Below are 71,329 nucleotides of genomic sequence, written 5' to 3'. Positions count from 1 at the left end.
AAAAGGATATGCAAATCTTCTCTACACGTCTGATCATCTAAGTCCCCCGAGAATTTCAGCAAGCAGCCAATCTTTTCTTCTAGAGATTTCATTTCAGCATTTTCTGCTAACTTTTGTTTTTCTTCTTGCTCTTGTTTAGCTCGTAATTTAGCTTCGATTTTATTTTGCTTTCTTTCTTCATTTTTTTTTGCAAAGTAATCTTCCTTGAAAAGTATTAGTAGATCTGTGTCTTTGTACTTCTGGCCAGGGGTCTCGACCAGCTTCTTAGCAGATTCAATGGTATCAAATACAGCAAATATTGATCCCTTAAATGCTTTGTGCAATGTTCTTCTCATCTGAATATTTAGTACCTGACCTTTATCTTCCAACCATTATTTTATGTCATCAAGGGTTGCATCAATTGGGAAGCCTTTAATATATACAGATCTGTTTTTTACATCATTTTTATACTCATCAGTTACTTCAGGGAGGGGTTTGCTTGGAGATCTTCTAATTTTAGTTTTATCTTCACTTTTTTCCATAAGTTCCGCCTTTGATTTGCTCAATGCTTCTACTATTATATTAAAGTCTGTTGTTAGACGGTTTAACCTATTAAATTTTATTAGTATCTCCAAAGATACCCAGACTTCATCCAGTTTGATCTATTCCTTTAAAAATTTGTCACGTGGCAAATTGAAGTCACCAAAATAATACTCGATTTGATGACAGATTTTGGCCTCCAGAGCAGCCATTTTTTCATTATCACCGTTTTCTGCCATCCTGGCTATCTTTAAGTTCCCAGTCCCACAGAGACGCGCCACAGGGTCACTGACAGCGACAGCAACGTCTCCAATCCCTAGCCTAAAATGTTATTTTAATTATGGTAAAAAAACACATAAAATTTACCATCTTAATCATTTTAAATCATATAGTTCAGTAGTGATAAGTATATCCACATGTTGTGCAATCTCTAGAACATTTTAATCTTGCAAAACTGAAACTATATCCATTAAACAAAAATGCCCCATTTCCTCCTCCCCCTTGTGCCTGATAAGCACCATTCTACTTTCTGTTTCTATGAACTTGACCACTTTAAATACCTCCCATAAGTAGAATTATGCACTTTTTGTCCTTTTGTGTCTGGCTTATTTTACTTTGCAAAATGTACTCAAGGGTCATCCATGTTGTAGCATGTGACAGGAGTTCCTTCTTTTTTAAAGTTGAGTAATATTCCATGGTATGAATATACCACATTTTGTTTATCCATTTTTCCTCAGTGGACATTGGATTGCTTCCACCTCTTTGTGGAATTAACACTGCAATGAACAAAGGTGCACAAATATCTCTTTGAGACCCTGCATTCAATTCTTTTGGATGTGTATAAATCCAGAAGTAGGACTGCTGGATCATATGGCTAGTTCTATTTTATTTTTTGAGGAAGCTCCATACTGTTTTGCACAGCAGATGCATCATTTCAAAATCCCACTGATGGTGCACACTGCTTCCAGTTTCTCCACATCCTTGTCAACACCTGTTATCTTCTTTTTTTGTTTTTTTAAGTAGCCATCTTAATGTGTGAAGTGAACAGGATCTCTTTTTGCAGAACTATTATCATTTCTTCTCACCACTCCAGAAATGCTGCAAATGGGTCCGATTGCTGGATTGACCCAGCATTTGGTCAAAGGAGTGTGTTTTGTCTGTGATCCTTGGAGAATCAAGCCAAGTTGGACAGGGATGCCAGGGCTTTCAAACTACTGAGAGCTGTCCACTGTGGCCTGCAAATGGGGAGGCGCACACACGAGCTGCTAAGGTTGGCCAAGTCTGCTACTATATTTGCTTTGGCTCCAAAGATCCCACAAAGGAAACAAGGGACCTGCTGCCGGGGGGTGGGGGGGTCGGGGGGGTGGGGGGGGCGGGGGGGCAGATTCCCCCCTGCCCCCCCGCGCCATGCAGCCCTTCTCATCCTTCTCAGTGACCTCTCCCCACTGTTATCTTGCTCCTGACATGTCTCCTGAGATTACCTTTGGTGAAGAAATTCTTGTTGAGAAGTTCAAAGCCAGGGCTTTGGGGCTCTGTTGAAGGACTCTGGGGGTGGGGCCTCGAGGCACTATGGAGACCAAGTAAAGAGGTGGCTTGCATGGGGTGCTGCACAGCTGATAGAGGTCCCTGCAGTTGGGAAGCTGCATCAAAAGCTCACGTGCTGCCCAGGAGAGACGAGCAAGAGAAAATTCCAGATATGGGGCCCTGCAGAGAGAGAATCTCAATCTATGAGGGGTGCAGCTGAGCAGGGCCAGTGGTGCTTCCCCAAAGAGACAGTGAGTGCAGTGGTTAGACCACGGCTTGTGAAGTCAGAAGAGACTGGGGTTCAAATCTGACCCGGCTCCACCACTTACTGTGTGGTCTTGGGCAAGTTATGAAGCCTCTCTGAGCCTCAGCTGCATCTTTTTTTTTTTTTTTTTTTGCGGTACGCGGGCCTCTCACCGTTGTGGCCTCTCCCGTTGCGGAGCACAGGCTCCGGACGCACAGGCCCAGCGGCCATGGCTCACGGGCGCAGCTGCTCCGCGGCATGTGGGATCTTCCCGGACCGGGGCACGAACCCGTGTCCCCTGCATCGGCAGGCGGACTCTCAACCACTGCGCCGCCAGGGAAGCCCTGCCTTTAAAATGCGAACAAAAATGCAACCTCTGTGAGTTATTATGAGATCAGTATCAGTATTGTTTATCACAGTAGCTACTGTTTTTTTTTTTGTTTGGTTGTTTTCTGTTGTTTTGGCTGCACCATGAGGCATGCGGGATCTTAGTTTTCCGATCAGGGATCGAACCCGTGCCCCCTGCATTGGGAGCACAGAGTCTTAACCACTGGACCTCCAGGGAAGTCCTAGCTACTGTTTATTAAGCACTCCTCCCCCCACCACCCGGTGTGCCAGGGGCTTTGTCAAGCACCTGCTAAGCATGCAGTGTGATAACAGAGGTCAAGTGTGAAGGCTCTTGGTGACTGACAGACATTGGTGAAAAGCCCAAACCTGCTACTTGTTAACTGTAGGACCCCAGACAGGGCTGTTAACCTCCCAGCGCCTCAGCCTGCTCGTCTTTAAAATGGGGATGATAAATGGGAATGATAATACCTGTCTCCCCAGGTATCACGCAGTGCTTTCCTTCAAGGGTTCATAACATGCCTTTGTCACTTCCATCTTCCCCGTGCAAATGGGTGGGGTGGGATGGGGTGTCCCGAGGCTTTGAAACCGTCCTGGTGTTTACCGCAGCCCAGAGAAGAGACTCAGTGGAACTCGTGATTGGAAAGATCTGCAGGAGATTGCATGTTCTGGAATGAAGATGCCATCAGACTGGGGCACTGGAAGAATGCTGGCCTGACGTCTGGGGGCCAGGAGAGAGGGCAGTTGTCCTGTTCAAAGGGTGGGTCTTCCAAGAGACCCAGTGCTGACTGCTCAGTCCCTCATTCTCCCCGGGAGAGTGTCCGGGGCACACTTGTTCTGCCTCCGTCCTTGCTGAGAGCTGGCCCCGGCTGCCGGCTACAGAGCTCCCTCCATCCACCCCCTTGCCATCCAGCATGTGCATGCTGCCTGTGCGTGGTCGGATTCCTGAGTTTTCAGCCTCACTGCCCTCCAATCCCAGGCGCAAACCGGTCTCTGTCACCAGAGACTTTTCTGTGAGGCTGACACAGCAAAGGGAGCCGAGATGGTCTCTCGTCAACACAGACAGAGCAGGAGAGAATAAGAGCTGGGGTGGGTGGGGGCCCTGGCTGAGCCTGAAGGGACTCAGGACCGGCCCCTGGGAGCGGCGCTGACCTGAGCAGCTGGGCCTAAGAGCGCCTGCCTGGGCCAGCTCTTCTCCCCCTCATCCAGGGGAAGGCTCCGAGAACCAGCCGACTAGTTCCTCCTCCTCCAGGCCTGTCACCATTTCCACACACAGCAGGGTCTGGGGGTGGAGGCTTTTTCCAGACATGTATTTAAGTAAGGAGAGAAAACAAGGCGAGTCGCCCAGGATTTGCCAAGTCAGTAGGCAGGAACACAACCCGAGAGGCCAAAAATAAGACAGCGGCGAGGGTCACCCTGCTCTCCTGAGCTGGAGACAGTTTACAACCCGTGCTGAACACTCCATAATCACACTTTTGTTTGAGGATGCCCCTTGATCCCAGGGCATCGGTCTCCTGGTTGGAAGGTAGCTGAGCCCTGATTGTGGGCAGTGAGTAATGGTGACTCAGGGAAATTCGAAAGGACACAGGGAACACCATCGAAGTCATCTGGGGACATGCCCTGGTTCCCCCTGCCGGTCAGGGAGCCAGGAGTTCTGGTCTCCATTGTAAAGGAGGAATTTCTGAAGTTTTCTCTGGAACTTTGGCAGAATTCTATGGGCTCTTTCACAGGAAGCATTACGCTATGGGTGTTTTTTTTTTGGGGGGGGAAATTACTAAGATTTCTTTCACCTTTATAGCTACTTATGAATTAGCTTCTTTTCTCTTTTAGCTCCGGATTATACTCGTCTCTTTATTCTGATGGGGCATCTGTTACCTTGTATGACAAACAGCACTCCAGAAAGCAAATAATGACAGTAATAATGGCTAACATTTATTCAGCCCTTATGGCATGCCAGGTACTGGTCTCTCCATATATTTTTGTGTTTTGTCAAATCTGAGGCTCCATCAATCTTCAGATATTCCACATATGATGTATCACTAAAGAATGCTGCCAATTAATCCATGACATGCCATTGATTTTAAGACTCACTCAGATTTCAGAAATGTTAAAACAGGAATGTTAGAATCAATGAAATCCAGTAACCGATTCTCAGTTGTCATCCTTGCCTTACAGATGGGTAAACTGAAGAACAGAGAGGCTGAGTAAAGCTGCCTGAAGTCACACAGCGAATATGTGGTGGAAATGGAACTCGAACCTAGAGTCAGGTTTCAAAGCCTGGGCTTGTAACCACTGTGCTGTATTGTGTCTGAGAAGTGGTTTCTGTCTATCCATGGGGAGGACAGAGGGAAGGAGGCAAAACACAAGAGGAAAAGTTGGACCCCACCCTCTGCTCCCTCTTCCTCATCGTCCCCAGGGCCAGTGTGGATGTCCTTTCTAAAAACTGCTCCCAGATCTTGCTGCTCCTCTCACTCCCAGCAGCTGGCACCCTGGTTCTGTTCTTCCTTGACCCTCTCTTGCCCCTGCTTGGATTATTGCAGTAGCCTCTTAGTTGTCACCCTCCTCCAATTCCCTCCCCCTCCATCTCCATGCATACTGACCCAGAGTCATCTTCTTAAAATGTGAATCTGGTCTTGTTACTGTTCTGAAACCTCTGAGGGATCCAAATCCTAGCAAGCGACTCCTCATTCATTCAGCTGTTTCAGCACCTACTCTGCGTCAGGCCCAGAGCATGGAAAGGTGAGCAAACCCCCATGTGGTCCACAGCCACCATCCCACGGAGAAGCGAGACCCCTCAGGGGGCAGATATGACCCAGTGTGAAAATGCTTCAAAGGTGGGGTGCGGTAGAGTGCTGAGCTGGTGGGAGAAGCACCTGCTCTGGGGACTCAGGGACCCCTTTGTGGAGGTTGAATGGAGTTCACCAGGCAAAGAACAGCGAGGATTCCCAGGCAGAGGGAACAGCATGTGCAAAGGCCCAGAGTTGAGAGAGAGGCTGGAGCAGAGTGTGGGTGTGTCCCCGCTGAGTCTAGAAGGACAGGCTTGGGGTGGCTGGGCTCTTTCCTTTTCAGCCTCTGCTCTCTTCTCTTCCTCTCCCCACAACATCCCTCTCTAGTAGGTACTTGTTTCTCAAACTGACATCTTCTTCTGCACCCATCCTCCACAGGTAGCAACCCCTCTGCTCATCAAACTCATCCTTCCAGACCCTCCTCTGTGAAGCCATCCCTGACCCTTGACTTCGCTCTCTGGCTTCTGAGCCAGGCAGAAGCCTGGGAAACTTGTCTTGGGTTCAGTGTGGGGGATTTTGGAGAATTTTGACAGAATTCAGCTGAGTAAAAGCCAAAGTTCTTACAAAGGCTTATAAGACCCTGCACAGTCTGGACAACCCGCCCCCAGCCTTGGACCCTGTTTTCCACTGCTCTCCTCTTCGCCTGCTCTGCTTCAGCTACACTGGTCTCCTTGACGGTCCTTAAATATGGCCCCCACTCTGCATTCTTACCCCAGGTCCTTTGCACCTGCTGTTTCTAGTGCACCTTTTCCCTCCCTTATTTTACACCTTCATCTTCATCAGATTTTCCTCAAATATCACCTCTCAGAGAGGTACACCCTAATACTCTACTTAAAACTGCAACCCCTATCTCACGCTCTTCCCTGCTTTTTCCCCACAGCACTCACCATCTTCAAGAGCTCGTATGATTCACATACTTATTTGTTTACTGTCTGTCTTTCCCCGTGAAAAGTGAGTTCCAGGAGGGCAGGGATTTGGGTCTGCCTGGTTCACTCTGTATCCTTAGCACCTAGCAACACTGCCTGGCATACAGTAGGTGTGCAATAAATATTTGTCGGTTGAATGAATGAATTCTGAGGTCTGACTGTGTGCCAGGCAGTCTCTGCCCTAGATGCCACGGAAGCTGGAAAGCAGGAGGAACAGGGTCTCTGCCTCTCCAAGGGTGCCAGCCAAGCTGGTTCTGGCGGGCAGTGGGACAGGTCCCTGACAGCCAGGTGAGTCCTGGGTGAATCACTGCTAATGAGATGGTGAGGGCCACGCCAAGCTGCTTCCCACACGGGCGGCCGACAGGTAACTGCCTGTCACCAGGAAACTCCTCAGTAAGGATTGAACAGGACCCTGGGCTGGGGCGGGAGGAACTGCCCGCCTCCCCTCGAGACCCCACCCATTCCTGAGGACTGAGTCGGCTCACCTGGGCTCCCCCACCCCCAGGCCTTGGCGAGACACTGGTTTCTCAACCTTGGCTTTGAGATGATTTCCTTCCTAAAAGGAGTTTCGCTCGCTGCATCCCACAACCCTCCTGGGCAGGGCCTGCTTGTCAGCTAGCCCTGTCTGGGTCACCGAGTCTGCAGAGGGAAGGCAGCTGGGCCTGGAAAACCCCAGGACCCCTCTGGGAAGCCCTAAGGAGAGTCAGTCGACCAGTTGACCAGAGTTTATTAAGTGGGAGTATAGGATCAATGGGGTTTCTAAAGCCTGACTGAACAGTGTGAAGGGGTCTTCCTGACCACATTCCACCTGCCCATTGGAGCCTTGGGCCCACCAGGGTGCCTGCCCAAGCCCAGGCAAGATGACCACCCAAGTCGGGGCATTGACTTCTGTGAGCCTCCATTTCCTCATCTGCAGAGTGGGGCAAAGCCTCCTGTCCGGTGGGCGGCTGCAGGGCCAGCATGAGATCATGGGTACACAGAGCAAGGAATGCAGGTGGGCAGCCAGGCCTCCGCCCCACAGCCCAGAAGATGTGGCCAATGTGGCAGATGTCTGGGGAGGAAGCTGGCCAGGCCCTGTCCCAGAGTCAACGAGACCGGTCCATCAGTACCTCTCTCCCTTCCTCTCAGTTGGGGCACTTGGAGTCACAGCAGGCCCTCCTACCCAGAACCCAAAAAGCCCCCAGCTGGGTTGCCTCACTGCAGCCCTCTGTCTGGGTCTGAAATCCCCATCCTTATTTATTTGTATCACAGTAACACGTCTATCGCTTTCAGTGAATGTATTTGTTGGCCAGTTATCAGATGTCCAAGGGGCACTGCCCAGCTGCCAGGCACAGTGCCCGGTGATGGATGCAGAGATGGTGAGGCCTGGCCCCGTCTCAAGGGTGCACAGTCTTGTAAATACACCGCATGTGAAAACACCAGCAGGGCTCCTTGGGTACTCAGAGCAGGAGTGGTTGGTGGGGTGAGGCGGGGGTTGGGCAGAGCCTCATAGAGGAGCTGCAGCTTGGACAGGGCTGTCCTTGTGCTTTGCCGACCTACCTTTGCCGTTTAATCCTCACCACAGCCTTGTGATGTTGCCGGCACAGGTATCATCATACCCATTTTATGGATGACAAAACCGAGGTTCCAAGAGGTGAGGGGACTTGCCCAAGGCATCCGTGATAGTGAGTGGCAGGGGCTCATCTGGAATCCCAGTCTCCCAATCTCCATGCAGCAGTCTCCCATGCCCTGCCTCAAGTTCCTTCTTCCCCTCACGTGTTTGTTTTTACGGCAAACACTACACGGGTGCTTGGCATGTGCTGGGCGCTGTCCATAAGCTGGCGACTTACAGGTGGCAAGGTAGGGTCTAGAGGAGAAACCACACATATACCCAGATGCTGAAATCTTTCATTCAGTTTTCCATTCAACAGGTTCACTGAACACCTACTGTGCATCAGGTGCTGGGGATACATCAGTGAACAAAATAGGCAAAGAGGACTGCCCTCGTGGAGGTTTTCTTCCAGTAGGAAAACAGACAATCAAGTAAGTGGGCAGTGCCCTGAAGGAGCATCACACAGGGTAAAGGAAAGAACACAGTGGTTAAGGAGGGCCTTTCCAGAATAAGTCATGTTAGCTTGTGTTTTTTTCTGAGAAGACATTTGTGTGGAGGACGCCTGTGGATAGCCGAGGAAGTGTGCCAGGCAGAGGAAACAGCAGTGCAAAGGCCTTGAGGCAGGAGTGTGCTTGGGTGTTTTGAGGAGCATCAGGGAGCTGAGTAGGTAAGTGGGGGAGTGGTAGGAAGTGAGGTCAGGGAGGTAATGGGAGTGGGGGAGGTACAGATCCTAAAGGCTTGTAGGTCATACTGAGGTCTTTGCTTTTAACCCTGAGTGAGGTGGGAGCCATTGGAGGGTTTTGAGCTGAAGAGTGACCTGGTTAGACTTAGGTTTCAAAAGGATCTTTCTGGATGCTGTGGAGACAGACTCTAATGGGGCAAGGGATGGAAGAGGACAGGGAGATAATGGGGGGCTGCTGAGACCATCCAGGTAGAGATGGGCTAGATTGGTGATGGTGGAGTGGGAAGAAGTGGTCACCTCGGGATGTTCTGAAACTAGTCCCAACAGCATTTGCAGACTGGACAGGAGGTATGCAAGAAAGTGACAAGGTCAAGAGCGACCCTGGCTCCAGGAGCAGGAGGGCAGCTCTGCCCAGGCCAGGTCCAACCAAAGATGGCACATCCTTCGCCTGGAGCATGGCATGGGGCATGGCACTGCCCGGGAGGATGTTGAGGCTGGACAGTGCTGGGCCCTTCGTCCCTCCCACCTTGCGGCTGCATGGCCTCCTCATTTCATTTCAAACGCTGTGAACTGGGCCCAGCAGCTGCCACTCCCCTCCTACCCTGGATGGGACCATCAACCTGCACAATGTTTCTGGAAAGCATTTTGTCCATATGTATCAAGAGTCTTAAAACTTGTCATGGGGCTTCCCTGGTGGCGCAGTGGTTGAGAGTCCGCCTGCCGATGCAGGGTACCCGGGTTCGTGCCCCAGTCCGGGAGGATCCCACGTGCCGCGGAGCGGCTGGGCCCGTGAGCCATGGCCACTGAGCCTGTGCGTCCGGAGCCTGTGCTCCGCAACGGGAGAGGCCACAACAGTGAGAGGCCCGTGTACCGCATAAACAAACAAACAAACAAACAAACAAAAAAAAACCCAACTTGTTATGCCCTTGGACCCAGTGAGTCCCTTTCTAGGAGGTTCCCCTGGAGAAGTCACCTGAAACGCTGACAGCAGTTAACGCATCAAGAGCTCCACTTAGGCTCTCATGCTGCCCTTAAATTCATGTTTCCTAAGGGTTTTAATGTCAAAGGATAACATTTATGCTACAATGTCAAGTGGATACAATATTGTGCCTGAGACACACACATACAAGGAAGGAAATAGACAGCGATTACCACTGAGTGGAACTTCGATCGCTATTTTCATTTTCTTCTTTGCACTTTTCTGCTTTGTACTGATGTTCTAAAATGGACATGCTTTGCCTTCATGATAATTTGATTAAAAAGCACTATTCAAAATAGAAAGAGAAAGGAAATGTGAGTTCCCAGAAGCTGAGGAAGCACAGCAGAGGCCAAGCCAGGAGCAGAAAACCAACTGACCCATCCCTTTCAGGGAAAGGCAGCAGCCACGTGGAGAAAGGCAGGCCTGGTGCCCCGCCAGCCGGACAGCCGGCCCCTGGGCTCACTTCCTCCAGCATAACTGCCCAGAGGCTGAGCTGAGAATAGTGGCGGGAGAGAGCAGAGCCAGGTCCAGAGGCCACTCTTCCTCCCCTTCCTACTGCTCAGGCCACAGGGTTATGTCCCTTTTCCTTGGGCCCCTATAGCCCTTGGAGTTTGCCCCTCCATCTCCTCTGCTTCCATTGTATCTCACCAGAAACCTGCTGCTTATGTGCCGTGTTTATAACCTTGTGTCTCGACTGACTATAAGTATCCTGTATCCAGGGGTTCTCAAAATGTGGTCCTCAGACTAGCAGCGTCAGCACCACCCAGGAACTCGTTAGACGTGCAAATTCACAGGTCCCACCCAAGACCCACTGAATCTGAAACTCTGGTGGTAGAGCCCAGCAATCTGTGTTTTAACAAGCCCTTTAGGGCTACAGTTTGAGACTGTAGGCTACACTGCCTTATGATACAGCCCCACTGTGGTCCTTGTTTTACATCGATTATTTGATTTTACATATTGCCATGATTTCCACTTAACAAAAAAAACAAGCTCAGAGAGGTTAAGGGACTTGGCCAAGGTCACACAGCCAGTCAGAGGCAGAGCTGGGACTCTGAGCCCATACTTTTATTTTAACCTTTGTGCTCTGCGGCTGCCCGGACTTCAGGCTCCCTTGTGGGGCTTGGCTCTGGGCATACACAGTGCCACGGACATGGGTTGAACGGGAGTTTGCACACTGCGGCATCAGAGCCCTGGCTGCTCAGTCGGAAGACCAAAGTGATTCCGCATGAGACCCAGTCAGCCTGGCCTCCTGTGCGCTGAGGGAGGCAGGCTCTGTGTGTCTGCTGAGGCCCCTCCGGTGAGGACAGCCAGTGGCAGTCAGGATGGACAAACACCTCAGTAGAGGGGCGCAGTGCCACCTGCTGGCCCGCAGCACATCATCAGCGATGCTGGCTGTTAAACACAGGGACCCACACACACTCAGGGACACCGTGACAAGCAAGCACGTGTCTCCTCCCACTGCACTTGGATGGACATATCCACACATGGATGTCTGGACCTGTGGGCACGTGGGGCTCTCAGCCACACGGCCTGGCAGATAGCATTAAATCCACTCATTTATTCATTTCTTCCCTCACCAAATGTTTGTTGAGATATGCCCAGCCCACAGCTCTGGCTGGTTGATGATCAAGAGACTGGGCAATCACTAGGCGATGTGGATAAAAGTCTTGGGAGGAATGTGCCCGGTGAGGTCACAGAGGCAGCCCCTAACCCATCTAGACTGGAGTTAGGGGCAGGGACAACTTCCCCAGGAAATCCATGCCCTGCTAGGTCTGAGCACGTGAGCAGGAGATGGCTGGGTGGGGGAAGAAAACAGAGGCTAAACAGAGCAAAGCCCAGGGGAGGAGCTGGAGAGGAGAGTTGGGAGCCTCAGCAAAGGGCCTTACACACGGGCCACAGAGTCTGGACTCTGTCCCCACAGGCAGTGGGGAGCCATGGAAAGTTTTCAGCGGGGGAATGGCATGGCCAGATTCTGGTGCCAAACCTACTGACACATTTGGACTAACACTTAGGCCCTGAGGGTCTCTTAGCCCCTTTTGTGGCTGGGCCTTGCATGTGATTTGTCCCTGTGTACTGTCTCCTCCTGCTGCAGCAGCTGCCCTTGGATGAGTCTGGGAAGGGGAGAGGCACCCCCCAGCCCCCAGAGGGAAGCTTGTGTCCAGTCTAGAAATGAACGAAGCAAACAGCAGCCACCGTTAAGGCAGGCATCCCTGTGTGCCCAGTATATGCCCTTTTTTCAACTCACCAGGCCATCCGAGACAGCTCAGAGGGTGTGACCTATTCCAAAACGTAGCTCCCTGTGCCCACTAGGTCCCCCAGTTCCCCCTACTAGAGGGTCGGTGCCTGTCTGCGGGATGGATGAGTCATGATGGGTGGTGAATACAGTAGGGGAGGTTGGAGCACTGACACGAGCACAGTCTGGGTTAGAGCCCTGCAGGACGGCGGGGAGGGGACCCTGGGTGGCTGAGAGACAGGGGAGCAGCATGAGGACCCCCCCAAAGAGGAGGTGGCAGGTGGAGCTGAAGAGAAAACCTTGGCAGCTTCCCAATTCAACTTGGCCGTGACTTTGTCAATGGCCAGCTCTCCACCAGCCTGGCCCCTGGCCTGGCCCGCGGCCTGCGGTTTTCCTCAGTAGAGCAGCGGTGGCAGCTTCCGAGAAGCCCCACCAAGACTTTCCTGTCAGAGCAACTCCAAGTTCCTCTTAAGGAAGGGGAAGTGGTGGAGTTTCTCCTAAGGGCTTTCAGTTTCTTTCTAAGAAGCTGGAGTGTCCCAACCCCAGGGCCCTGTGCAGAGCCAGGTGTTAAAAGGAGAGAGGTTCCACGTCGGGGGCTTTCCCACCTCAGTTCCACACGCAGCTCATTTGTTGGGGCCCCGGGGTGGACATTGCAGAATAGGAAACAAGACCTGTGTTTTGCAGGTCCTTTCCCATGCCCCGTCCTCTCTTCCTCCTCCAGGGACACAACCCCTGCACTCCCTCCCAGCCCCCACCAACAGGGCACGTGCACAGAATGCTGCCTGCCCTCCCTCAGGGACATCCCAGGTGGGAACTTGTTTCCTCAACCCTCAAAGCCAACTTCTTCTGAGCCCTGCTTCCTCCGGGCTCTGCTGGGCAACTGAACATCTAACCTAAACCAAGAGCCAACAGGTGACATCAGCTTCTCGCTGACTCTGGGCCAGGAAATGTGCCCATTTTGGAGACCCAAAGCTTCTTGAGGACACAGTGTGGGAACCCCAAGAACCCACCTTTTTAAGAAGACCTGGCTTGGCGGTAAAGCAAAAGTCCTGATGTAATGATAACAATAGCCGTCATTGAGGTTAAGCACTTACCGTGTGCCAGCATTTTACATTAATTTCCTCCTATAACCCAATCCCCCCGGCGATCGCATGACGAGGACACAATCATTATCCCTGAAGTCAAGCAACCTGTCCAACTCACACAGCCCACAAGCCCATTCTTCCCAGTAGACCTCTTCTCAGAAAGGCGGGGAAGAACGACTATCAGGCCTTCAAAGTAGCTGGCTGAGAAGGTGTGATCTCCAGTATCACCAAGAGTCTCAAAGTAAGCTCTGAGAGGTGAAGAGCAAGCGATCTAGTTAAAGCCTGCTTGCAGCACTGCCACGGCTGGGGTTCTCCCCAGTGCCTTACACACTCCTGTTGACTCTTCTATTTTCTTCCCACGGGCACTGTTTTAGGGTTTCTGCATTATGTCCACATGCGTTATGGGACAATGGGGGGATTCCCCCCCAAACCATGATGCTGTTCCGTTCAAAAACATTTGCCTAGAGGTCCACAGCTGTGTGACTCATACTGCTGAGGTAGCAAGAAAACTCACAGCTGCAGGGTGGAGGGTGGGCAGTTTAGTAAATAAAAATACAGGACACCCAGTTAAATCTGAATTTCAGATCAACAGCAACATTTGGGATGCCCTGATACTAAAAAAAACAAAAAACAAAAAACAGTGTTGTTTATCTGAAATTCAAATTTAACTGGGCATCCTGTTTTGTACTTGGCAACCCAAGACACTCAGCACCTGGGGCAAAGCTCCAGCCTTCCCCAAGTTTTGGCGGGGAGCTGTCAAGAGTAAGAGGCAAGCAAAACTGGGAGAAAACCACTCACCTGGGATGAAAACAAACCTAAGAGTTTGGTCAGAGAAAGATGGAAACACTGCTTCAAGGGTTCCTCCTGAGCAATCTCAAAATCTCACTCTCAACCCAGGTCAGAGTTCCGAGTGCAAATTCTGAAAAAATGCGTGGTGTTCCTGAAGAAGACCTTCCTGCTCCTGGGTCTCAGTTTTCTCATCTCTGTCATGGGTAGGAGGTTTGGACTCTATGATGGCTAAGGACCTCCTAGCCCTTGGCTTTTCTGGCCTCATTGAAAATCTGCTAGAAGTAAGAGAAGGTAGGAGGTAGCCAAGGAGGAGAGAAGGAAGAGACAGCTCTGCTTGAAAAAGTGCCATCCCTCCTACCCTACAGCACCCAAAGGGGATTGGGGCATTGCGACTGGACCCTGGTTACTTGGAGGGCTCCTCTGGGGTCAGGCCATCCAGCTTTTCAAACACCCATGGAAACACCTGAGCCACAGCTGGGATCATTGCTAGCTTCAAAATTAGAAAAATATATTGTAAGGATGAAATGGCTAAATGGCTTCAAAATGTTAACTAGACGATTGTAACTCAGCTCCCATAGTTCATGTAACTTATATGTGCTGTGGCATGTGGATCCATTTGAGTACATTTGAGGGATGTGGCCTCTGAGAGTAAGATGCCCAGGGCTTTGAAGCCCCACAAAGAGCGGTCCCATAGATGTGCAGACAGTGAATTCCTCCACCAACCATATTCCGCCGTCTGATGGCGGTGTGGAGATGACTCTCTGGAGATAGAGATGAGGGAAGGGTGGGTCTGGGAGTCAGGGAAGGCCCCTCTAAGTGGATCCCAAGTGGTCCCTGGAGGGGGACTGGTGAGACCCGGCAGGGGCCTCAGGGCCAGTCTCCACGTAGGGCTACAGTCTTGACAGGGAACTAGAGTCCACATCCCAAGGCAAGCCCTGGGTGCTTCTCAGGCTGATGGGTGCTGGGATTACTTCCCAACCTTCGCCTGCTATAAAGGCCAGGGATGTTCACATGTAGGCTGCAGTGGTGGCACCTAAAGCACTGGGGGTGCCCAGGGCCCCCATGGTCACCATCAGCTCCATACCTCACAGTCACCACCAGAAGGTAACAGTCTTTGCTGTGGACAATGCACATTTTCTCAATCTTGCATAAAAGTGTATCTTTAGGAAACTTGGTGAATTAGTTTGCTCAGGGGTGTTGGCAGAGTTAATTTCTTCTGAGGCCCCTCTTCTCCTCTTTGTCTTCATGTGGCCTTCCCCTGTGCCTAGGTCCTAATCTCCTCTTTTCTTTTTTTTTTTTTTTGCTGTACTTGGGCCTCTCACTGTTGTGGCCTCTCCCGTTGCGGAGCACAGGCTCCGGACGCGCAGGCTCAGCGGCCATGGCTCACGGGCCTAGCCGCTCCACGGCATGTGGGATCTTCCCAGACCGGGGCACGAACCCATGTCCCCTGCATCGGCAGGCGGACTCTCAATCACTGTACCACCAGGGAAGCCCCCTAATCTCCTCTTTTTATAAGGACGCCAGTCATATCAGATTAGGGCTCACCTGTTGACCTCATTTTACCTTAATTACCTCTTTAAAGACTCTATCTCCAAATACAGTCATATTCTGAGGTACTGGGGGATTAGAACGTCAACACATAAAATTAGGGGAGGACACAATTCAGCCAATAACACTTGGTGATTTTTAACTTAAAATTGGAGATAAAAACAGCATGCTGGTTTTGGAAATGCAGGTTGAAGACTGGTCTCAAGACCACTCCTCAGAGATGACCACCTTTCTCTAGACATTCTGGAACCTCCCCTGCCTACCAGTTTTGATCAGGGGTAGTTTGGGGATGCAGCCTCTGTACGTGGCCCCCACTGGCCAGTGGGCTGGGAGGGGGTCAATATTGTGACCAAAATGCTGGGACGTAGAATAGGGTGGGCAGCTCTCTCCACCCAGTGATAAAGGTCTGGTAATCTTTGTGCTTGAAAAAATGTGGTCTTTAAAAACAAAGTTTCAAATTATTTACTGGGAGCTGCTATTTATAGGATCATTTATGAGTCTCTAAAAAAAGAGAGACAAACTTTCAGCATTTGTGTTTTTACAAAAGGAGTACATGTTTATCGTTGAAAACACAGATGAAAAAGAAGAAAAAATTAACGATAATCAGTAATTGGACCTCCCAGAGATAATCACCATTAACATTTGGGTTTCTATATCTATCTGTATCTATCTATGTGTCTTAATCTCCAACTTCATCTACATTTATATAGTTGAATTTAATTTAAAGACAAGATTAACCTTACCATTTCATAACTTCTTATCCATTACTATATCATGATCACGTCACTGGGCATTGAATTGTTTTCTATGATGCCACTTTCGATGGTGGCAGATACGCACCATAAGCTACTCAACAAATTTCCTACTGTTGAATAATTGGGTTGTTTTACCAGTTTTATGATATTAAATGGAGCTGTGACAGCATCTTCGTAGTTAAATTTTTGCCATGATCATTTACTAAGGGTAAATTACTAGAGGTGAAATTTCTGAGCTAAAGAGAAAGCACTACTTAAAAATTTTAAACTTTATTTTTGAATAGATAGTATATTCACGAGGTTCAAAATTTTAAAGGCATCTCCCCACCTCTGTTGTGAAGTCAGCTAGTTCCCCTCCCCAGAGGCAATTGCTGTTACCAATGTCTTATTTTCTTCCCAGAGATATTTTATGTACATATATAATATATACATGTACATAGTATGTGTGTATGTATATATACACACATATAAAATATATGCATATGTACATATATCTCTCTATATATACATATATGTATATACATAATTTTTTTCACAAATGATAGTATCCTCTATATACTATTTTCTTTTTAAAAATAAATTTATTTATTTTTGGCTGTGTTGGGTCTTCATTGCTGTGTGCGGGCTTTCTCTAGTTGAAATGAGCGGGGGCTACTCTTCGTTGAGGTGCGTGGGCTTCTCATTGTCGTGGCTTCTCTTGTTGCAGAGCACGGGCTCTAGGCACACAGGCTTCAGTAGTTGTGGCACATGGGCTCAGTAGTTGTGGCTTGCGGACTCTAGAGCTCAGGCTCAGTAGTTGTGGCGCACGGGCTTAGTTGCTCCACGGCATGCGGGATCTTCCTGGGCCAGAGCTCGAACCCGTGTCCCTTGCATTGGCAGGCAGATTCTTAACCACTGCGCCACCAGAGAAGCCCAAATTTTTTTATTTTTTTTTATTTTTTTTTTTCCAAATTTTTTAATTTTTAATTTATTTTTAGACCGCATCACGCAGCTTGTGGGATCTTAGTTCCCTGACCAGGGATCGAACCTGTGCCCCCTGCAGTGGAAGCGCGGAGTCCTATCCACTGCACCGCCAGGGAATTCCCCTCTATATACTATTTTTACACTTTGCATTTATCACTTAAATCATCTTGGAGGGCTGTCCATGTCAGTACATAAAGGACTTCCTCATTTTTCTTTAAGCAGCTGCATGGTATTTCATTATATGTATGTATTGTAATATACTTAAATAGTTCTCTGTTGATGGACATAGAGGTTGTTTACTAATTATATATGACTATATAACAAATTACCCCAAAATATAATGACAAAAACCACAATAATTTATTTTTTCTTACGGTTTCTGTTGGTCAGAAATTTGAGAAGGGGACTTCCCTCTTGGTGCAGTGATTAAGAATCTGCCTGCCAATGCAGGGGACACGGGTTTGAGCCCTGGTCCTGGAAGATCCCACATGCCGTGGAGCAACTAAGCCCGTACACCACTGCTGAGCCTACGCTCTAGAGCCCGCAAGCCACAACTACTGAGCCTGTGCACCTAGAGCCTGTGCTCCGCAACAAGAGAAGCCACCGCAATGAGAAGCCCACGCATCGCAGCAAAGAGTAGCCCCTGCTGGCCACAACTAGAGAAAGCCTGTGCACAGCAACAAAGACCCAACACAACCAAAACAGAAATTTGAGAAGGACCCAGCTGGGCAGTTCTCACTTGGGTCTGTCATGAGACTACAGTCAGATGTTGGCTGAGGCCACAGTCATCTGAAGACTCAACTGGGGCTGGAGGATCATTTCTAAGGTTACTCACTCACACAGCTGGCAAGTTGGTTCTGTCTGTAGGCTGAGTGCCCCAGTCCTTTCCACATGGAGCTCTCCACAGAGCTGCCAGAACATCACTTCTGCCACATCTTATGGGTCGAAGCAAGTCACCAGGTCAACCCAGATTCAAGAGGAGGTGAAATTGGGAATTCCCTGGTGGGCCAGTGGTTAAGACTCGAGCTTCCACTGCAGGGGGCATGGGTTCAATCCCTGGTTGGGGAACTAATATCCTGCAAGCCCAAAAAAAAAGAGGAGGTGAAATAATTCCACCTTGTGGTAGTAGAAGCAGCAAAATCATGTTGCAAAGAGGCATGAACACAGGGGTGGGGGTAATTCTCTCCAGGGCCATTATTGTAACAATACTCCATAGGGATGGTGCACAAAGTTCCTACACTGGGTCAGCATGCCCCACACATGCACCCAGAGACCGATGAACTTTAGCCTCACTCTTGACAACAACCTGGCGCCTCCCAGCTTGTTCCTAACTCCCTTCTCAGCCAGTCCAGCTCAGAAGCTCTGCCCATTGGCTGCGCCTCCGGTATGGGGCCCTGTTTATGCCCTTTGGCCTTGCTGATGCATGTGAGGACTTTGATTCAGATTACCTGCCAGTCTTCCCGCTCTTGGGTGGCCCCTACTCTGCTTCCTGGAACTCACAGCCCCACCCCCTCAACTGCCCTCTGGCAGGGCCTGGTCTGCCCTCCCCCTGGAAAGTTCATACAACACCAGTGGATTCTTCTTGACCAATTTCTCAGGAAAACTTCCTAATACATCTGAAAGTACGATATATGTCTTTCCCCTTTTATTCACCCCAACCTAATAAGCTCCAGTAATTCAGACCTTTGAGAAATTCTACAATTTATGCTCCAAATTTTAGTCCCCCCCGGCTTTTTTCTTGGTCTGTCATACATGTCCTTTAGAACTCATGAGTTACTGAGAATATAAACCAATGACACTGTTATTTGATAAGAGCTATAAAGGGAAAAGATAATACCAATAAGATGGGTGGGCCGAAAAGTTAACATGAATCCCATTTTCCTAATTGAATCGTATTTTTTGATGTAGTAGCTTGCTGCCTAAGGACCCTCAGAAGGCCATAAGGCAGAGCACAGAATTATTTAGTCATAAAATTTTAGATTTTTTTAGAAACCAAATTTTTTGTAAGGAGAAGTCTTTTGGTAAAGATATTAATTTGCTAATTATTAAAATAATTCTAGTGTTTGAAGATGTATTGTTAAGTAAAAAACAACAACCACAGAAAACAAGGTGTACAACAATTGCACAGTCAAGTACCTTTAGGGTGAAAATGGGAGAATCTATACAACATAACAAGACATAAAACATAATATGATATAATATGTGTGTGTGTCTATGTATCTCCTTTCTTTGGAAATATCTATAAGAAACCAGTAATATTGAGACTTCCCTGGCAGTCCAGTGGTTAAAGCTCCACGCTTCCACTGCAGGGGGTACGTGTTCGATCCCTGGTTGGGGAACTAAGATCCCACATGCCGCTAGACTAAAAAAAAAAAAAAAAAAAAGGAAACCAGTAATATTGACTCTTAGGAGAAAAAAATCGGTGTCTGACAGCAGGGTGGGAGGAAGATTTGTCAGTTTATCCTTTGTTCCTTTTGAATTTTCGTACCAAAATAAATCAAAATTGTGGGAACAGGTATCACCTGGGAGGGGCATGAGGGAGTTCTCCAGGGTGCTGGAAATGTTCTGGGCCTTGGTCTGAGTGATGGTTACGTGGGTGAATACATGTGAAAAGTTATCATTCCATATACTTAAAATCTATGCACTTTATTATAAGTTATACTTCCAAGAAAGTGGTGACTTTCAATGAAAAAATTAAATATATTAAAATAATTTTTTATTTTGTTGGTTTTTGTTGTTTTTTGGGGGGAGGGGGGGCGCCGTATGGCATGTGTGATCTTAGTTCCCCAACCAGGAATCAAACCTGTGCCCCCTACAGTAGAAACATGGAGTCTTAACCACTGGACCGCCAGGGAAGTCCCCAAAATAATTTTTCAAGAAGAAAAATAAAGTCAGACTAGGCGGGCTGCCAAAAAATAAAGTCAGACCTTGCCTTGCTCCACAAAAGTAGATGTGTTTCTGAAAAGTTTACTTAAAGTTTACTTAAGCCAGTTTCTATAAAGCGAAGCATAATTTTCAGTTGGCTTCCATGATAATGTCTAAGAAGTGGTTGTGGACTTCATCCAGTGCTGGTCTTGATCTGAGCATTGGAACCCTGCTGGGGTGAATCCTCCTGCCCTCTGAGTCTGGGCTTGATGATAGTGAGAGAGGGGAAAGGTGATGAGTCTCCCTGAAAGGCCTGAGAAAGGGGAGCACAGCAGAGAACAGAGGAAAAAAGTTACTTAGGGAGCGCCTCTGTGTCTGGGCCCTGCACACACTGGCATAACCAAGGCAGACAAAGAACCCTTCTGAAAGGCAAGAGAGAAAATAAAAATTGGAAAACAGAACCATATACATTAATCCACTCCTATGCTCAGCATTTTAACATTTTCAAAGCCCTTTTACACCCATTAGTTCACTTGACCCCAAAACAATCCCATGAATAGACAGGGCACGTGTTGTTCATCCCATTTTATGAATGAGGAAGGAAGCTGAGGCACAGAGAGCAAAGTCACATGGAGGTAACAGAGTCAGAACTCAAACCCGTGTTTTAAAATTCTAAGTCCGATGTGATTATTGCCGCTTCCCAGAAAGGTCACAGAGCATCCGGGGTCAGTTCTGGCTTCCCCACTTACCAGAAGTGTGATTTGCGGTGAGTTGCTGAATCTCTCTCTGCCTCCCTATTCGCATCTGTACAATGGAGCTGGTTTGTAGATTAAATGCACCGATACACTGAAAGCACACAGTAAGTGTTCATTAAAAGTTAGCTCTTGAGGGCTTCCCTGGTGGCGCAGTGGTTGAGAGTCCGCCTGCCAATGCAGGGGACGTGGGTTCGTGCCCCAGTCCGGGAGGATCCCACATGCCGCGGAGCGGCTGGGCCCGTGAGCCATGGCCACTGAGCCTGTGCGTCCGGAGCCTGTGCTCCGCAATGGGAGAGGCCACAACAGTGAGAGGCCCGTGTACCACAAAAAAAAAAAAAAAAAAAAAAAGTTAGCTCTTGGGACTTCCCTGGCAGTCCAGTGGTTAAGACTCTGCGCTTCCAATGCAGGGGCCACAGGTTTGATCCCCGGTCAGGGAACTAATATCCCACATGCTGTGGTGCGCTGCCAGAAAAAAAAAAATTATCTCTTGTTTTTATTCGCAGAGGTAAAGAGAGACACAGTTAAAATGCCAAAGATGAGAAATGAGAGAATCATGGAGAGAAGAGGGTAAGGAGAAGAAATCAGAGGCAGAAATGGCTCCAGCATATCAGTGGCTCAGGGAGTTGGAACAAGAAGGATGTGACCAGGTAGAGGCCAGGGTCAGGCCAGAAGCACCAGTAGGAAGGTGCCCTCACCTCCACCTTGGCCTTTGACTTGCAGAAGCTCACTGTGTATAGGCCGAAGGCCAGCTAGCAACTGGCCCAGAATAGAGCCTGAGGCCAGGCAGAGGAGAGAAGAGATGGAAAAGGCACCTGGGTCACCTTGAGGGTTGCAAGCTCAAGACGTGGACAGGTGAGCAAGGTGGCTTCACTCAGTTACCTCAGGATGCCAGACTTCGTGGACAGTGTCGTGCTGGCAAAAAGTAACAATCAGACCTCTGTTGGAGGATGAGGGATAAGAGGGGGGCTGATTTGCCAATTTCCATGGCAGGAACTCTCCCACCATGGCCAATTTCAGGAAGAAGCAGGGCCCTGGGGTCCAGTCATGGGGCAGAGACAGGCAGCCAGAAGGAAAAGGCAAAGGTATGAGGCCACAGCCATTGTTAGGAGACCCTTGTCCTGGTCCCTGAGAGAGTCCACAGAAGTGCCGTATGACCTTGCACACATCATTCGCACCTCTCTGACTTCCAGTCACCTCAGTGGAAGAGAAATAATGCCTGCCATGTTGGTGGCCTGACAGCGCTAGTGTGAATCCAGGCCAGAAGGTGTTTTTCGAGCACTTACTATGTGCTAAGTTCTGGGATACAGAGATGAATAAACGAGCTCTGAGAGGCAGCCAGGGGCCAGATCACAGAAAGCCTGGTGGATTGTAGGAGGGAGGCATCAGATGGACTTCTTACCGTGATGCCTCAGGAGGGTTGGGACCAGGACCCTGGATGGGAGTTTCAGATGGAAAAGAACCCCTGTGTCTGCTGTTTGGAGTACGACCACCAGGGGGTGAGTGTATGAGTGCAGGAGCCGGAGAGCAGCTCTTGCAATCAGTCACCTGAGAGAGGGCATGGTGGTCTGAACCAGAGAGGTGGCTGTGTGAGAGGTGTGGGGTGCGAGGAGGCTCCATCTGGAATATATCCTGAAGGCAGAAGCAACTAGACTTGCTGCTGGAACAAATTATCCCAGGAATGTTGCTACATAAAGAGCGTAGCTAATAACAACTCCCAGCTGTTGAGCCCCTCCTGTGGGCCAGGAGCTTTCCCTGCATTATCTCCTTTGGTTTTCACACCAAGCATGCAAGGGGGCATTGCTCAATCTATTTACAATAAATAAATGGAGGCTCAGAGACACTGAGTGATGTGCCCAACGTCCCACAGCAAGCCCACCACAGAGTTGGGATTTGAGCCTTTTAGACTGTCATGGGTGCCCTCCCCATGATACCAGCTGCCCCTAGGATTTTGGAAGGATTAGGATACTGTCTGGCACGTAATAGGGACTTAAATGATTATGTTTGCAAAATATTTACTATTACAGGCCCTTATTTCATTACATTCATAAACTCCCGCCAGCTTTATTGAGGTATAATTGACAAATAAAAATTGTATAGATTAAAGATGTACAACATGATATTTTTGATACATTCATAAGCTTAAAAAGTTGTAAGCACTACACACCCACCAGAATGGCTAAAATTTAAAACAAACAGGGACTTCCCTGTTGGTCCAGTGGCTGAGACTCCATGCTCCCAATGCAGGGGGCCCGGGTTTGATCCCTGGACAGGGAACTAGATCCTACACGCCACAACTAAGAGTCCACATGCCTCAACTAAAGATCCCGCATGCCGCAACTAAGACCTGGGGCAGCCAAATAAATAAATAAATGTTTTAACAAACAAACAAAAACCTTGCCTGTGCCAAATGCTGGCAAAGATGTGCACAATGGGAAACTCTGATCGCTGATGATGGGAATGCAAAATGGTACAGTCACCCTGGAAGACAGCTTGGCGGTTTCTGAGAGAGGTAATCATACACTTACCATATGACCCAGTGATCCAATTTTAGGTATTTACCTTAGAGAAATGAAAATGCATGACCACGAAAAAAACCTGAACATGAATGTTTATAGTTCATAGCAGCACTATTCATAATTGCCCCAAACCACAAATAACCCGAAGGTCCTTCAGCTGGTAAAGGGTAAACAAACCACGGTATACCCACTTAAGGGATACTACTCAGCAACGGAAAGGAACAAAGTACTGGTCCATGAACAACGTGGACGAGTCTCAGATACATGAGGCTGAGTAAAAGGAGCCAGACCCAAAAGTCTCCGTACTGTATGATTCCAAATATATGACATTCTGGAAGAGACAAAACGATAGGTCAGAGAACAGAGCAGTGGGTGCCAGGGACCAGAGGGTGAGGGGAGAGGATGACTACAAAGGGGCAGCACAGGGAAACTTCTTGGGGTGATAGAGCTGTTCTATGTCTTGATTGTGGTAGTGGTTGCGTGACTGTACCTTTGGCCAAAACTCATAGAACTATTTTATAAATGGTGGATTCTACTGTATGTAAATTACACGTCAATAAATCCTAACTCATTTAGTGCCATAGTAAGGCCACTTCCCCCATTCCCCACTCAGACTAACCATTGCTAGGGAACCCCTGGGGACCTGAGCCAGGGTTCCCAAGCTCAAGAACTGGTCCTGCCCTTTCTGAAGGGACTGTTCATCAGAACCACTGGTGAGCTTTAAAATGCTGATGTTACAGCCCAGCCAAATGAGGGGTTCTGATTTAATGGCCTTGGGGTGCAGCCTGAGCATTGGGAGTCTTTCAAAAGCTTCCCAGGTGATTTAAATGACCTAGACACAGAGCTCCCTAAGAGCGGGGCCTATGATTTACTCCACTTTGTATTCCCAGATACTCCATAAATATGTGCATTGCAGTGCATAAAGGCAGACAGTACAGAGTGAAACGGTGAACGCCTGTAATAATCACGTGTGGCCACCACTGCTCTGAGTGCTGGACCCCCTCCCCCGCAGTCCCCAGGAAGGTAGGACCATGGTTAACCCCCTTTGCCAGGTGAGGAAACCCCAGCCCAGAGTAATGAAGTCTCACCCAAGACAATATAGCCAGTAAGTGGCAGAGCTGTGTGGAGGCCTGGACCCACTAACCACTGGGGATACTGCCCCCCAGAGCTGGCTACGGGCGGACTTTGGAATAAGACGGGCCAGGGTTTGAATCTGGGTTCATTACCTACAGCCTGGTTGACCATGGACAAGTTATTTAGCCTTGACTGGTTTTACCTTCCTCATCTGTATGTAAAATGTGGACAGTCGAACCAATGCCAAAAGGCTGTTACTGAATGAATGAGATGATGTGTGCCCAGTGCTGACTGCATAGTAAATACTCAATAATACTAGCAATACTCAATAATACTAATACTCAAAAATACTCAATAATACTAGCAATAATGAATGTAGGAAGAAATGAGTGAATGAATGAGTGAATGCCATTCCTGGAGCCCCAGGACCAGGAGGGAAGGCAGGGAGGGGCAAGGTCTTCCGCTGACTCGGGGTCCACGAGGCCCTCCAGAGATGCCCCCACCCTGGCATCTGCCAGCCTTCCCTCCCCCCACCTCCAGCTCCCCTTCCAGGGTCAGGGCACGTGGGCACCAGAGCCACCAGACTGCTAGGGGAGCCTCCAGCCTTTTAGATGTAAGGAGCTTCAGGAGTGAAAATTTGAACCCCTTAGAGTCTTCCCTTCCTGATGTAGACCATGAGCCTGGGACAAATAGGGTCATTGTGTGAGCAAAGCCAGGGTGAGATGCAGCCAGGGAAGGTCAGAGACTCTCCCAGGTCACACGGGCCTCTTTGAACTCCCAGGAGAGAAGCCTTGAGGATGGCACCCTCTTGGTGTCCATGGCTTTCTGGTGGGACCTTGAGTTCTGCCAGGTCCAGGCTCTGCTCTACCTTCTGGTCACTGCACGTTTCCACATCGTCACACTCATTCATGGAATAAGCACTCCATTCCAGCCAGTGCTTCCAGGTTGCATTTCCCAGCGGCCGCTGGGGTACCCAGCCTCTCAACTCTGGCACTGATGCCTAGTGATCCCACGTGGTGGCAGCTCAGGATCCCGGGAAGGAGGGCAGGGTGGGTGAGTTTTCCTTTGGTCCTTTTTTTTTTTTTTTTTTGCGGTACGTGGGCCTCTAACTGTTGTGGCCTCTCGCTGCGGAACACAGGCTCCGGACACGCAGGCTCAGCGGCCATGGCTCACGGGCCCAGCCGCCTCACAGCATGTGGGATCCTCCCGGACTGGGGCACGAACCCGCATCCCCTGCATCGGCAGGCGGACTCCCAACCACTGCGCCACCAGGGAAGCCCCTGGTCCTTCTTTTATTGTTCCCTTAACACAGGAAAGGCACTTTTGTTCTTGTGATTATAGAATAATACCTCATATTGAAAAAAAATTCAAATACCACAAGCATGTAGAGAAGAAAGTAAAACAGCCACTTGTAAAATGCGTCGTGTACCCCTTTAGTTGGTGCAGATGTAAAGTATCTTCATCTACAGCCCAGTGGGTTGGAATGCTACCTCTTCTACCCCATGTTATGTGACCACAAGCAAGTTTTACTCAACCATCATTGCTTTGGTTTCCTCATCTGTAAAATGAGGATTTGGTATAGTGTCTACTTCTAATGTTATTATGAATTAAGTGCAATAATCTCCACCAAGGCCTTAATTCAGTGCTTGACACAGAGTGAGTGTTTTAAAATGTTAGCTCCTTCTGTAGTTATCGCCCACTTAACACCTCACGGGCGTCTTCCTAGGTGAGTTCATTAAGATTGAAGCCTTCTCATTGAACAGCGGCACGGTTCTCCATGCAGTTTGCCACAAGTTCCCTCTCCATGGGCGTGAGTTTATTTGCTGAGCCTCCTTTGGATGGATATTTACGTAGTTTCCAGTTTGGGGGACTATTGTAAATAATGTGCGTGAGTCTTGTCACACTGATTTGTGTCCTTGGGGTAAATTCTCAGAATTGTAACTGCAGGTCAAAGGGTTAGAATGTTGGGGTGTGTGCAGCTAGAATGTCAGGGTGCTAACGCCTAGAATTTGGGCATGCGCACAGTTCAAATGTTGGGGTACACGGGGCTCGGTCCTTGGACCCCTTCCTTCTGTTTCACACACATGCTTTAAACCCCGTCTCTGGATGACAGCTCTCATGTTTACAGCCCCAGCCTAGACCTGGTGCCTGAACTCAGATACCTGACTACTGGCCGAGGCCGTGAGTGGGCACCTCAGCTATAACTCGTCCATGTGAGAGCTCCTGGTGTGTCACTATCCCCCAAATTGCCCCTTCCATGATCTCCTCATCTCAGTTAGTGGCAGCTGCACCCCACCACCTTGTTCTCAGGTCAGAGGCCTTAGAGTCACCTTTGGCTCCCTCTTTATCTCCCACCACATTCATTGTATAGGGGAGTCTCCTCCACTCTACCTTCAAAATATACCCAGAATCCTAGCCCTTCTCACCACCTTCACTGCTCCAACCCTGATATAAGCCTCCTTCTCTCTCACTTGATGGTAGTGGCAGCCTCTCAACTGCTTCTACCTTCATTCCTTTCAGTCCGTTTCAACAAGCGGCAGGAGGGAGTCTGTTAAAACAAATCAGATTCCCCCCAAGACTCCCCATCTCATTCAGCCCTGCCTCTACTGACCCCCCACCCTTAGTTTAGTGATGATTTGATGCCTTCTTCTCTGATCTCCTTCCTACACACTCCACTTCAGCCACACTGACCTCCTCACTGTTCTTTGCATGTACCAGGCAGGCTCCCACCTCAGGACCTTTGCACTTGCTGTTCCCTCCACCTGGAATGCTCTTCTCCCAGATATGTGTTTCCCTCCCTTTCTTCTTTCCTTGATGTTGTTTTTCAAACATGTGTGTTTTTCACACACACATCCTATTCCCCCTCTGCTCCCTTTCTTGCTTTTTTTTCTTCCACTAGAGTGATGAACCATCCTGGTTTGCCTGGAACTGAGGGGTTTCTTGAGACTTAAGACTTTTACTTTTAAAACTAGGAAAGTCTGGATGGTTTGTCACTCTATTTGAGCACTCATCACATCTGATATGTTCTACCTTTTATGTATTTATTTTGTTGAATAAGAATATAAACTCCATGAAGGCAGAAATGTTGTCTGTCTCCTTCACTGCTGTACCCCCAGTATAGGTGCTGCATTTGGCTCAAAGAAGATGCTCAACAAATATTTGTTGAATTAAGGAATGAACTTATGGCCAGGTCAGCCTGGTCCCCAGAGAGATCATAACAATTAGGTTTTCTTGGGCTTTAAAAAATACCCTACAGGGCTTCCCTGGTGGCGCAGTGGTTGAGAGTCCGCCTGCCGATGCAGGGGACGTGGGTTCGTGTCCCGGTCCGGGAAGATCCCACATGCTGCGGAGCGGCTGGGTCCGTGAGCCATGGCCGTTGAGCCTGTGTGTCCGGAGCCTGTGCTCCACAACGAGAGAGGCCACAACAGTGACAGGCCCGCGTACCGCAAAAAAAAAAAAGAAAAAAAAATACCCTACGGAAGGGAGGTGGCCTCAGGTTGGGGGGTGGGGGTAGGCAAACTGCTGGGCCTAGAAGGGGACAAAGATCTATGACTGGTCTGTCTCACCTTCATCAGGGGCAGAGCAGCCCAGCAGCAGCTGGGCCTGATGGAAGTGGCTTCGGGTGTCAGGGCCCCGGCTGGGGTCCCTGGATGCGGCCTGCTGGTCATTGCCACCCCCTGGTGGTCTCTTATGAAAAAGCAGCCTCACCCACCAGCCAGAGATGCTCCTGCCCTCTCCTCCTGCTCCTACCTTTCCCCTCCTGTCTTTCCCCATTTCCTTCCCTCTTTCCTCTCCTTTTCTGCTCAGCCAGGTGCTCTGCTACCTGATGGACAGAGCCTTCACCTTAGTGCACTAGGTTAAAACCTGGCTCTGGCATCCACCAGCTGTGTGACCTTGAGCCAATGACTACACCTCTCTAAGACTCAGTGTCCTCATCTGGAAAATGGGGATTTTAAGTCCTGAAGGTAAAAGAAGATAATCCATGTAAAACACTTAGAACAGTGCCTGCCTCAGTAGATGTCTGATATTTGTTATTATTAGTAACCTCATGCCTAGCACTTGGTAGTTGGCTCGCTTTGTTCTTCATCTGGATAACCTGGGCTGCGCATCAGACTCCTATGCGTACTCCTGAAACATACCCACGCCTCCCCATCCCAGACCAGTCAAATCAGAAATCTTTGGTGATGGATCCAGGCCTTGTATTGTTTGAAGTTTTAGTTTATTTTTATATTTATTTGTTGGTATCTTTTAAAGCTTCCCAGGTGATACATACGTGCAGCCAGCCTGTGAACCACATTGGTGACCAACAGTCCTGGGTTACCTGGGACTTTCTTAGTTTTAGAAAGTTCCATGTTCTAGGAATCCCCTCAGCCCTGGGCAAACTGGGATGCTTCGTCATCCCCTCCCCAAAGGAATGAACCCATGTTTTCTGAATCTCAAATCAGGACACACGCTCTGAACACAGACAACTGGAAATCAATTCTTTGAAAGCTCAGCTTGGGGTGGTGGGTCAGCTGAAGTGTCAGCCCGTGCATGGCAGGAGCAGGGCTCTGATGGGGAGAGGGCCCCGCTGTAGCTTAGTCAGACAGGTCCCTGCCGTTGGGTCCCCCGGGGCTCAAGCCGCTGGCTGCCCGCTCCATGGCCTTCACCCAGCGATCCTTCCGCTCCTCGGTTTCGGCCTTGAAGGTATAGAGCTGGCCTGACTGTTGCAGCTGGAAGACCCGGGGGTCCGCCTGGGGCCCAGCGGTCACTTGGTAGCCCAGCAGGGGGATGGAGGTGTGGGCCCGCATGTCCTGGGAGGGGAGGGCAGAGCTGTGGGCTGCTGTCCTCCCATTCGGCGCCACTGCCTCAGACGGCTGTTTGGAAGGTACCAGGCACACACCTGCCTCTTGCCCCCCAAAAACCCATGAAGTGGGGTGGGGTGGCAGGAGGGCATTGAGGAAGAGGACTGGTCACCCCCTGAGGGCAAAGCAGTCATGACCTGGAGTCTGGGCCCAGCTCTGAATGCCAGTAACCCTGTGACTTGAGGGAACCAGGTCCTCATTGAGCCTCATCTGACTTATGGGGCCAACAGTACTCACCCCCACTGCCACCCCTGACACACACACATACTGTGAGGAGGGGCGGGGCGTGGCATTACCTGGGGGGCAGCGTAGACATAGAGCACGAGGGGGTCATCCCGGGGGATCACGCACCAGCCCCGGGACCCGCTCTTGCCCCACTTGTCCCCGAGGAGCTGTAGGAAGCTGCACATTAGGCTCTGCTCGGACCCCGCTGCAGCTCCTTTCTGAAACCAGAGAGAGGGACTGTCAGGGAACAGAGCACCCACTACCTGACAGATGTCGCTCATTAGAAATCACTCTTTCTAAACCTTTCGGCAACCGTTCAAGGAGGTGTTATTTGTCCCTGAGGCTCAGAGAGGTCCCATCAGGGACTTGCAGTCATAGAGCTGGCCAGTGGCAGAGCTGCAGTCAAACCTCAGCCAGCCTGACCTCTGCGCAGGTGCTCGGAGGGCTTATCCCCTGAGAGCTGCCCCAGGGAACAGAATTGGAGCCTGAAAAGGGGCAGACCATTCTCTCTCTCCAGGAGCAAAAGCTGTGTGGTATGGTCTAGTGATTGGGGAGGGCATGGGCAGGGCTGGGGCCTAAAAGAATGAGGGAGGATTGGAGAGTGGGCAGATGTCAGTGGAAAGGAACCAACTTGAACCTGGGAGCTGAGTTCAGTTGGAATAGGCTGGGGTCTTCTCCCACCTCCCAAGGACAGTGGGATGTCAACCTGGCTTTAATGAGGGAGTGGCAGAGGGGCGGGGGTAACCAGTGTCTAGGCTGGGTGCCAGTGCCCCAGAGGTGCTGACCAGCAGTGGGAGCAGCCTGAGAGTGCCTGCGGCTGGGGGTGGGGAGTGGCTCAGCCCCAAGGACAGCAGAGAACATCTGTGGTAGAGATCAGAGAGCTGGTTCCTAACTCTCTGTGTGACCTTGGTCACTTCTCTGGGCCTGGGTCTCCAACCAGCTGGTCCCTGAAGTCCCTTCCAATTACAATGGAGTCTCCAGGCTGCCTCTTCCCTGCAGTGGGACTCTGACCTGCAGCCTCAGTATCCCCATCTGTAAAATGGAATCAGCCGCACCAGCTCTTTTCACCTCCTGGGACTGCTAGGCCAGGGCATGGGGATATGAACAGGAGTGGTCCAGAGGGGCCGTGCGATTATCGGATGAGGATGCAGAGGAAAGGTGGAGAGCCTGGGCCACAGCCTGGAGCCAAAAGTTGCTTCTATTTGGTGACAGGCGCAGCTCTGTTTTATTTGGCCACGGCCGGGCCGGGGTAGGGGGGTGTTCCGTCGGGGGGCCTGTCTGTGGGCAGAGAGAGGACAGGGAGTGTGACCACGGCAGGCTTGTTCCTCAGCACCGAGGACAGTGCCAGCACTTGGTGAGGCCGTGCACACATTTGCCTAGTAGAGGAAACCGGCCCTCACCTCCAGGATGCCACGCCTCTTGTCCTCCTTGTCCTCGGGGAGCACATTTCCGGTGAGGAACGTGTAGCAGTCTAAACAGACACGGCTGGGCCTGTTGTCATCGTATTTGAGCTCAGCCCGGTAGTCGGAGCACCTGGCACACACCACCTGGGGGAGGACAGGCAGGAGGGGCTTGGGGGCTGAGGTGAGGCATGGAGGTCCCCGTTAGTGCCTTGGCTCAGGAGGTGGGGACGTGAGAGCAACCCGAGACCAGAGGAAGAAAAAGAAAGCTTCAGGAGAGGGATGGAGGCAGAGCTGGGCATCCCCTGCGCTGGCAGAGGCCCAGCCACCTGGAGGCTGCAGTGCAGGGGGAGAGGGCCCACAGCTGGGGGCTTGAGGCCTGGCCCCCACTGCAGGAGCTCAACCTCTCTCCCTTCACGTTCCCTGTTGTGAGGGCAGCTACTGATCCCGGGGCCTTGACCTGTGCACACCCCTTGCATCTGATCACTTCTCTGAGCACTCTCTCTGCCCTCTGTCATCTCACACGACTCCCAGCAACCCCACCAGGTGACCAGCCCTGGGACTTTTACTCTCACCTGCAACGAGGGGACAGTGACTTGATGAAGGCCACAGAGCTCTCTGGCAGCAACTGGCCCTCCTCAAACAGAAGGTGTCTTTACGGTTCTACAGTTTAGCATTAAGAGTCATGCAGATTTTGCAGTCCAGCCAATCCCAGAGTCAAACGTGTTCTGATACAAAAATGATGGGCTGGCTGTTTTTGCCAGGAAGACCCGCCATGTGGAGTCTGTGGAGTGGCGCCCGGCCCCCAGCCCACCAGGGAGACGTCCCCAAGAAGGCCATCACAGATCAGGCTGGGGAGATCGGGTGAAAGAGGCATGAGAAAACCTGGGGAGAAACACAGGCACTGCAGGATGTGACTTCCAGGAAGACTGGAGTGTCACAGTGAGTCCAGGATGTGGGATTGGAAATGGGGGCAAGAGATAGAGACTTGGACGAAGGGTTATTCATCAGGTAGCCGGTCTGTGTGCCCAGCACAGCATGTGGCCTGGGAGGGAGCCACAGGGGAAGGCCTGGGCTTGCCCCACCATCACCAGGATTCCTGTCTGGCAGGCGGGGAAGCAGAAACTGGGCACCCAACCACGAAAGGATGACTCACAGAGTACAAACGTTCGCACGGGCAGGAGAAGCCCCAGAATCGGGTGCCTCACACAGCCCCACACACAGGGCTTCAGCTTCCTTGAGAATATTTTATTTTGTTTTTTATTGAGATTTAAAATTTTTAAATACAATTAGCACGTATTTATTTTCTCCTCTCCTCTACCAACTTTTTATTTTGAAAAATTTCAAACCTGAAGACAAGTTGAAAAAATACAGTGATACCCTCACCACCAAATTCACGGATTGTGAACATTTTTGCCACTTTTGATTTCTCCCTCTCTCCCTTTCTCTCTTTCTCTTTCTCTCTCTATATACATACACACACACACACACACACACACACATATATATATTTTTTCTGAACCATTTGAGTTTAAATTACAGTCATCATGTCACATCACCCTTAAATATGTAGCTGGTGTCTCCTAAGAACAAGGGCATTCTCCTCCCTATCTACGATGTCATGATCACACACAGGAAATTTAACATTGATACGATATTGTTACCTATATATGCTTCATAATCAAATTTCCCCCAATGGTCCCAGTAATGACTTCTGTTTCTGGTTCTGTTTTTCCCATCCAGGATTCAATATCAAGGATCATACATTTCATTTAGTTCTCAGAAAATTTTATTTCTTTTTTGTACCTGGAAGGCAGGTACATGAGTGTTGTTATATTGTTCTTTGTGCCTCCTTGTATTTCTTAACTATTTAAAATAATTTTTTAGAAACTAGTTACAAAGTTACAAGCGTGAGTAGACTCAACTCTTGTTTATTGATGTGACTCACCGAAAATGGAAGCTAATCCCCAGATCCTTTCTATTTGGCTCTGATATGAAACTCACTTACACGAACATAGGTGTGTCCCAGTCTTAGAAATTTACTTTGTGTCCTGATTGCAGTTTAACACATTTGGGGACGCCTCGCTGACTGGCCCCAACCTGCCCAGCTGGTCTCCTCCTGTCCCCCGAGGTCATTAAAGACGGAGGTCATTAAAGGGCTTCTCTGTTTGCAGAGTAAATGGAGAGGGTTGTAATGTCAACAGAGAACAGCTCAAGTACAGCAAGTGCTTAAAAAGCAAAGCAAGATCTGCCTCTGATAACTGGGCCTGAGCTGACAAGAGGGAGGAGTGGTTCCTTCCTCAATCAGCTGGTGGCTGTTCCTCTGAGTGAGGCTGCCCAAGTGATTAAGGAGGGGGAAGGAAAGGGGGACAAGGAGAGGGAAGGGGGTGAACCTTCTTTTGTTGAGTCCTCACTACCACCCTGGAGGTAGGTGTTACTAATCCCCATTGTACAGGTGAGGAAGCTGAGGCTTGAACCTGGCGGGCAGAGTTAGCAGCAGAACCAAGCAGGTGCTGGAGTGCTGAGGGTTTGCCAAGAAGAGGAGGGGACAGTTAGCTGAGGTTGGTCAAGAAAAGAGGACGGTGAGGGGTGGGTGAGTAACAGGTGTGGGGCTGATGAGGTGGTGGATGAAAGGCCCGACAGAGGCTGAAGGATTTGGGTGCCCCCACCCAGGAACTGGAGACCATTTCCTGGTGCTGGGTCCTGAGGGTCTTGGGAAATGGTGGTGAGGAAGCAGATGAATGAATAGGGTCAGCTTTGGGGAGTGTCTTGAACAGGTCGCTTAACCTGTCTGAGCCTTGCGTCCTACCTGCAGAATGGGGCAAACAGCCGACCTGCTTCACACGTGGGCACCATGAGGCCCCCAAAACAGGTAACTCACACACCTGGCACAGTTGGCGCCCAGCACTTCTGGCTGTACTGGTTGAAGCGGGCAGGGTTGGCAGGGATGGGAGGACAGGGCCTGAGCTGGGAAGGCAGAGGCCGAGGTGGGTACTCACGTAGCCGCAGGCCCGGCAGTGGTGGCGGCGGCGCATCAGGGCGTTGAAGGGCTCCTGGCAGCGCATACACATGGTCACCATCTTGTCACGGACCCACTGCGGCGCCCGGAGGCCCAGCTCCTCAGACTGCAGCTGTGGGGTGGCAGGGTGGGTACTTCAGGACCCCCTGTACCCACCTGCTTGTGGCAGAGATTATGTGTGCTATGTTTCCCAGTGGCTTCCATGTGAAGCGGACTGGACGAATAAAGACCACGTAAAGGGGAGGTCAGTTACTATGAGCCCTATTTTACAGGTGAGGAAACTGAGCCCCAGAGAGGTCAAGGGACTCAGCAAAGACGCCCAGCAGGCCAGAGTTCAGAGCTCAGATCTGAAATCAAGTCACAGACGCTCTCCATAACTACCACCCCACCTGCCTTCCACCTTCCCTTGGTCTCACATTTTTCAGGCACTTTCAAAACCCAGACCTAGGCATGCGCTCACTCTCTCTCGCGAGAACAACGGAATCACGACTAACTGCTGAACAATCATCCACAGAAGACAATAGAACTCGCCAAAAAAGACACCCTGCATCCAAAGACAAAGGAGAAGCCGCAGTGAGACAGTAGGAGGGGCGCAATCACAATAAAATCAAATCCCATAACTGCTGGGTGGGTGACTCACAAACTGGAGAACACTTATACCACAGAAGTCGAATGACTGGAGTGAAGGTTCTGAGCCACACATCAGTCTTCCCAACCTGGGGGTCTGGCAACAAGAGGAGGAATTCCTAGAGAATCAGACTTTGAAGGCTAGCGGGACTTGATTGCAGGACTTCGACAGGCCGGGGGGAAACAGAGACTCCACTCTTGGAGGGCACACACCAAGTAGTGTGAGCATCGGGACCAAGGGGAAGGAGCAGTGAACCCATAGGAGACTGAACCAGACCTACCTGCTAGTGTTGGAGGGTCTCCTGCAGAGGTGGGGGGTGGCTATAGCTCACCGTGAGGACAAGGACACTGGCAGCAGAAGTTCTGGGAGGAACTCCTTGGCATGAGCCCTCCCAGGGTCTGCCATTAGCCCCACCAAAGAGCTGGGTAGGCTCCAGTATTGGGTCGCCTCAGGCCAAACAACCAACAGGGAGGGAACCCAGCCCCACCCATCAGTAGACAAGTGAATTAAAGTTTTACTGAGCTCTGCCCACCAGAGCAATACCTAGCTCTACCCACCACCAGTCCCTCCCATCAGGAAGCTTGCACAAGCCTCTTAGCCTCATCCACCAGAGGGCAGACAGCAGAAGCAAGAAGAACTACAATCCTGCAGCCTGTGGAACGAAAACCACATTCACAGAAAGATAGACAAAATGAAAAGGCAGAGCACTATGTACCAGATGAAGGAACAAGATAAAACCCAAGAAAAACAACTAAATGAAGTGCAGATAGGCAACCTTCCAGAAAAAGAATTCAGAATAATGATAGTGAAGATGATCCAGGACCTCAGAAAAAGAATGGAGGCAAAGATCGAGAAGGTGCAAGAAATGTTTAACAAAGACCTAGAAGAATTAACAAACACCTAGAAGAATTAAAGAACAAACAAACAGAGATGAACAATACAATAACTGAAATGAAAAATACACTAGAAGGAATCAATAGCAGAATAACTGAGGCAGAAGAACGGATGAGTGACCTGGAAGACAGAATGGTGGAATTCACTGCTGCAGAACAAAATAAAGAGAAAAGAATGAAAAGAAATGAAGACAGCCTAAGAGACCTCTGGGACAACATTAAACTCAACAACATTTGCATTATAGGGGTCCCAGAAGGAGAAGAGAGAGAGAAAGGTCCTGAGAAAATATTTGAAGAGATTATAGTCGAAAACTTCCCTAACATGGGAAAGGAAATAGCCACCCAAGTCCAGGAAGCACAGAGAGTCCCAGGCAGGAAAAACACAAGCAGAAACACGCCAAGATACATAGTAATCAAAATGACAAAAATTAAAGACAAAGAAAAATTACTGAAAGCAACAAGGGAAAAATGACAACATACAAGGGAACTCCCATAATGTTAATAGCTGATTTCTCAGCAGAAACTCTGCAAGCCAGAAGGGAGTGGCATGATATATTTAAAGTGATGAAAGGGAAGAACCTACAACCAAGATTACTCTACCTGGCAAGGATCTCATTCAGATTGAATGCAGAAATCAAAAGCTTTACGGACAAGCAAAAGCTCAGAGAAATCAGCACCACCAAACCAGTTCTACAACAAATGCTAAAGGAACTTCTCTAAGTGGGAAACACAAGAGAAGAAAAGGGCCTACAAAAACAAACCCAAAACAATTAAGAAAATGGTAATAGGAAAATACATATCAATAATCACCTTAAACGTGAATGGATTAAATGCTCCAACCAAAAGACACAGGTTTGCTGAATGGATACAAAAACAATACCCATATATATCTTGCCTACAAGAGACCCACTTCACCATTGTAAAGCAATTATACCCCAGTAAAGATGTCTAAAAAAAAAAAAAAAAAAGAGACCCACTTCAGACCTAGGGACACGTACAGACTGAAAGTGAGGGGATGGAAAAAGATACTCCATGCAAATGGAAATCAAAAGAAAACTGGAGTAGCAATAGTCATATCAGATAAAATAGACTTTAAAATAAAGAATGTTGGGCTTCCCTGGTGGCACAATGGTTGATGAGTGTCTGTCTGCCGATGCAGGGGACACGGGTTTGTGCCCTGGTGCGGGAAGATCCCACGTGCTGCGGAGCGGCTGGGCCCGTGAGCCATGGCTGCTGAGCCTGCGCGTCCGGAGCCTGTGCTCCGCAATGGGAAAGGCCACAGCAGTGAGAGGCCTGCGTACCGCAAAATAAATAAATAAATAAATAAAATAAAATAAAATAAAGAATGTGACAAGAGACAAGGAAGGATACTACATAATGATCAAGGGATCAATCCAAGAAGAAGCTAAAGCAATTATAAATATATATGCACCCAACATAGGAGCACCTCAATACATAAGGCAACTGCTAACAGCTATAAAAGAGGAAACCGACAGTAACACAATAATAGTGGGGGACTTTAACACCTCACTTACACCAGTGGACAGATCATCCAAACAGAAAATTAATAAGGAAACACAAGCTTTAAATGACACAATAGACCAGATAGATTTAATTGATATTTATAGGACATTCCATTCGAAGACAGCAGATTACACTTTCTTCTCAAGTACACAGTACACACGGAACATTCTCCAGGATAGATCACATCTTGGGTCACAAATCAAGCCTCGGTAAATTTAATAAAATTGAAATCATATCAAGCATCTTTTCTGTCCACAACACTATGAGATTAGAAAACAGTTACAGGGAAAAAAACGTAAAAAACACAAACACATGGAGGCTAAACAATACATTATTAAATAACCAAGAGATCACTGAAGAAATCAAAGAGAAAATAAAAAAATACCTAGAGACATATTACAATGAAAACATGACAATCCAAAACCTATGGGATGCAGCAAAAGCAGTTCTAAGAGGGAAGTTTATAGCAATACAAGCCTACCTCAAGAAACAAGAAACATCTCAAATAAACAATCTAACCTTACACCTAAAGGAACTAGAGAAAGAAGAACAAACAAAACCCAAAATTAGTAGAAGGAAAGAAATCATAATGATCAGAGCAGAAATAAATGAAATAGAAACAAAGAAAATAATAGCAAACATCAATAAAACTAAAAGCTGGTTCTTTGAGAAGATAAACAAAATTGATAAACCTTTAGCCAGACTCATCAAGAAAAAGAGGGAGAGGACTCAAATCAATAAAATTAGAAATGAAAAAGGGGAAGTTACAACGGACAGCGCAGAAATACAAAAGCATCACAAGAGACCACTACAGGCAACTCTATGCCAATAAAATGGACAACCTGGAAGAAATGGACAAATTCTTAGAAAGGTATAACCTTCCAAGACCAAACCAGGAAGAAATAGAAAATATGAACAGACCAATCACAAGTAATGAAATTGAAACTGTGATTAAAAGTCTTCCAACAAACAAAAGTCCAGGACTAGATGGCTTCACAGGTGAATTCTATCAAACATTTACAGAAGAGCTAACACTCATCCTTCTCAAACTCTTCGAAAATATTGCAGAGGAAGGAACACTCCCAAACTCATTCTATGAGGCCACCATCATGCTGATACCAAAACCAGACAAAGATACTACAAAAAAAGAAAATTACAGACCAATATCACTGATGAATATAGATGCAAAACTCCTCAACAAAATACTAGCAAACAGAATGCAACAACACATTAAAAGGATCATACACCATGATCAAGTGGGATTTATCCCAGGGATGCAAGGATTCTTCAATACATGCAAATCAGTCAATGTGACACACCACTGAAGAAGAAAAACCATATGATCATCTCAATAGATGCAGAAAAAGCTTTTGACAAAATTCAACACCCATTTATGATAAAAATTCTCCAGAAAGTGGGCACAGAGGGAAACTACCTCAACATAATCAAGGCCATATATGACAAACCCAGAGCAAACATCATTCTCAATGGTGAAAAACTGAAAGCATTTCCTCTGAGATCAGGAACAAGACAAGGATGTCTACTCTCACCACTATTATTCAACATAGTTTTGGAAGTCCTAGCCATGGCAATCAGAGAAGAAAAAGAAATAAAAGGAATACAAGGGCTTCCCTGGTGGCGCAGTGGTTGAGAGTCTGCCTGCTGATGCAGGCAACATGGGTTCGTGCCCCGGTCCGGGAAGATCCCACATGCCGCGGAGCGGCTGGGCCCATGAACCACGGCCGCTGAGCCTGCGTGTCCAGAGCCTGTGCTCCGCAATGGGAGAGGCCACAATAGTGAGAGGCCCGCGTACAAAAAAAAAAAGGAATACAAATTGGAAAAGAAGTAAATCTGTCACTGTTTGCAGATGACATGATACTATACATAGAGAATCCTAAAGATGCCACCAGAAAACTACTAGAGCTAATCAATGAATCTAGTAAAGTTGCAGGATACAAAGTTAATGCACAGAAATCTCTTGCATTCCTATATACTAACAATGAAAGATCAGAAAGAGAAATTAAGGAAACAATCCCATTCACCATTGCAACAAAAGTAATAAAATACCTAGGAATAAACCTACTTAAGGAGGTAAAAAACCTGTACTCAGAAAACTATAAGACACTGATGAAAGAAATCAAAGATGACACAAACAGATGGAGAGATATACCATGTTCTTGGATTGCAAGAATCAATATTGTGAAAGTGACTATAGTACCCAAAGCAATCTACAGATTCAATGTAATTCCTATCAAATTACCAGTGGCATTTTTTACAGAACTAGAACAAAAAACTCTTAAAATTTATATGGAGACATAGAAGACCCCGAATAGCCAAAGCAGTTTTGAGGGAAAAAAAGAGAGCTGGAGGAATCAGACTCCCTGACTTCAGACTATACTACAAAGCTACAGTAATCAAGACAATATGGTACTGACACAAAAACAGAAATACAGATCAATGGAACAGGATAGAAAGCCCAGAGATAAACCCACACACCTATGGTCAACTAATCTATGACAAAGGAGGCAAGGATATACAATGGAGAAAAGACAGTGTCTTCAATAAGTGGTGCTGGGAAAACTGGACAGCTACATGTAAAAGAATGAAACTAGAACACTCCCTAACACCATACACAAAAATAGACTCAAAATGGATTAGAGACCTAAATGTAAGACTGGACACTATAAAACTCTTAGAGGAAAACATAGGAAGAACACTGTTTGACACAAATCACAGCAAGATCTTCTTTGATCCACCTCCTAGAGTAAGGGAAATAAAGCCAAAAATAAACAAATGGGACCTAATGAAACTTAAAAGCTTTTGCAAAGCAAAGGAAACTACAAACAAGATGAAAAGACAACCCTCAGAATGCGAGAAACTATTTGCAAATGAATCAATGGACAAAGGATTAATCTCCAAAATATATAAACAGCTCATGCCTTTCAATATTAAAAAAACAAACAACCCAATCAAAAAATGGGCAGAAGACCTAAACAGACATTTCTCCAAAGAAGACATACAGATGGCCAAGAAGCACATGAAAAGCTGCTCAATATCACTAATTGTTAGAAAAATGCAAATCAAGACTACAATGAGGTATCACCTCACATCAGTTAGAATGGGTATCATCAGAAAATCTGCAAACAGCAAATGTTGGAGAGGGTGTGGAGAAAAGGGAACCCTCTTGCACTGTTGGTGGGAATGTAAATTGATACAGCCACTATGGAGAACAGTATGAAGGCTCCTTAGAAAACTAAAAATAGAACTATCTTAGACCCAGCAATCCCACTACTGGGCATATACCCAGAGAAAACCATAATTCAAAAAGACGCATGCACCCCAATGTTCACTGCAGCACTATTTACAATATAGCCAGGTCATGGAAGCAACCTAAATGCCCACTGACAGACAAATGGATAAAGAAGATGTGGTATGTATATACGATGGAATAGTGCTCAGCCATAAAAAGGAACGAAATTGGGTCATTTGTAGAGACATGGATGGATCTAGAGACTGTCATACAGAGTGAAGTAAATCACAAAGAGAAAAACAAGTATCGTATATTAATGCATATATGTGGAACCTAGAAAAATGGTACAGATGAACTGGTTTGCAGGGCAGAAATAGAGACACAGACGTAGAGAACAAACGTATGGACACCAAGGGGGGAAAGTGGCGGGGGTGGGGGAGTGGTGGTGGGATGAATTAGGAGATTGGGATTGACGTGTATACACTAATATGTATAAAATAGATTAATAAGAACCTGCTGTATAAAAAATGAATAAAATTAAATTTTAAAATTCCAAAAAAAAAAAAAAGATAAATGTTGGGAGACAGTTCTCCTAGGGTCTCTTGTGTTTCCTTTTTTCTGGACTGTCTTTTCAAGAATCTTCCTATAGCTATCAGCCTTGAAAATAGATGTTGTCTCTCTAGAGCATAGGGCAGACATACTCACTGCACATTATAAAAGATTCAGAGACTGATTTGCTTTTGTTTGCTGACATAGTCAATTCTGATTCTTTCAAACTGAGGACCAGTCCCTGCCCTTGGAGCATGAATTAATAGAGATAAATAAAGAACTCTTGAAAGATAGCAAAAAAAAAAAAAAAAAAAACCCAAACCTGCACACACACCACCCCCACAGCCCAAGTTATACATATAGATGTAAAATCCTTCCTAGCGGTAGTTGCACATAAAGCCTCCCAAAGGAATTTTTTGCTAATGGGGGAATCTTTGGCATTGAGTTTCTGAGTAGGGTGATGTTGGCGTGTGTAAGCTTCCCCCGATCCCTTCAAATCATTCATGGTGGGTGACACTCTCCAGCCCTCCAAGCTGGCCTAGGTAGAACAAAGAGAGGGAATCATTCCTGTGTAAGGCTGGCGGCTCCGGGAGGGATACAGAGCCTTCATTTACCTCCTGCTCCTGGGTGTCTCCCTCAGGGCTCTGGACCGCAGCTTTGAAGGTTTCATTCCGCTTCTCGATTTGGTCAATGGCCGCTTGGCAGGCCTGGGGCAAGGGGCAGAGCACAGGGAGGTGGTTGGGGGGCGGCAGGAAGGGCTTGCTCATCTGTGAATCCATCTACACATTCCACAAACATTGCTAAAAGCCTACTGGGTGCTAGGGGTTAGATTCCAAGTGTACATTGCCTGATTTAAGGGAGGAGAAAATATTAGTCCCAGATTACAGATGTGAAAACTGAGGCTCAGAGACATTAAGTGACTCGCCCCAGGCCACCCAGCTAGGCAGTGAGAGGCAGCAAGATTTGAACCCAGCTCTGACTCCAACTACTACAGAGCAACTTTGAGGAAGAACAGGGAGCAAGCAGGTGGGTGTGCACTCACACACACACACACACACACACACACAGCATCCCTCTCTCCCCCGCAGCCTGGGTGGGGAGGTCAGAATCCTAGGGGCCCTGGAGCATTCTGATACCTGCAACCAGGAGATCATTTCCTCCTGGGACCTGCTTGGAAAGTGAACACAGGCGTTGAGGAGAGCAGCCCCTCCCAGTTTTCCCATCTCACCCGGCCCTCAGCCTGCCTGCCTACCGGGCCTGCAGCTCCAGGGTGCGCTGCTTCCCGGACACCAGGAAGGAGTGGGGGAACTCGGCGTCAGTCAGCTCCCGCACCTGCTCGGAATGGGAGGGAGAGACTGCTCAGACTCGCCCACCCGCCCCCCAGGCACTGTGGCAGGGAGGTAGGTGAACTGTGCCCCAAGGACAATTCAAATTAGAGACAAGGATAGGGAGCTTGTTCAACTGCTCCCTAATCCCATCAAGCCAGGCAAATGTGCCTGCAATCTGGCCTCACCCTGTACAGCAAATGGGACTTAGGGCTCCTGGAACCTTAGCAGATAAGTTGGCCCAGTGTGAGGTAGGGGTGACGGCTCCTGACAAAGGAGTCACCCAAAATGGAAACTGGGTCACAAATTGGGTTTGGGGACACAGCTTTTTCAAGACCAGATGTACAGCCTAGAACAAGACCCTTTTACCCCATAGAGTGAATGAAGGAATTGATCATCCAATACACAGATCCAACAGACCCCCCCCCAACTTCCTGTCTTTTACCATCCTTGTCCTAGAATTCCACAGGTCCCGAGTCCGTTATGAAAGCCACCCGTCACAGAGCACTTACTATGCGACAGCCACTGAGCACCCCATACATGTTCTCATTTAATCAGCACAACTGCTGAACCCACTAATTAATTCTAATGCTTAATGGCCATCATGTGCCCCTGAAGGCAGTACCTGTCAACAGCTACAGTCCCCTGGCACAGCTGAATCTATGGTTACCTACCAGTTTACAAGAATTATGTGGGACCGAGGGACATGCTGAATGACACCACAGGGGTGCGGTCAGCAAAATCCAGACTGTGAGAAACTCTACCAGAGAAATGATCTGATTTCTTCAACTAATAAATGAGAGAAAAACTAGGAGAGGGAGGTATAATGGATAAAAGGGGATGTAAGAAGCATATTACAAATGATTCAAACAGATCAGCTGTTAGAAGACAATTATGAGACAGTCAAGGAAAACCAAGGGATCTTAATGTTATTAACTAATTATCATTAATTTGTTAGATGTAATAATGGTACTGTTGGCAACTTTTAGGGCAAAAAAAAGAGTTCTTATTTCTTAAAGAGACATACTGAAGTATTTATAGGTGAAATGATTATGTGTCTGAGATTTGCTCTTATATAATCCATTGGAAAAGGGGATTAAGAAGGGGATTGCTGAGTAAACCAGTTTTAGCCAGGTGATGAGTATATGGGGGTTCATTGTACCATTTTCTCAGCTTAAAAGTGTCCAGAATAAAAAGTTAAAGAAAATCTTCACAGCAGTCTGGACAGGTAGATATTATCACCCTCATTTGGGAGATGAGAAAATGAAGATCAGAGAGGGCAAGAGACCTGCTTGAGGTCACACAGCATCTAAAGAGCATAATGAAGATTCAAATTACGGTTTTTGGTCCCTAAGGGTAAAGCAGAAGCACATCTATTTCCACCCCACTCCCAGAGCCCAGTAAGCACAGACTTCTCCCAGGCAATGTGGAGACAGAGTCACAAAGGGAAGCTAAGATAACAGACCTAGAGCCCAAGGGCCTAGCATGGAGGAACTTTGTTGTCACTGAATCCACCTGACATGTGGGTCCCTCTGCGGGCTCCCTGCCACGAGGTGACCAGGCCTTGGCACACTTTCAGGCGGCCCACCACACCTCAGAGAGCATGACTCTGGGAACATCCTATCTCACGTTAGGCCTAGTCTACCTCTTGGGCCCACAGAACCAGTCCGTTCCCTCTAGAAGGGGCCTGATGTGATTTGCACTTGATACCCTTGACAATGGGGAGGCTCTAAGGGTTTATAAATGGAGAAGCTCATGTGGAGACAGGTGTTTGGGAAAGCCACTCCAGCAGCTATTTATAAGGGTTGAAGGGCTGGGGAAAATAGGACAAACCAGCAGCCCAGAGGCCAGTTAGGGAGGGATAGCCTGAATGGTCCATGCCTGCCTGGAGAGAGAAAAGGTTTCTACCTGGGGAACAGTATCTGGAATCTGGCAAGACTCCATGCCTGACTGGGTGAAGGAGAGAAAAGAAGGGAGAAATCTAAGGTCTGGAGTCCACGGCCAGGAAGAAACATGATGCTTTTGATAGAAAAAGGGGAAGTGGGAAGAGTCCCTGACCTGAGGGACCACCTCTGCAGAGGGGCAGGATGAAGGTTTCTAGAGGACAATTCCCCGAGCTCTGCAATACCTAGGCTCAACCACCAGACTTGGCCGGTTCAGGCTCCTGCCAGCCCACACAGTGCCTTTGTGCTAATTAGAGAAAGACACCTCTTCCTCAAAACACTTTACTGACATCTGTTGGCAAACTGGCGTAACATTCAGTCAAGTATCTGGTTTGTTGAACCAGACACTTGACTGCCATCTGCCGGACAGTGAGAACTGTAAATATGCAATCTATGCTGTTGTCTGGGGATGAGGTGTGCTCATCTTAGTTGAAGTGTGCTTGCACAGTGCACAACCTGCACAGTTGTCCATGGAGACGCTGAGTACATATGTACCCTTACCCCTTCCTTCTTCCCAGGCTGGCCCTGTACAGGATGGCACAACGATAGGACCAAGTCAGACCCTGGGGGGTGAATCAGCTGCTGAGAACTAGGTCTCCTTGACACTCAGGAAGGAGGAGGCCAGTGGGTCACGGCCAGTGGGAGCCATCATGGTGGTCAAAGGTCAGACCCGCCTCCAAACCTTAGACTCAGGAAATGATTCCTGCACAAATGCGGGTAGGTGGACAGCTCTGCTCCTGCCAGGCCCGTGCCATCCAGGAGTGGGCGCTGTGCGGCCTCCAGAGCACCAGACACGCCCTGTAGGGACTATGTTCACTGGGACTGGAGACGCCAGGAACCCAGCACACGCTGGGCCTGGGAGCCCTCGGCACATACCCTGAGCATCTGACACTGTCAGGCCCATTTCTATGTATTTTCTCTTTACGATAGTCTGTTGTGGTCTCCATATTTCTTGGCTTTTCTGTCAATCTCTGCCTCTCTTTTTCTATGCCTGGGTTTCTGCCAGTCCTAAGACAGGGCTGCCTGTCTCCATTTCTCTGTCTTTAACTTTCCATAACCTGCCGTTCTCAGTCTCACTCACCAAGGCTCCCAGACCTACAAGCTTGCACGCACCCTAGCCTCTGGGACATTCTGGCCACTTCAGTTAGGAAAGCTGGATGACACAGGGTGGGGGGGCTGCATTCCTAGAGGAACTCAGTCAGCTGAGATATGGGGGACAGGCTGTGAAGCCCCAGAAGGTGCCCAAGTCCCTCCATCAGCCCTCATCACCCGCAGGCTACACCCCACCCCCAAGCCCTTGATTCAGCCCCAAACGCCAGGCAAGCCCAGTCAGCAGCAGGGGCAAGGCCCTCCTGCTGGGGGCTCTCAGAGGCTCAGGGGTTCTCCAGAGGCGGAAGTATCCTGGTTCGAGTTCTGCCTGCAGCTCTCTCCTGTGGCAGATCCTGGGAGATGGGTGGGGGGAGGGGGAGTCAATAGGGATAGGGAAGGGGGAGATGGAAGGGTACCAAGACAGGCCAGATCTGACCTCTGCTTCTTCCAGCCCCAGCCACCAGGACTCAGGAGCGATCAGAGGGGCTGTCAAGAAGTTTCCCCTCCCATTTCCTCCACTATGCCTTCAATTCCACCCTATGCTTTATCTTTCCAGGTTGAAGCCTTAGTAGGAGATTGTATAGTATGCTGGTTAGGTACAGAGGCTCTGGACTCTGTTATACCTGAGTTTGATCATGCAAACCAGGATTTGCTGTGTGACCCCCAAGCAAGTTACTTAATCTTTCTGGGCCTTGGGTTTTTTTTATTTTTAAAAAAGACTTTTTTTTTAAAGATCAGTTTTAGGTTCACAGCATAATTAAGAGGAAGGTACAGAGATTTCCCATATACTCCCTGAGCCCACATATGCACAGCCTCCTCCATTAATACCATTCCCCCACCAGAATGGTACATTTATTAGAATCAATGAATCTACACTGACACATCATTATTACCCAAGGTTCATAGTTTACATCAGGGTTCACTCTTGGTGTTGTAAATTCTGTGGGTTTGGATAAATGTGTAATGACTGTTATCTACCATTATAGTACCATATAAAATAGTTTTACTGCCCTTAAAATCCTCCACGTTCATCCCTCTCTTCCCCCAACTACTGATCCTCTTGCTGTCTCCATAGTTTTGCCTTTTCCAGAATGTCATATCATTGGAATCACATAGTATTATACATAGTATGTATGTATATATGTAGCCTTTTCAGATAGGCGTCTTTCACTTAGTGATATGCATTTAAATTTCCTCCATGTTTCTTCACGGCTTAATAGCTCATCTCTTTTTATCACTGAATAATATTCCATTGTCTGGACGTACCACTTTATTTCCTTTTAAAAGTGGGATTAACTACAGATATACTTACACACAGGCATACTGTACACAGTTATTCACTGCAGTCTCATTTGCAGACACTGACAACTGAGAACAATCTAAATGTCTGTCAGTAGAGGATTGGCTGAACAAATTACGGTACATCCACATGCTGGGATGCTATGCAGCTATGCGAAAGCATGAGGAAGCTCCTAGTGAACTGACTTCCAAGCACCTCTAGAATTAGTAGTTACTTAAAAAAGTCAAGTGCAGAATAGTGTATGTGAAAAATACTCTCACTGTTTATGTGAAACAAAAGTAAGGAAGCCATAATGAATATATTATTAGTTTGTGTATGCAAAGACTACCTCTGGAAGGCCTCACAAGAAGCAAAGGCTGCCTCCAGGAAGGGGAACTAGGGGATGGGGTGTATATATATGCAATATATATTGCATATATTTTTGATATAGTTTGATTTGGGAATGTGTATTATCTATATTTTTAGGGAATAAAGTTATTATTTTTAAAAGATTTTTAAAAACCAAAAAAATGCAGGGGATAATAACAGCCCCTACATCACAGGGCTGTTAAGTGGATCCAGTGGGATGATTTAGGGCCCAACCCAACCCACAGTGACCGCCCAGTCGATGGGCACTACTATGGACTGCTGTGCTGTCTCCGCTCATTTGTGGCCATCTCTGGATGGGGACACACCCAAGTCAGCAGCTGAGCTGAAAGTGGAGACCCTTCCTACTCAAAGTATGGCCTGGGGAGCTGCAGTACTGGCATCACCCAGGAGCTGGTTAGAAATGCAGAATCTCCAGCCCCTCTCCAGACCTCCTGAATCAGAACCCACATTTTAACAAGACTCCCAGGGGATTCATGCATGTATTAAAGTTTTCAAAATACTGGGGTAGATGGTAGGGAAAGCAGAGCAAAGCTGGGAGCTGGGAAGGGCCCTGGACAGGAAGGCTGGGAGGCCAGGTGGGAGAGATCTAACTCCAAAGCTTTTCCACCTTCATGTTGCCCCGGACCTGAGACCCAGGTTGGCCCCTCCTGCTACTTCGCATACTCGGTCCCACCCTTGGGGTAAAGCCCGAAGGTGGCTGGGGTGCCTCTTACCTTCATGCTGGCCACGTCGATACGGGTCCTGACCTGGAATTGGGCGCCCACCTGGATGACCCTGGGCACACAGTAGAGCAGCATGTTGTTGAACTGCAAGAGACACAAGCATGAGTGTGTGCACAGTGGCAAGGGCAGGAAGGACAATCAGGCAGGCTTCCCTGGGCGTGGGCTGAGCCCCACTGGGTCTCCCTCCCTTCTCGCCACCCACTGGGCCAGCTCACAGGACCTCACAGGTGTGATGAGGAAGTGGTTGTCTAGCCCCAACCCAACAGGTAGGTCACTGAAGGACTGCCCTACCTGTGGGCATCAAGGGACCACATCAGACATCAGAAACCTATGAGGCCTTTCTCACAGGGGCCAAGGGTGGCAGGGGCTTATGAGAGATTGTAGCTCCCTCCCCAAAACCTTCAGGTGGGACCAGTTTCCAGGAGACACCCTGGCTTCTTCAGTGCAAACCAGGGCAGTTCTTCCTAGCAGCCAACCTAATTCCCTCCTGCTGTACACTCTCTAGAGCATAGATTGATACCACAGGCTTTGGAGCCAAACAGACTGGGTTCAAATTCTGACTCTGTTGCTTCCCAGGGCAAGTCTGGGAACCCCCTCAGTTAGAAATTCCTGAGGCCTGGAGGTAGCACGTGACTTGTCCCGAGTCACCTGGGTGCCAAAGTAGAAAAGGATAGAGAAGCAGGCTCGTCCCTGTTCGTCCTGCAGTGCCAGCTGGGTAGATGCCAGGCAGGCAGAACCTGGGGCAGAGGGCCCGTGGACTTCCCTCCCCAGTGTGGGGCAGGCCCCCCAGCATCCCCCTACCAAGAAAAGGTAGCGCTCCATGGGGCCGACGCGGCGGAAGGAGATCTTGAGGACAGGGCCCTCGCGCAACAGGGTGTTGGAGGGGTCTACTAGGTCGTCCTCCAGGCCCAGGCGCTGGTACACTTCCCACAGTTCCTGCAGCCGCTCCTGGGGACAGGAGGTGTACCTTCAGCCGAGGCCAGGCAGGGCCTGCCTGCTTCTGGAAGGTTTGCCTTGTGTGGACAGGGACAGGGTGTGAGGGGGAGGTGGGCCAGGTGTCGTGAGGAAGGATCAGGGGATGAGGAGATACAGAGACCTGGGTGGGTTGGGGGAGGCTGAGAGCTGCAGGGAGGAGGTGACAGGGCCCCTGGGGATGCCTGCTGCTTCTATTCCGAGGGCTGGGATGCTCACCATCTCAGTGATGGCTGCGTTGGAGTGCTGAGCAGCTGAGAAGATCATGTCAAGGGCTTCTGAAATGGGGGCAGGGCCAGAGTTACCCCCTGAAAATACGGGGCTTGTGGCTGAGGCAGGAGGTCCTTGAGGCTTAATCAAGTGGCCTCAGGGCCTGCCAGGAGCACCCCCAGGAGCAGCCTTCCCCTGTAGCCTGGCACATGAGGTATTTGGATGATGGGGGCCATTTCCCACCCAGAGTGGAGAGACTAGAAGCCACCAAAAGACAGGGCTTAGGCCGTTGGCTTCTGTGACTTTCAATGCCCCCCAGATCCAGAGGGTGAAGGCATGGTTTCAAAGCCCAGCTCTGTTCCTTTTTGGCTGTGTGATCTTGAGCAAGTCACTTAACCTCTCTGGGCCTTAATGTCTATAAAAAAGTGGCTGATGCTATAGACAATGTCTATGAAGTATCAGCGGTCAATGTTGATGGCTGATGGTCATCATAACCATTTTAGAAGGTGCTCCATAAATTATGGAAGTGGCTCGAACCTCCCCAACCCCCTGGATTCCCTGGGGGTGTCCTCACTCTGGGCATCAGCCAGGTCTGGGGCCTGGGCTGGCAGCTTCTGGACATACTCCTTGAGCAGCAGCTCGTAGCGTGGGATTCTCTGCACAGGTTCCAGCATGTGGTGCTGCAGGGTCAGGCTGCCCGAGGCCTCGCTGCTCTTGGGGAGGGAGGGAGGAGGGAGAGCGTGGGGGTGAGGGGGGAAGGGGTAGGTCAGGCTGCCCCTGAGGGTCGGGGGAGTGCGCAGCAACTGAGCCAGGGAGGTGCCCCAAATCACTGGGGAACCTGAGCCACTGCACACTGGGGTGGCAGTGCAGGCTCTGCCCCGCCCCCACCCCAACCTCACCTGAATGCGGGTGATAACCTCCTGGAAGGGTGGAGACTTGTCACTCCAGGTGGCCAGCAGCTCAGCAGCTCGCTCAAAGTTCTTGACATACTCACTGTACATCTTCAGGAAGGGGGCCAGCTTCTGGATCACGTCGCCAATGCGGGGGGTGGTCGTCCTGCAGGAGGGGCACCAGGTACTGCAGCACTTCTGGGTGCAGGTATAGGGGGGCGTGTCATCCTCACACATGTGTGTAGTTCACTCCCCCTTAGACTGTGAGCCCCCTGAGGGCAGGTGCTGCTCTCTCCCACGGACTGGATTCCCCCAAAAGCCCAGTACAGTGTCAGGCCCACAACAGGCATTCAATAACCACCTGATGCTTGTTCATGTAACAACAACAAGGGCCACATGCCAAGCACTGCCCAAGATTCCATGCATGTCTCATCTCATTTAATTCTCACAACCCTGCATGGGGGAGGAGGGACAGTCAATGGCCCATCTTAGAGAGGAGGAAATCCAGGCTCAGAGAGGTAAGAAAAGGTCATTCGACCCAGGAACTGTTACAGCAGAGCGGTAAGGACTGACCATCTGGAGCTGGCCCGCTTGAGGCTGATTTCCAACCGCACCACTTACTCTAGCTGTGTGTTCTTGGGCCAGTCACCTAGCCTCTCTATACCTTAATTTTCCCATCTGAAAAAACTGGGCATGATGGTAGGCAACCTCACAGGATTGTTTTTTTCAAAAAAATTTATTGCAAAAAATTTTAAGCAATCATAAAATAAAAAGAATATAATAACGAACCCCTATATATCCGTCCCTGCACTTAACAATGACTAAGATTCTTTTTTAACAAAGAATTTTAAAGGACATCCCAGACATCATGGCATTTCTTTGGCAAGATACTAATTTCAGCACTAAATACTTTAGTAGTCATCTCTGAAAACAGAGAGGGGTTCCTGCATAACCACGATGCCATCCTCACACAGCAGGCTGATGTGAAGATTAAGCGAGTTAATAGGTGTAAAGCCCAAGGCAGGGCAAGTAGGAAACCCTCAGTTAGTGCTGGTTATTTCCACTGCCTCCTAAGTCACTCAGCCTAGTGAGGACCTGATCCATCCCCTTCTCCAGGACACACACACACACACACACACACACACACACACACACACACGCCTCATCCAAGCCCCTCACTGTGCAGACAGAGCAAGCCCAGAGGAGGAGAGTCATGGTCACACAGCAAGGGCAGGGGCATAATAGGCCAGACCCAGTTCCCTGGGGGCTGCAACCGGACCTGACCAGGGCTGTGGTCAGGGGGCCTCAGGGGCTCCTGCTGGACCTCACCAGTCGTCCAGCCGCTGCTGCAGCTCTGGGAGGAAGAACTGTGCATGGAACTGGTAGATGGAGGCGGTGTTGGAGAAGATGAGCCTGACCACATCCTCGGGGAAGGCCTTGCTGCTGCGGGCCTCCTTCAGCAGTTCCTGGAAGAACACCTACAGCCGCAGCTGGGTCACTGGGCCTGTGGCAGAGAAGGACCTCCACCCCCAACACAGCCCAGGGGGAGACAAGCACAGTCCCAGGGGCTTTGGGGTCCCTCCCCAGCTTGCTGAATGCTTCCACCTCCTTAATCTCCCGTCAATCTCACAAAAACCCTGGGAAGAGAGAGAAGCAGGGAAGATTGTATTCCGGCCACTTTACAGATGCGCAAACCAAGGCCTAGAGACACAGGGACTTGGCCAAAGGCTGGCAGCTGATGAATGTCAGAAATGGGCCTATCTCGTGTCTGTCAAGTCTTGGACTTTGCCAGGCTCAAGATTCCACTGCTGACGTTCAGTGATTTAACCCTCTCGCCTTAGGGCTCCTTAAGAAAGTGTGAAGGGCTAACAATGGTGAGGATGTTGGGAGTTGGAATGACAGATGAGGATGCTGTGTGGGGCCTGGAAGGACTGGCTGGTGTGTTCTCCACTCCTGTGAGACCAGCCCAGGCACTAACGGTGGAACCAGGAGTGGCGCTAATGAGCTAAATCCCGATTTCTGCCTGAACTCCAGCCAATGAAGTTAAAAAGACTAAGGCTTCCTAGAATCAAACCCCGAGGTCCTAACTCTCAGCTCTTATGAGGTGGGTCAGAAGGGAGAGCAGGGATGAGGTGAGGACACCCAGGTGCTGGGGCTCAGGAGCGGGCGTCCTGGCCACTGGCCTGGTCTAGCAGGTGGAGGCGTGCCACATAGGCCTGCTCTGTCTCCAGCAGCTCCTGGACGATCCTCTTCTCCTCAGGCTCCTGCAGGGGAGTTGGGAGGAGAAGGAGGAGAGCTTTGGTCTCCTCTGATGGGAGCAGTATCCAAAGATGCCCCAGTGAAACATACCTCCCAGGATTCATGCCCTCCTGCAACTCATCTGGGCTGGCGCTGGGATCGATTTAACTGAGAGGATGGGGCAGAGGGAGGCTGCGCCAGTTCTGGGCCTAAGCCTTAAGAGGCCTGGAAGCTTCCACTTGTGCTCTGTTGGGAGCCACGAACTACCACATCTGCAGGTCTAGCTGCCCTGATGGAGAGGCCACATGGAGAGGAGAGGCCCTGGGACTACAGTGAGAGGGAGCCAGGGGTCCAACCGTGCCAGCATCCCAGCTCAGGACAGCTTTCCAGCTGTCCCTGCCCAGGCACCAGGCTTGGGAGATGAGCTATCTTGGGCATTCCCACCCCAGCCAACATCTGACTGGAGCCACTTGAGAGACCCTGTTATGGACTGAATTGTGTCCCCAGATTAATACGTTGAAGCCCTAACCTCCAATGTGACAATATTTTGGAAATAGGGCCTTTAGTAATTAAGTTAATTGAGATAGAAGGGTAGAGCCTAATCCACTAAGACTGGTGTCCTTATAAGAAGAGGGAGGGACACCAAGAGAGCATGTGAACAGAGGAAAGGTCGTGTGAGGACATAGTGAGAAGATGGCCATCTACAAGCCAGGAAGGGAGCCTCACCAGAAACCAACCCTGCCAGCACCTTGATCTTGGATGTCCAGTCTGCAGAGCTGTACGAAAATGCACTTCTGCTGTTTAAGTCACCTAGTCTGTGGTATTTTGCTATGGCATCCTGAGCTGACTAAGACAAACTCCAAGTGAGACCAACAGAAAAACCATCCAATAGCATTCCAATCAACCCACAAAACTGTCAGAAATAATAAACTATTTGGTCTCTACATTTTGGCGTAGTTTGTTACGCAGCAACTGATAACCAGTATACATAGTATGTACTACTATGGTCACCATCCCCATTTTATAAATGAGGAAACAAGCACAAAGGGGTTAAAGAGATTTGCCCAAGGTCACATAGTAAGCAGAAGAGCTGGGGCGTGTACCCTGGTAGCCTGGCTCCAGGGTGCACAGCCTCGTGCAGCCGAGCTCTTAATTCCACAGACAAGAAAACTGAAACCCAGAGAAGGGAGGTGACCTGCCTAGGATGAGTCTAAGGGCAGGAATTAGCGCTGACCTCTATTTCTAGTTGGCACTGTTGCCTCCTTCAGTGGGGAAAGGTACTAGGTTCCAAGTTGTGTGGCCTTGGACAAGTTCCTTAAGCTGTCTGAGTTTCAATTTCCATGCCTAAAAGACTCCTATAGTGAGGGGTATGAGAAATAATGCCAGCAGCAGGGCGCATAGTAGACACTTAATCAAAGGCCGTTAAGGGTGGGGTGGGTGTGAATCTAGCTTTCAGCTGATCTCTGGTCACACAAGACCCCACCTGGGGAAGTGCTGGCTCTGGCTGGGAGAGAATGTGTAGGAAGGAGGTCAGTGGAGGGGCCCCCACCCAGCTCCCCACTTCTACCCCTCAGGCACCTGTGTCCCTGGGCCGGGGCAGGTCCTAGCCTGGCAAGATTTCCTCCAGTCCCTGCTGGACAGCTTGTTCTTCAGGGAGCTCAGATACCTCCTGCTGACCGTCCTGGGCCCGGAGTCCACGGCCTCCTCCACGGTGGGCTTATCCCATGGCCCTGTGGGTGAAGGAGGCCTGCACCCAGGGTGGTGATGCCCAGCCTCCAGGCCGTGGACTCTGGGTGCTGCTCCCGGGGTCCTGAGGAGAAGACAGCAGACCTGAGGGTTTCCAGCCTGTAGAGTAGGGAGAAGAATAGCACCTCTCTGGTGGGGATTTGGGGGCAATTAATGCAAATCACAGATGTTCACTGGCCTCTGAGTACCTGGTGCACAGGAAGAACTCACTGAGACTTCTACTGCCCTCCCCAACACCTCTCTTGGAGGGAACTCCAGTCTTCAAAATGAGTCAGTGTAGACTGTGTCTTGTTTTCTGGGGAACAACACACTTCCTTGTTTAAAATGCAGCTAGGAACCCTTCTTTTTGCACATAGAGGGTTTTAAGTGCCCTCCCAGATCACCTCGCCTGTGGACCTCACCCCTGGTTTTAAGTCTCTGTAAGCAGGAAATCCCCTAAAATCCCAGTAACTGATATATCGAGGGAAGGTGGGAGCCATGGAACACTCTAAAGGGAGGGCAGAGCTGATAAAGCTGGGGCTTTTCAGTGTGAGCTACGCCCTCCACACCTCTAGTGGTGGGAAAAGCCAGCCTGGGATCAGTTTCCCTCTTCCTCCAGGGATGAGCTTTTGTAGTGTGGCTTTGTTATCCTACCTATTGGATTTGTAGGCCAGTTAAGTTCTTTAGATAACAGAGGCCACCATCAAGGAATATATCCAACGACTTGGGCTGGGACCCATTCCCTTTGGTGTGGAAAGGCTTGTGGTGACAGCACAGGGTGTCTTATAAGAAAGGCAGGCTGGGGAATGGAGGATCAGACAGGTACAAAATCTTCAAAACTCTGTGAGAAAGTTTCTCATTACCCCTATTCTGCAGCTAGGAAAAGAGAGGATCTTGCAGCAAGAGAGGGGCAGAGGTGGGATTCAGATCAAGCAGGCTGGCTCCCGAGCCTGAGCCTTAAACTGCCCCTCCACATGTGAGTCAAGGAGAAACGGGTGCAGAGAGTCAACGTGACCTGCCCCACGTCACACCCTGGTTGGTGGCAGAGAGAGGATTGGGACCCAGTCCCCCATGGCTCCTCTCTGACACTCCAGTGCACCACGGCTCCTCAGCGCACCGGTCTGGTCTGCAGCTCACGGAATTAGCTGAGTCTCAGGCTTTCTGATCTACATTTGGTTTCAGCTTCTGCATTTCTCCCCAAGTGCCCAGGCCAGCTTCTGTTTCCTCTTCACCCCTCAGTTTCAGATCAGTTAAGGCACTGAAAGGAAGTGCCTCACAAGAAAGCTCAGGCCAAGGCAGCTGGCATGGGTCCCCTCACACAGTAAGAGGTGACTCTCATCCTCCCGACAAGACCTCCTCTGACCCCATCTGGTCTGAGGGCTGCCTCCTCCTGCTAGAAGTGCTGCCTAGGGTCTCCACTGGGCACACCTGGCGTGTTGAGTGGGGTGGTGGTCCAGGAAGGTGCTGCCTAGAGCTGTCCTCGGTGCTGAACAGAACGTGCCCGGCAAAGCCCTCTGGGAGAGGCAGGGTCAGGTCACCCGCTCAGGAAGCTGAACTGCCCTTCTAGGTCCACGTCTATGCTGCCTCCACCATGAAGCCCACAGGAGGCTTTGCCTGCTCTGAGTACACTCAGCAGAGCGTCAAGGCCCCTCCCAGGATATCTATTGTCCATGACCTGGCATCATGGTCATTCCATGAGCTTGGCACCAAAGACAGAAGTCCTCCGGGCAGGCATCATTCTTTAGGCTCCTGCATCTGATACAGTTCCTGTGTGATGCTGTGCTGTGCCACCCACACCCCCTCAGCACTGAGGCACTCTTCCCCTGGCTTCTGGTGGTATGGTGGCTGACAGGTTATTGACTGGGTCCCTCCCTGGGAATTGCCCTCTCCAGAAGAGAGCTACCTCATCTAAGGTCAAGTCCACATCCAATGACTAGTCCATGTGGGGGTACAAAGACCTAGCCCTTTGCCTCATCTGGAACAGCCTGAAAGGCCTCCACCTCCAGAGCTCTCTGGGACGGGCTGCAGCCTCTGTGCCAAGTGCTCGTTAGTTCAACCTCTCCTTGTGCCCAAAGCTGCCTCCCTCACCCACACAGGTATTGTTCCCAAAAGCCTCCCCAGCAAATTTCCTGAAGCAAATCTCTACCCCGGAGTCTATTTCCAGAGAACCCTACTTACAACAGTCACAATCCCTAACACAGTCCTGGGCTTAAGAAATGCCTGCAGAATGGATTAATGTCACATACAGACACACAATGACCTCTACACATCCGGTTCAGGCTTTTCCCTTCAGATGGAAGCCCCTGCATTGCTCCTTGCCCATGAACTTAAAGCACTTAAAGCCTCCCCACCTCTCTGTGCCTCCCCTTTCTCATCTGTAAGATGGGTATAGAGATGGAACCTACCCCTAATAGGCTGTTAGATGATTAAATGAAATAAGTAGCAAACACACTTAGAACAGTGCCCTATAGGTAGGCTGACCACACATCCCAGTTTGCCTGTGACAGTCTCAACCTTTCCTATTGTCCCCTCCCTCCCACCAAAAAAATTTAATGGCATTCACTTTCAGTTTCCATTGTGTCCTGGTCTGAATGATAAATTGTATGGTTATCCTACTCATAGGGAGTAAGCACTTGATAAGTATTAGCTATTATTTCTGCTGGAGAGACAACGGGTGGAGTTCTGCAGCCCAAACACGGCATCTGGTCCACCCACGCTCACTCATAATTACACACACGTCTGGACTCTCCCCAACACATCAACACACATGCTCTCACCCCTGCGCAGGCCTGGTGCCCCAACAACACTCTCCCATGCTCCAAGGAACCCATGGCCGAGGGACGTGGGCACTGCCCAGACAGGAGGAGGTGTGCAGGACAGGGCCCAGAGAGAGAACTGCTCACTGTGAGGGTCCAAGGTGGCCCCAGCCCCGCTCCTTAGCCTGGAGACTGGGAGGGTCTGGGCTGCCCAAGGGCCCAGGGGTGGGCAGAGGAGCTCGAGGGAGACTGCCAGTTGGCCAAGGTGACCCTTCCCACCTCCACTACCCCGTACCTGCTATTCTCAAATGCAGTCACCAGATTGGACACAGATGACAGCTTCTCCTTACTCGCCCCCTCCATCCTGCTGGCCTCCAAGGTGGTCCTCAGCTACCCCTGAAGCAGGGAGAGAGGTCTCCAACCAGCACACTCAGCTACCCCCACCTGGGGTCACAGGTGTGCTAAGGCATCCTGGAGTCCCGTTTTTCCTGAGGCCTCAGCAGGCCTGCTCCCTGCTTCAGGGTGAGGAAAGAGGAAGTGGTCCCAGAGCCACAGCCTTGAAGGGGAAAGGCGGGTGCTCCCTACAGAGGGAGGAGCCTGCTTGGGCCCCACCCCACCCCCATGGGGCCTGACCTTTCACTCCTGTAGACCCCCTGTTCCAGAAGCCACCCCAAGAGGGCAACGGGGGCCTAGAGGGAGTTTCTGGAACTGGGCTCTTGGCCTGAGACACTCACCACTCTGGCCAACCACACCTTCTCACAAGGTCCAGTGGATTTTATTTGGTCCTTTCTCTACAACTTCTTTTCTGCATCTGACCCTGCTCACCACTGTAAGAAAACAGCTTTTTAAATTAAAAATAAATCACAAACCTATTAGGGGCTGGCAGAGAAGAGAATATGGTGTTCCCACCTCCCCACTGGGGTTCTCTCATTTTAATAACTGATGTCTCCACCTTCTTGCCCCAAGGGAAGGCAACTTCCTCCCTGAAACTCTGATGATAATAATAACTAACACAAACTCTTTTCAGGGGTTTAGAAATATTTTCTCATTTAATACCACAGCAACCTTATGGGGTGGGCCCTATTACGATCCCCATTTTACAGAAGAAAAAACTGAGGATCAGAGGGTTTAAGTAACTTGCCCAAAGTCACCTAGTAAGAACGCAAAAAGAAGTCAGATTTCTAAAGCAAAGGTCAGTTTCCTACAATTCCAGCAAAGATTTGGTTGGGAGCCTGGATGATCACATTCTTGATGCTCCATCCTCAGGCTTCCCTTTTCCTAGCACACTGGGTGGTCTCTGCCTGATGCCTCCTTTTACCACTTGGTCTCCCAGCACTTCCAGAACAATGATAACTGCTTCTGTTCCCCTTATTCAAGCTTCACAGGCCCTTCAGGGCTCTCCCACTGGGTTCTGGTCTTGCTTGCCCTGAGCCAGGGCCCTGCATTGAGACTGGTCTTTGTCCTGGAGGGTAGGGACTGAGCCTCAGTCATCTCAGTACCCGAAGCGCCTGGCACAGCTTCACGCTCCAGTGCCTGTGAAATACTGGGGCCTCACACACCCAAAAGCCTCACTCCCTCAGAGCTCTGCCTGAGCAATTTCTTCTAGCAGATGCCTGGCTTCTCCCCCCAACCCTAAATCACAATAATCCTCCTCACTTTTTGTTTATACTTTTTGTTATGGAGAATTTAGAACATATGCAAAAGTAGAATAATACGATGCACCCCCATGAACTCATAACCCAGACCCAACAAACAACCATCAATCAACCCATGGTCAGCCCGGCTCCATCTATAGGCACATTCACTTCCCCTTCCCAGACCATTCTGAAGCAAATCAGATGATTTCACCCACAAATATTTTGGTGCATATCTAAAAAATAAGGAGGCTTCCCTCGTGGCACAGTGGTTAAGAATCCGCCTGCCAATGCAGGGGACATGGGTTCAAGTCCTGGTCCAGGAAGATCCCACATGCCGCGGAGCAACTAAGTCCGTGCGCCACAACTACTGAGCCTGTGCTCTAGAGCCCACTAGCCACAACTTCTGAAGCCCGCGTGCCTAGAGCCCGTGCTCTGCAACAGGAGAAGCCACCGCAATGACAAGCCCGCACACCACAACGAAGAGTAGCTCCCGCTTACCGCGACTAAAGAAAGCCCGCGCACAGCAACAAAGACCCAGCACAGCCAAAAATAAAATTAATTAATTAAAAAAAATTTTAAATGCACATGCACTTTGATCCAGCATTCGCATTTCTTCCTGTTGCCTATACAAATATATTTCTTCCTGTGTGCAAAAATGTTAGGTCTACAAAGTATTCAGTGTAGTCTTGGTTATGATAGCACATAAATTGGCAGCAACTTAAACGTTACATGAATTTACGGTACGTTTATACAGTAGAGCCATTACACAGTATGAAATTTTTTTTTTTTTTGGCGGTACGTGGGCCTCTCACTGTTGTGGCCTCTCCCGTTGCGGAGCACAGGCTCCGGACGCGCAGGCTCAGCGGCCACGGCTCACGGGCTCAGCTGCTCCGTGGCATGTGGGATCTTCCCGGACCAGGGCACGAACGCGTGTCCCCTGCATCGGCAGGCGGACTCTCAACCACTGCGCCACCAGGGAAGCCCCACAGTATGAAATTTTATGCACTAATCTGACATGATTTTAAAGATAAAGTAGAAAAAAGAGAAATAAGATGCAGAACAACATTATACGCTACCATTTATATTTTACAGAAAAAAAAAGGAAGGTAGTTTTGCACATACATTTGTGTGTTGTGTGTAGAATATCTCCAAAAAGGTGATAGGAGCTAGGAAAAAGGACTGCCCTCCTGAGTGTAAACTGGAGGCTGGGATGGAAAGGAGACCCAATGCAGCCAAAAATAAATAAATTAAATAAAAAAATAAAAAATAAGGAAATAGATATACTCCTGTGTGCAAAAATGTACACATAATGTACATATAATGTACTGTGTACATATCACAGTACATATAATGCCAATATTATTCTACACATGCATACATATATATAATACATGTTATATACATGTATGTGTATATATGTGAAACACTTTACCATTATCATATCCCAAGAGATGTTTAGCAGTAATTCCTCAATATAATCAAATACCCAGTCAGCAAAGTGCCAATGCTTCATAAATGTCATCTGCTATGAACTGAATTGTGTCCCTCCAAATTCACATATTGAAGCCCTAATCTCCATTGTGGCTGAATTTGGAAAGAGGGCCTTTAGGAGGTAATTAAGGCTAAATGAGGTCATAAGAGTGAGGCCCTAATCTGATAGGGTTGGTGGCCTTATAAGACGGGCAAGAGATCTCTCTCTCCACACCACCCCCCAACACACAGCCCTGTACACTCCAAGGGAAGGGCACCTGAGACTAAGTGGCTGTCTACAAGCTAGGAAGAGAGTCCTCACCAGAAACAGAACCCTGCCACACCTTGATCAGGGACTTCAAGCCTCCAGAACTGTGAGAAATAAATTTCTGTTGTTTTTAAGCTTCCCAGTCTATGGTATTTCGTTATGGCAGCCTGAGCAGGCTAAACCGATCACCATTTTTTTAAAAAATCAGGATCCAAATAAGGTCCACATGTTACAATGGGCTGTTCTGTCTATTAACTCTCTTTTCATCCACAGGTTCAACTTGTTCTTTCTGTTTTCCCACACAATATGGCTATGAGGACACTGGGTTCCTGGCCCTACAGGTCCCACAGTCTGCTGACTGCAGAGCTGGCCCCTGGATTTCCTGTCAATGTGATTAGATCTAGGGGCTTGATCGGATTCATCTTTAAATGCCACTTCTTCCTGGATTCTTCCCAAGTCTGGGGAGACCTCCCTCCTTCGTGCTCCTCTCTCCTCCACTGCAGGGCCCAGTTTCCTCCTCTGCCTCCCACCAGACTGTACGCTAGCTCCCGGCTTGCAGGGCCCAGGTGCCCATGCTTCCTGGCTGGTCCCCAGCCAAGCCCAGTGTCCTGCACCCAGTGGGGCCTCAGAAGGCATGCAGGATGGACAAACATCACACCCTGAGCCCAGAGGCTTATCTCACCCCTCAGCGGCCAGCGCCTTGGGCTTCCAGAGCAGCATCTGGACCTGCCCCTCACAGAGGTGGGGGAGAGTGGGTAGGGGCACCAGCAGGAGGCCACACTAAATGCCCAACTCCAAACATGGCACAGGCAACATCAGAGCTACATCTGCCCAAGAAGGAGGGCCAAGATGCCCACAACCAAAAAATGTCTTCCAGGGCTCTGCTTCCCTGGTCCTCCCACCTCCCTGACCTCGGCCCTCACAGTTCTGCCAGCCTTTCTGCCTGACTTGCTTCTCGCCTGTAGGCACCACCCAAGGCTCAGCTTCTGGTTTCCTCATTTACACACAGCCTCTTCCACTCAATTCAGAATCTATCTCAGGGTTCCACAGGCATCTCTTCCTGTCTCCCACCCCAACCTGAATATGCCCAACACCTTCAGGACATCACCAGGGGCATGTCCCACCTTCGCTTCCAACTCAACACACAGTCTCGAAAATCAGCACTGTTATCCCACAGAAGGAATCCCAAATTCCTTGGAGTGCTGCCAAGACCCCCTGGTTTGGCTCTGATCAACTTCCCAGCCATTTCTTCCTTATGCACATGTAGGTCTGGGTTGGGACCTTGAGTGGTAGCTCTGGGCTGTGTCAGCTGAGCTAAGCTGAACCACAGTTCCAGAATTCCCTTTCCTGCAAGCTGACCATGGTGGCAGGGGCGGACGCAGCAGCCGTGCTTGCTCCTGTGGTTGGTGCAGGGCTCCTGCGGTGTTGCCGTTCACGCGTGTTGATGCAGATCTGTGGGTTCTCTGCCGACCTCCTCCAGCTTGTCTAGTCCTAGGCCGGGTATGTGTTTAGCTCCAGGACAAAGGGTGCCAACTTCTTCTGCAGGTCACTTGTGTCACCGAAGTTGTCTCGGCGTGGCTGCCTGTTCATCCTCCAGAGTCCCAGCCCTTCCTCAATGGTTCAGTTCCTTCTTGTTCTCCCCAATTTCACATCCATCTTCCCTTCCTCACTGCCTGCCATGAGGATTTTAGACTCAGAAGCATCACTTCTTTAAGTAGCTGCCCCATTGCATAAGGTCAAATCCCATATTCTGTATCACTTCTGGTTGTTCTGCTTCTCTCATCAAATCTGACCTAAACTCCTTGGGCCAGTAACTGAATTTCACTTTCTTCATCTGTGAAATGGGGATAATTACAGTGCCAGCCTCCTATGGTGGTTGTGAAGATTAAATACTACCATGTGTAAGGGTTTAGAGTAAGGCCTGGTACAGAGAAGGTGCTCAGTGAATGTTATTCCTGACAGAAGACCTTTTCTATGGCTCCCCTGCACCCCCCCACCCCGACCAATCAGTTCCTTTTGCCTGGAATGTCTCCACCCTGTCAACAGCTTATTTACTTCCTCCAGGAAGCCTTCCTTGATACCTACCGTTGGCATTCCTTTCCCTCCTCAGAGACCTGGTGTTCTTCTCTGTTTACTTGGATCTCTTCTGCCCCATTCATTAAGTCATGCATTCAGTTGGCAAGTATTTCTTGAGCATCTACTATGTGTCAGCCCTATGGTAGAGGTTATGGATTAAACACTGTCCCCTGCCCCTTAGCTAATAGTCTAAGGAGGAAGATGGGCCTGTTAACAACTGAAATACAATGTAGGAAATGCTTTGAACAGGGAAGCTGTGAACACCCAAAGAAGGGGCACTGAAGTCTGCAGAGAGCAGAGGGTGCTATCAAGGAAGGCTTCCTAGCAGAGGCAGCCTGAAGGATGAAGGATGAGTAAACTCTCCAGGTTGAGAAGGTGGGAAAAGGCATTCAAAGCAGAAGGAAGTGGTGTGGGCTTGAGAGACCAGGGAGAGACTAGGAATAAGGGCAGGGAGTCCAGCACATTGGAGTGTCTAGGGACTGGGGAATGGCAGGACATGGGCTGAGGGGGCCCCAGGAGCCTGTCCCTGGCAGGCTTTGTCTGCTGAGCTGAGGTGCTTTCACATGAACTAAATTTTACTTATGCAGAGTAGGCCCTGATTCAATGGTCGTGAACACATCTCTCTCTGAGTGGGGGCGTCCATTTCAGGGCTTTTGGGGTCCTTGGCATAGATAAGCCTCATGCTTTCTCTTCTCTTAGTTCTGCTTTCAAGCCTTAAGGAGGATGGAAGAGCTCAGTTCCTGCAGCCCAGACAGAGGGAAAGAGGGAGGGATGCCCAAGCAGGAACTGTGGGGCTGGGCAGTCACATGGCAGACAAGCTGGCTGGCTGGCAAGAAAGCTCTGCCCTGGGATGCAAATGGGGCTTTGTGTGCAGACTAGGGGCACCCAAAGGGCCTCTCGCTGGCAGCCCTGGGGCAGCAGAGGGCATTTGGGGGCTGCCAGGGAGGAAATGTCAACATTTGGGACCTGGATGTTGTGTGTGTGTGTGTGTGTGTGTGTGTGTGTGTGAGAGAGAGAGAGAGAGAGAGAGAGAGAGACATATGTGTGATCTCCAGGGGTGTGTGAGGGTGTGGCTTTTTCAGGGGAGAGTGAGGACTCCCCAGAGGAGCACGTATCCCCAGTGAGCCAAGGCCCAGAGAGCACAGGCTGGCTTGTTCCCTGGGACCCCCTTGCCCCCAACCCGGCCTGCAGCCTCAGCCAAACATAGCACCTGCCAAGAACTTAATGGCCTGTGACAGACAGGCCTGTGAGTGAGGGATGACACGGATCCGGGGGAGATGCCGGCAGCTGGCTGAAACCTGCTCCAGTGTCTGGTGCAGCCCTTGCCGCTCCTCCCCTCGCAGCCTCCCCCACCCCCTCAGACTTCTAGCCCCTAGGAGGCTCGAGGCTTGGGGAGGCCCTGATGGGGTTGGGGGTGTGGGCTGTCTGGGTAGTCATGCGATGAGCAGAGGCCACACCACCAGTGCCAGTGGAGGGGTGGGCTTTCCTCAGCAGTCCCTGGCTTGGAGGACGAGAGATAAAAAAAGCTCGCCTCCCTCATAGACTAGTCTCCTCTGTCCCCTCTTCCAAACAGCCAGAATTTTCCCGTTCAGTCCCTCTGGCATTTATCTTCCTATCTTCTGGGAGAGCTTGGTGCTGCCGGCTGCCCATCAGCAGGCCTGGGTGCCAGGCTCAGGCAGTCCTGCTTCCTGCTGTTCAACTTCCCAGGAAGCTTCCCGTATTTCCCCTTCTGTGTGCCCCCTGCCCCTTTGTGCTCTGGGTGTTCCTAATTTGTACTGTCAGTCCGTGGGGTGTGATTATTCAGAGCCCATTAGCGCCCTGAGGAACACAGGGTGGCAAAATCAACCTCCCTCCACGTGAGCCAGGGGAAGGTCCCTTCTAGGGGTGCAGAGGCCTGAAAGACAAGACAGCAAACGTATCAGTCCTGACGTGGGTGGCCAGGAGGACGTCAGTGAGGAACATAAACAACTCTTTCTTCTTCTTCGGCGTGTGAATGATCTAGTTTCAGACTTGGTACTCTCAGGGATTGGGCCAGCCTTGTGGCAGGCCCTGGCCCCATCCTGCTATTCAAGAAGGCCTCAAGGTCACCAGAGGCTGGCCTCAGGTGGGACCTAGGGTGGTGTCCTGGGGAAAGCTGGAATGAGGAGCCAGCCAGGTGGATGAAGCAGCAGCAGGGCTGGCCTAACAGGGAACACGCAGGAGGCCGAGCTACGCCCACACCCCCGGAACGGGGACCGGGCAGGGAGGCGCCAGATGGGAGCCAGCAAGGGAAGGCCCAAGCCCAGGAATGGTGCTAGGCGGCGGCTTCTCAGAGCACACGGCCAGCAGGTGGGGCCTCACACCCTAGGTCAGGCTCCTTTCATCTTCAAACAGCTGTGGGCCTTTCTTGAGGCCTGCTGGAGAAACATGAGCAGCTTGGAGAGAATTGACAGGTTTCGAGTGGAGAAAGAACAGATTGTTTCCGCACAGCCAGCTGCCCTGCCCACCGGTGACCTTTATCCCATGAGCACTTCCCCGCCTGAGCTACTGCTGCCCATCTCCCCACACGCCAGCAGGAGTTATTCTCCACTCGCTGGAGATCCACCATCAGCACATCTTCTCTGTCACAAAGCTCCTCTTTTGCATACTTCTGGGAGAACTGTTACATAACGAACCACTAAAATCCATTTCTCCCATCAAAGAGCTGCATGATTCCTTCTTTCTTCCCACCAGGATTCTCTCTTCATTCTTTCCTTTCAGCAAACAGCCCCAGTGCTAGGAATGTGAGGGAATGTGACAAATGACACTCTTAAAATCTTGCCAGAGGCTGTAGACTTTACAAGACCCTGAGGGGACAGGACCTTGGCTTATGTGTCTCTGTGTCCCAGAAGTTAGCACAGTGCCTGCCACATAGCAGGCCCTCCACAAATCTTTCCTGAATAGGGAGTAGGACACTCTGAGCATGTAGGAAGGGGTCGTGGAAGAGTGTAGGGTTCTCTTTCCTCCATCGTCTGCCCTCCACCTTGACCAGGTTCCAACAAGCCCCAGCCCTGTCCCGCCTCCTCCCCCAAGCCCCAGCCCCTCAGGGTGACACATACATACACCCTGCAGTTTTCCACCCATCTCAGGGTTCAGTGACCCCTCCCATCACAGTCCCAGTCCCCCATAGGGCAAATCAGAAAGAAAGCTGACTGAATGTCCGTGACTCTAGCCTCAGTTTCCCCACACTTTTCAAGGGCCACCTTTGTCTGGTCTACATTAGGGATCTCTCCAATTTATGTGTCATTGGGTGTCATAGCTAAGTCCACAGACAATGGCCTACAAGGCCCAACTCTCTGACCTCAGTTCCACCACTATCCCCCCCTCACTCTGCTCTAGGGACTTGACCTCCTCTCTGCCCTCCAACCTACCAGACAAACTCTCACCTCAGGGTCTTTGCATGTGCCATTCCTTCGATCTAGAACTCTCTTCTGCCATATACCTGCCTGGCTCACCCTCTCGCCTCCTTTAAATCTTTGCTTAAGTGTTAGCTTCTCACCAAGGGCTTTCCTCATCCCCATATACTCCCCAAATTGTAATACCACTACATATTTCCAGTCCCCCTCCTCTGCTTTATTTTTCTCACTTATCTCTTTCTCATATACTGATTTCTTTATCATGTTTATTGTTTCCCCCATTAGAATGCCAGCTCCATGAAGCAGGCATTTTTGTCTATTTTGCTTACTGCTATATCCCCAGTAACTGCAACAATGCTTGGCACATAGTAGGTGCTCAATAAATATTGGTTGACGGACTCAAGGGGCATTTTTACTTTCTGTCCCTTCTGAACTCTCACAGGGCACCCAGCTTCACTGCGAGCCAAAGTTCATTCTGCCTCTAGTCCCTGCTGGAACCCTGGCCCTAGTCTTCTGAACGAGATGCAACTTCTACCTGGTCCCCAGAAGCGGTGGGGGTGAGCAAGCCACACCTCTCTCACTGTCCTGCCCCTTTCTTATAGGAAGGACTGGGAACTACAACCTGAGGAGGAAAGAGAACTTAAGCTGGATGCTACATGTGACTCTTCCTTTGGTCCAAGGAAAAAGCACCTTTAACTGGTGCCTTCATTAAAAAAAACAAAAACAAAAACTCCAAAAAACATATTGGGATCATCTGTAGAGCTTCCCTAAAACATTTTAATTTCCAGACTCTATCCCCAGAGATTCTTAGTCAACTGTCTAGGCTGAGTTTTTCTTTTTTAAACTCCTTTAGTGATTCTAATGTTCAGCGAGAATTGGGAATCAGGGGTCCAGGCAATGCCCTGGCCAGGTTCTGTTGTCCACTGGTGTCTCAAGAGCACCCAGAGTGAACGTGAGTACCCTAAGATGCCAAGTCTGGTTCCTCCAACTGGGAGGATTGTAGCTGTGCATGGATATTCTTCAGCTCACCCAGCAGGTAACAGTCTACACACACACACACACACACACACACTGTTCTACCAGAAACCAAACTAATTCTTAGAGACTACACAATCTAAACCAGGATTTAGAAACTCAAATTCCAACTAGAGCCATGTAGGCAAACTCCTGGTTGCAGCAGGTGTGTTGTTGAGATGCAGAGATGGGTGGAGAATCCATGCCCTTCTCATGGGGGCAGCTTTTATCCTGTTACAACCTGTTCTTGCCAGGAGGGAGTGCAGGCCCTCTGGTACTGGATTTTTTTTTTTTTAACATCTTTATTGGCGTATAATTGCTTTACAGTGGTGTGTTAGTTTCTGCTTTATAACAAAGTGAATCAGTTATACATATACATACATTCCCATATCTCTTCCCTCTTCCATCTCCCTGGTACAGGATTTTGCTCTTTGTTCTCCCCAAGAGAATTCAGGAATTTTAAACGAAATAACCCATATTTTCACTTGAAAATCCAAATGCTGCCAGCAGATTGCTAACCCCAGTTATACAGCTGCCGAGCTGCCATATCTTGCAAGGCTGACCCCTCTCACAACGGGGCTGTATTTACACGACCACTTGAGAGCAGTGTCCCTTCCTTCCTGCCATCCTTCACGTTCAAGCTAATAGGAAATGGCTGCTCACCTCAGAGCCTCACACCGCTTAACAGCTGCTCCCTCAGCTCCGCCAAGACTCCCCGGAAGCTTTGCAATAAAGGCTTGCCACAGGGGTGTGCTGGAGCTGGCTCCTACTGGCTTGCGAAAGTCTACTGTACCCATTTCTTCCCAAGTCTGTGCTCAGTGACATCTCACTAGCAGCATGAAATCAGCCATGGTGAGAATATTTACATTATGTGAATCAGCAAGTGCTACGAATCAGGGCTTTTCTTTTCCTAGAAAGCCAGTTATTAAACACTTACCAGCACACCACTGCACATAAGGATACAGACTCTGCCACAGGCTGATAGGGAAGCAGTGGAGAAGGGAATAGTTTTGTTTTTCTAGTTATGTACGAATTCACACGAATGCGTGCAATAGACATTTTGACCCTTTAAAACCCTTAGATACCCACTAAAAGGAAACAAGAATCTTAGTCCTGAAATATTTCTTCCTTAATTAAGGAATAATGGTCTTACAAGAAAACGCCCAGATTTTAAGAGTACAGTTTGGTGAGCTTTTACTAGTGTACCTACTCACATAACTACCACCCTAGTCAAGATGAGAATGCTTTTATTCCCCCCAGAAAGTTCCTCATGCCTCTTTCCAGTCATTCTTCCATAGGTAACCACTGTTCTGATTTTTATCCCCACAGATTAATTTTGCCTGTTTTACAACTTCATATAAATGGAATCATACAACATGTGCTCTTTTTTGCCTGGACTATTTCACTTAGAATAATGTTTTTGAGACTCACCCATGTCATTGCCCATATCAATAGCTCATGTCTTTTCAATGCTAAATATTCTTCCACTGAATGAAAAGTCTTGATATCGTCTTAATCCCCAAAGTCACCCAGACTTGGGGCAATGGCCCATTAATGTTTGATTTTTACTGCAGGAGAAGAAAACTTCTTCCCACCTCTCAGGATAAACAGACATTGGGCACAAGAGATTTAAATGGACTCACCTTTCTCCACCAAGAGGAGGACGATAGAGCAGAACACCAACCAGGCATTTCATCCTTTCTGACGCTGGGGTGAGTACTGTGCTCACCGTGACACACCATGTCTCCCCAGAGTGTAGAGGCCCCATTTCCCCGTCTTCACTCTTGTAGGCTTCATCCCAAGGCCTTGGGACCTATTGGTCCCTTAGCTGTCTTCCATGTTTCTCCCAGAAGGCTTAGTGATCTCGCATGCCAATACATCTGGTGACCTGCACGATATGCCAGAATTCCTGAGATGATGACAGTTATAATGTACCTGCTTTTAGCCTAATTAGGACAAGAGGTGATTCCTGAGTTAAGGTGAGTATGGGACCCCAGGAATTCAGTACAGACGGAAGGCCAGTGCTCCCCACCCCTACCCCAGGCAAGCAGGTGAACAGAGGCAGCAGCCAGAACGTTCTTGCTCAGAACTGGTCAACAGGGAGCCTGCATCCAGACAAACCCATCTTCTTTATGCCAGGATAAATTCTGACACCTGCGCTTCCCCAGGTGAGGCCTGAACTCTCATGCTGGCCTTGGCATCACCTCAAGTTCCTTCCTGACCTGGTTTGTGTGATGTCAACTTAGTTGCAACAATGGGTACTTACTATTTTGTATTCTCTCTTTTCATTGTAACAGTAGTTCCCCACAGGATCCCGGGGACTGGTGATCTATATACCGGGCAATTCTCAACAGTATTCTTTTTTTCTTTTTTCCTGGCTGCACCGCGAGGCTTGCAGGATCTTAGTTCCCCAACCAGGGACTGAACCTGAGCCACGACAGTGAAAGCACCAAGTCCTAACCACTGGACCGCCAGGGAATTCCCAAGAGTAATATTTCTTGTTAATTCTCTACTGTTTGTTTGATCCTACTTTGGGGCATATGGGTCTTCCTAAAGTTCCCATTCTTTCTTTTTTCTTTATTTTCTTTCTTTATTTTTTTGGCTGCGTTGGGTCTTTGTTGCTGTGCGCAGGGTTTATCTAGTTGTGGTGAGTGGGGGCTACTCTTCGTTGCAGTGCACGGGCTTCTCATTGCGGTGGCTTCTCTTGTTGCAGAGCACGGACTCTAGGTGCACGGGCTTCAGTAACTGCGGTACATGGGCTCAGTAGTTGTGGCTCGTGGGCTCTAGAGCACAGGCTCAGTAGCTATGGTGCGTGGGCTTAGTTGCTCCGTGGCATTTGGGATCTTCCCGGACTGGGGCTCAAACCCATGTCCCCTGCATTGGTAGGCGGATCCTTAACTGCTGCGCCACCAGGGAAGCCCCCTAAAGTTTTCATTCTTTTTTTCTTTTTAATTTATTTTTGGTTGCATTGGATCTTCATTGCTGCGTGCAGGCTTTCTCTAGTTGTGGTGACCGGGGGCTACTCTTCGTTGCGATGTGCGGTCTTCTCCTTGCAGTGGCTTCTGTTACGGAGCACGGGCTCTAGGCACGTGGGCTTCAGTAGTTGCAGCAAGTGGGCTCAGTAGTTGCGGCTCGCAGGCTCTAGAGCGCAGGCTCAGTAGTTGTGGCGCACGGGCACAGTTGCTCTGCAGCATGTGGGTTCTTCCCAGACTAGGGATCAAACACGTGTCCCCTGCATTGGCAGGCAGATTCTTAACCACTGTGCCACCAGGGAAGTCCAAGTTTTCATTCTTTAAGTGGTGCTACCATAAATAACTTTGTACAACTGTTAAAAGTATATTTGCTCATTTATTTTCTAGCAAATATTTAGTGGGCTTCTACCACGTGCCAGGCACTGTGCCAACCATGAATAGGATAGTCCCTGGACTCCAAGAACTTACAGTCTAATGAGGAGACTGACAGAAAAGCAGGCAGCCACAGTGCTGCACGGTAAGCCCTGTGAGGGGGCAGTCACAGGGAGGCACTAACCAGCCCAGAGCTAACTGCTTCATAGCTCTGAGTACATACTGCCAGGTTGCTCAGTAGAGGGAATACTGAGCAAGATTTTCTTTCAATCATTTCAGTGAGTATACTTTTCATTTCTAGATGAGCTATTTGATTCCTTTTCAAATATACCTCTTGTTTTTTCACAATGTCCTTTTCTTTTTTTTTCAGCACTTTCTATTCTTTATCTTTGCCTTCATTTGAAAACTACTGTTTTCCCCTTAAAGTTTCTTTCAGATTGCTTATTACGTCAAGTTCCCACGAGTATTGATCCTCCTGTTTTGCGCATTTACTCTTGTAATGGAATGTGTTTTTGAGTGGTTTGTAATATTTTTATCGTGACGATTTTTTTTTTTCTTCCGCTTTTTGTCCCTATGAGCCCTGAGTTGTGGAAACATAGCTACAGGGCAGGTTTGCATTTGCTTCCACTTCATTCCCTAGAGATCTAACAGCTTTAATTGACCTATTTTTAGTTTAATTTCTTGGGCTAAACTGTTCAATTACTTAAAAACAATTCACTGAACATTTACTATATGTATATCACCATAGTTGGTGCAAAGATACAAAACAATGCAACACAATGTAGCTGCTTTACAGGGAACCATTCTGAAAGGACCAAATACACACAAAAAGTAAGATGACTACGTAAGGCAGAGTAAAACGCCTAATGGTGGACACACTATGGGGTTCAGAAGGAAAAACAGAGCCGCAGAAACATGGGGAGGAAAAGCCCAGAGGAGGAGAAGGTTTGTGTGAGGAAGTTTCAGAAGGAAGGTAACCCCACTCTTCCGGGTGGAGTTAGTAAGGCACTGTAACGTTAGATAAGGCTGTGGATGAAGCTGACTTTAAGGTCCCTGTTAAGGAAGCTAAATCAGAATCCAGGCAAAAGGAAGTCAATTAAAGTGCTCCTGGGGTTGGGAGGTAGGTTTGATGAAAGCTGTGTTTGAAGAGGCAAACACTGTAACATGAAAGGTCTAGGAGGCTTTCCAGTGACTCAGACCAGAACAAACCTGGGTTAGAGAGGCCAGCGTGGGGCAGAGAGCAAGTGAGGAAGGCGGACTGACAGGATTTAGATGTGGAAAGTGTACAGAGTATTTGTTGTCAGGAGTAGCCAGCCGGGAGGTGGCTTTTCAGGGGGCGAGGCAGGAAGGGAGGCAGGAAGGGCAGACTTCAAACCTGGATTAAGGGGTCAGAAGGCAGATGTCTATTCTAAAGAACTTTCTCACAACGAACACAGGATAAATACAGACAAATGCATCAGGTCACCCATTGCTGTGTCCCTGCCGACTCTTAGGATACTTTCTTTCCGTTGAAACAGAAACTTTTATTGAGCACCTCCACAACTAGCAGGCTTTAGGTGTTCTTGCAGGGGATGGGCACAGTGGCAAACATGAACAGGGCACGTGCTGGAATAAACACCTTGCTCACAGGGCTGCTGAGAGGAACATACTTTAGTTATCTTACTGCAAAGCATTTCAAACGGTGGCACAAATAAGTGCGATTTAAGAGCCAGTTATTACTCATTTTTATTACCTAACGACTAGACTATCGGCGCCTAGCAGAAAGCTTGCGTGTGCTCACACTGAAGGACTAAATAAAACCTTCAGACCCAGTGAAGTAAATAGAGCAAAACACATTTTCTAACCATGAGCTCTAAGGCAGGTTGGCGAATGGTCAACTGCAAAGGAGGAGGACCACAACCTTCGAGGTGCAAATGGATTTGGTGTGGTGGGGAGGGCAAAGGGGTGAGACAAGGCTGGCGAGCGCGAAGGGACTCGGCCTGCAGTGGGAAGCCTCGCAGGCAGCGGGGCCCGGGAACAGGGCCGCAAAAAGGCGGGCCCAGAACTGCGGAGAAAACTCCCGAAGCCTGGATGGGGGATTGGAAGCGCCTCAGACC

At 49.2% G+C, this 71,329-nt stretch overlaps 1 protein-coding gene and 1 pseudogene across 1 annotated transcript; both read right to left on the bottom strand.

Moving 5' to 3' along the window:
- LOC136129872 (lupus La protein homolog pseudogene) overlaps nucleotides 1-758 on the bottom strand; it is a 1,211-nt pseudogene extending 453 nt beyond the window's left edge.
- Nucleotides 759-28,384: 27,626 nt separating this feature from the next.
- Nucleotides 28,385-56,570, bottom strand: FGD2 (FYVE, RhoGEF and PH domain containing 2). The gene is made up of 16 exons (XM_065885256.1): nucleotides 56,346-56,570; nucleotides 53,148-53,379; nucleotides 51,515-51,595; nucleotides 50,661-50,809; nucleotides 49,341-49,497; nucleotides 49,016-49,154; nucleotides 48,451-48,509; nucleotides 48,061-48,207; nucleotides 47,251-47,343; nucleotides 41,764-41,843; nucleotides 41,648-41,678; nucleotides 41,126-41,218; nucleotides 33,648-33,779; nucleotides 30,649-30,795; nucleotides 29,320-29,466; nucleotides 28,385-28,972 (listed from the first exon to the last, which is right to left on the bottom strand). Exons 1-16 carry the CDS (start codon nucleotides 56,411-56,413, stop codon nucleotides 28,757-28,759), a joined length of 1,971 nt encoding a protein of 656 aa, XP_065741328.1. The 5' UTR covers nucleotides 56,414-56,570; the 3' UTR covers nucleotides 28,385-28,756.
- Nucleotides 56,571-71,329: the final 14,759 nt, after the last annotated feature.

The sequence above is a fragment of the Phocoena phocoena genome, chromosome 10 (assembly GCF_963924675.1).
Source record: "Phocoena phocoena chromosome 10, mPhoPho1.1, whole genome shotgun sequence".
In the NCBI taxonomy this organism is placed as follows: Eukaryota; Metazoa; Chordata; class Mammalia; order Artiodactyla; family Phocoenidae; genus Phocoena; species Phocoena phocoena.
This window is presented reverse-complemented; position numbering and strand designations above follow the sequence as displayed.

What these genes read in the sequence shown, in the direction of transcription:
- FGD2 (XM_065885256.1), bottom strand. Translation starts at nt 56,413, where the DNA reads ATGGAGGGGGCGAGTAAGGAGAAGCTGTCATCTGTGTCCAATCTGGTG. An exon ending in ACTGCATTTGAGAATAGCAG is followed by an intron (nt 53,380 to 56,345) that starts GTACGGGGTAGT and finishes TCTTCTCCTCAG; the next exon opens with GACCCCGGGAGCAGCACCCA. An exon ending in CAGCAGCGGCTGGACGACTG is followed by an intron (nt 49,498 to 50,660) that starts GTGAGGTCCAGC and finishes CCCCTCCTGCAG; the next exon opens with GACGACCACCCCCCGCATTG.